This window comes from Centroberyx gerrardi, chromosome 13 (genome assembly GCF_048128805.1).
Source record: "Centroberyx gerrardi isolate f3 chromosome 13, fCenGer3.hap1.cur.20231027, whole genome shotgun sequence".
Taxonomy (NCBI): domain Eukaryota; kingdom Metazoa; phylum Chordata; class Actinopteri; order Beryciformes; family Berycidae; genus Centroberyx; species Centroberyx gerrardi.
The window spans coordinates 19,149,866-19,221,954 of record NC_136009.1 but is presented as its reverse complement, the minus strand read 5'-3'; the positions used below and the strand labels follow the sequence as shown (position 1 = coordinate 19,221,954).

Sequence of the window (72,089 nt, the reverse complement as noted above, 5' to 3'; positions counted from 1 at the left end):
TGTAATTCTGCTGCCTGGTTTCAATTAAAGCATTGAATATCAAAGACAATCACTCCCATTTTAATGTGCATTTTTTATGTGTTCCCAGTTTATTTTGATGGAAAATTTGTGGGTGGAGCACTTGCTAATTGGTATGGAAAACTTGCACCTGTGGTAGACCAATGTTTTGAGAGTCAGAAACATTGAATATTTGCGTTCTTTTCTTCTGAGGAGGAGTCCAACTTTATCCCAAAAACAATCTCAGACTGCGTCTGACCGTATAAGGTCGGCTGGGACAATAGAGTTATATGGTGGTTCGGAGTTTTTGAGCCTTTGGTTTCATAGTGCAACATAATTTGTCATTCATCATGAACCATTCAACCATAAACTGACCATGACATACTGGCATTATGATGCTATGTGCAAATATAAAAAGCCAACTTTGGGTTTGAAGACACAGGTTTACAACTTTTCACATGAAAGCCCAACACTTCCCATCTTGCTGGCCGCTAGACGTCACAGTATTGCATTGGTGGTAATAATAAAGTAATGCCAAGTGCTTTGATTAGATCATCTCATGTCAGAATTGAGTGCTAGCAGATTGCACAAGGATATTATGTCATTGTTTTTGCAGCCTGCGTCAACCTTTTTTGACGCATTCTGTATTATGTCATAGCATTACTGACAATTATGCAGCAATATTGTTGTCGTATGGGACGGATGATGAACAAACATACTATGTCAATTTATTTGCATCACGGTGACTGTAATTCTTTATTTGCCTCACATTTTCATTTGATAACTATGTAATGACTGTAATGAAATGCATATGTTTAATACGCTTTGTATTTCCTTGAATGGTTGCACATTAATTTTATGATCTTATGCCGAGTTTTCTGTTGTTTTCTCTGTCTGTGCGTGTGTGTGTGTGTGTGTGTTTGATGGGGTGGATCTATCAAGACATTCTTTCCATTCTGGTGAGAGAGAGGTGGAATCACCCTGTCTATATATATGACAAAGTGCGTCACTCTCCTCCCTCCTCTCCTCCCCTGTGGTTTTCTGGACCAGGGAGATCTATAAGTTACCGCGGTGTTCTGTCATTAGTGGTGAGCTTTAATCTCCAAATTAGAGGGGTAAATCATTAAATATTGCTTACATCTGCAAACAGGATGACAGTGATGACAGTTTCCCTTTCAATGGACAGCTGGCTGACGTGTAGTTCATATGGCCCACTGCCCGTTAAGTGACTGAAGACTATTCTAATATGATCATATTAAGCCTTTGCAATGTCCATGCATTAATTTAAAGTAAAGAGCAGTAATATAAAAGAATGCTTTGGATCTATTGCGCTATCACTCAAGCCAAATCCCCCGAGGCATTTCATCTTATACACACCTGTTTCAGCTGTTCATCTGGATGGGAACTTCCATACATAATGGATATTTATTATACAGCAATGTGTTTTTGGTTTCTAGGTATTTTATGAGCTACATTCAGAGTGTGACCAATCTGTACATTAGGCCATGTATGACCTCTTACACAATAACATAATCTGTTATGAAGATTATAACAATAATATGACAATCTAGTCTACATAGCAAACATGATCGTGATGATAAAATAAAAGTCAGTGATTGGTATGTGGACCAAATCCTAATCTCTATTTCAAGATGTTTCCTTGAGTAAAACACCAGACAGTGCAAGCAATGAGATACCAAGGATACAATGAAATATTTGACAGGAAAGCATCTAAATTCTGTTTTTTGGGCTTGTTTTTTTGTTTGTTTTTTGTACTGTTGGACCTATTGCATGGGTCCCCACAACCAGTTTTCTACAGCAGACCATACCTCGTCATTACCACTTTTGAGTAAAACATATCAGGCAAACTTCTACTTTGGAGTGAATTAGTTGTATGGATTTTAAACAGTAGTGGATCAGAAATAAAGGATAATTCACTTTCATACTAATTGGAAGAGGTCTGAATAAAAAAGACTACATTTCTATTGATACAGTAAATTAAAACCCAGTTTGTGCATCACATAACAGTGCAGCAGATACAGTACACTGTACTTAAAGCACAGTGCTTAAATTCACTCCAGTGGAACTCCAATAAGTGAAACACCAGAGTTTTGGTGGGTCACTTGCTCACACCCATTGTCGCAAGTTTGTTAACTTGATTTATAGGGGTTTAACATTTCATGATGTATAAAAACTAGAATTTATTAGTTTGGTCCTCACAATTTGTTTTCCGGAGAGATATGACGGACCTTTGTGAGAAAATGAAAAATAAATTTTGAGCTTGTTAGATCAGTTACAGAGCTATTAAGCGGCTTCCTCCCGTTAGGGTCCGCGGTCCTAGGAGCACACAAACACATTGCTCAATGACGGCATGAGAACATTATTCTGAGGTGATACCAAAACCAACCACCTAATCGCAATTACATCATGTCTCACCGACAATTGGGCCAAGATAGATGTCACAGCTTTGTGTAAGCAGTAATTTGGACTTGATCATCCTGAGGAAAATGACTTCCTTTGTTGTCAGCAACGCACGACATCTGAACCAGTTTGGAGCGCTTTACGATAATATTTCTCTTCATGGCTATAGACCCCTATTAACCTCCTTGGATGATTGTTTTAGTTTCATATGCCCACTGTGCTGTATTATTATAATTTTTTCCAGGTGTTGAATAAAGTTATTTGGTCTCTTCATTTTGCAAAGTCATATGCTGTGATTTCAGAATGGGTTTTTATATGTGCACACCTGCTGCTGATACATTCTCCTTGAGGTCTTGGGGGAGGTAATAACCACCATCGATTATGGGAATTCACGGGACACATCCTGCTTTTTCACAGTCCATAGAAAAGGTACTTAGAACCAGGGAAGCAGTAAATGAGTGTTCAACTATGACACTATGTCTGGTTTTATTATTACATTCATATGTCATAACCTATTCGCACATTATTCCCTATAACAGCCGAATACTCCGTGTTCATTGTCTTGTAGATCAGCCTAAGTAACTGCTATGCATTTTATTTGATATTTGAATAGATTTTCCAGCTTTAATCAGAGCCAGTTTCTCTCTCCCTTCTCTCAACGGTCGAGAGATTCACTCCATTCTGTCCACTAAAAGGAACGCAAAAATACAGTCCGTCCTCCTTGGAGTTTTTGGGGTGATCAAGTGTCTTCTCTCTGGTTCACTCCTCAAACTGAAGCTACATCTGGGAATATTTCTCTGCAGTGACCAAGCCGTAATTTAAGACTTGCAACTGACTATTGGGGATGGTGACCTCCTGTGATTTGGGCTTACGCTGCAGCTTACACAAGGCCGCCAGGCCAGAGTGAGGGGGACATGGGTTTTACAGGCCCACCCGCAAGGAGAACGCAACTATTTCCTCTCCATAAATCAAAATGGACACAGTCTGTCTGGGGGCCTTCAATAGGAACAGAGCATGTCCATTTTTTAAATGGGCTCTGAAATTAACTTTTTTGTGCACCGGTGGATTTGACTTCACATATATATATATGTATGCCTCATGCAAGACTTTTTTCTTAAAATCCTCTTGAATGTCACCTAAATATTTTCTTGAAAATGACAGTACATGGGATTCATTAAAAGAGTTCCTCATCAGCTCATTTTGAATGAAATTCAATCTTATCTGTGAGAGCAAATTTGTGTGGCATTAGCATAAATGATTTTACACGGAAAAATGGCAGATGTCAGAGTGTACAAAAAGCTGCCTCCTGACAGTAATGTTGCCTTGCACTGATGGGAGCAATACTTGTATGAAAATCAAGAGAATCATTCTTGTCAAACTTTATCTTGGGCAAAATAACCAATTTTACAAAGTGTATTGGGTTCAGCAGCATTGGTTAAAATTCAGTTGCAGAAAAAAAAATAATGGGAACAAACTCTAGAAACTGAGGACAAAGCAGCAACTCAAATGAATCATTCTTTATCCAAACCAGCGCTGCAGTTTGTGGAGAGTTAGGATGTGTCCAGGACATTCTTACATTTGTCCAGGATCAACTGTGTGCATATAAATGATCGCTGCATGACGCCTATTAATTGTGACAATTTCACTCATCATACCCTGAGCCTGTATTCATGAATCTGCCAAAAATTAGAGGGCTGATCTAGGATCTCTTCACAAGTCACATGACCTTCTCAGTTTACCATACAAACTGGTCTCAGATCTGTTGTGATGACGTTCTTCAGTACTTTATAGAGTACAAATGGTCCCTGGACTCCTGCCGGTTCTGATCAAGTTACTGGAAGCTTTTGAAATGAAAGCCAGATATGAGAGTGTAATCTAATAGATATTTGTGTTATAGATAAGAGGTTTGTGCATGTATTTTGAAAATCAGAAGCGCACCTCTGACAGTTGTGCTGGATTGACGTCACAAATAACACAGCAGTCTCTTTGGTTATGTCTGGTCATTAATATCACTTACACACGGAGGTGTTCCTCATAATTTCCAACACGGTGTGCGTCTGTGCTTTGACATATCTCGATCCCTCCTCCCATCACAAAAAACAATCACCGCCGTTTTCCTTGTAATGGGACTCTCTACAGGGAGCGGGGGTTATGGAACACACATACTGACCAATCAGATGACTCACCCCGCCAAACAGTGTCTAGAAATATGTGCCTGATGTCAATGACACTAAGTCTCAGACAACTAAAAGCGTTCACATGCCTGAGAAAGTATCAGAGAGTAAGTCATTACACGTTTCCTCGGAGATACGGAAATTATTAACACGCGTTGGCTTCATGTTTTAGACATAATAGCAGTGAGAAGTCATTGAATACCCTTCAATAATTAGTTTCCCAATCACAGATGTGTACGCTTATAGGATAACTGAACTTTGATGAATGCCTGTAATTTGTCCCAGTTCAATATTCAGATGTAGAATCACATTACAAGATTAAGTTTTGCTCGTCCAGCTATAAAGTGACATAGAAATATTACTGCAAAGCAAAGAAAAGAAAAGAAAAGAGAAGAAAAGAAAAGAAAGGGAAAGGGAAAGAAAAGAGGTAGCGACCCCAGCCACAATGCAACTTTATATCAGACAGCCACTAAACTGGCATGCGCAAAATCAATCCCTAGCGCCGTACCTTGTCCTCCCCTCTTTCTTCTGTGTATTGGTGGTTGATGAAAAAATGTCAGTCGTTGGCAGCCCATATTTCCAATGTAAACCCACAGGAGGATGTGCTGGAACAATTCAGCCAAAGCGTCTGGCTGAGAATCCGCAGAGCTGCGTGCGTGCGTAATTGGTCGAGCAGCAGAGGAATGACCTTAAGTTTAGATTCAGGCAGTTGGGAGACCTTGGAGACTGCCTTGATCCCCGGCCTGTCCCTCACATGATTTTATTCTGAGAGTCTGGTTATACGATGCCACTGGGGAAGTGCACATAGATGTAATAGTGCCGGTACAACAGCCACACAATGCCTTATGCCTAAAATGATATTTTATATGCTGTGATCTAATCATTTATTAGGAATTATTTCTGAATACGTGCTGAACTGCAATGGGAGAATCCAGCACTTTCCAAGTACACATCTGATACTACAAAGCAGTCACTTTACTGGCTTCTCTAGTGATTGTGTGTGTATATTCGCAATAGGAGGATATAGTGGAGAAGCATCCATCAACAAGGAGGAGTGCTTAAGATTCGAATCCAGTGCCCCCAGTGAATAAAGTCCGTATCTGTGAGGAAACAGTTTCTCCTGGGCGGCCTTGGGTGTGAGGCCCTCATACACGCACCACAGCCAATTTCATGCGGGGAAAATCTGGCTCCCGCTCAGCAAAGAGCCTGATGGGAGAGTGAATCTTAACCCCCCCTTGATTTGCTCAATATACAGTACCAGTGGAGGCTGTAAGTGCAGGGAGCTCCCCATTGATCAGTAGTGGAACACAATCCAGATCCAGGCAGCTGGGGAAGCCGTGTTCTTCGCTATGAGGTAATACCTCAGACATCTGCAGCAGGTTCTAATTATGCCAGAACAACTCAGTGTCTGGCTGCGTTTGGCTAGTGGAATAGCCAACACAAGCCATTCTACTCCTCTCTCTGCGTAAGACACAAAGGCCAAGGGGATGCCCTCATACCACCCGGCTTTGTCATCATCTGGCTCCGTGTGAACTGAAATTCTCAAGAGCAAAAGTTGCTCTATCTTCAGTGATAGCATTAGGTGCTCATGAGATAAGGCGATCTATTTCTTTTTGGGGTTTTTTGTATAATGTAAATTGTCCAAAAGGAGAGGTTTGAAGTTTTCATCCTGGAGTTACAATTTTGGCACAGTTTTTCTTCCTTTTCACTTTTTCTCTTCCTCATTACATTGGTCATAAGAATTAGATTTTAGTTTTTCTATCAAAAGGAAAAGTTTGATGAAGATGAAACTCCTTAACACCTTTTAACCTTTGACTCAACACCAGGTGGTGCTACTGTATCTTCCGGTTGTGTTGCTGTGCAGCAGTAAGCCAGCTAGGCAGGCAGGGTAAAGGCCATGTGTTTAAGGTCAGGACTGTTTTATGATCTCAGTAATAACATACTGACTTCCTGTCAGACGGGAATGATTGAGGTTGTTATACAGCACTGTACAGTACAGGCACATTATGTGGATGTTTGTTTGTATCTCATTCCAATATCTTGTCTCTTTATCTTTATCCGCCTCAAAGCGTTTCCTCAGAATACGTATTTCACAATTAAGGTGAAATTTCCTTCCTTTTGACAAAATTAAAGGTTTGTCAACAACCCCTGGTCTTAAAATAAGATGGTAATAACAGCAAAACTGCACTTTGCAGTGAAACCCTTGATTTGAGTAAGCTGTAAACTGTAAGTTGACAGTGATTAACACAAAACATTTGCTGCTATAGTAACCGATCGGCACACAGTGCAACAGAGATCCCTGTGCTGTACTGCAGACATACCTGGCAATTATGTTTAATCTGTTTTAATTGTTCCTCGGGAAAGACTATAATTCTACTTTATTAAAGAGATGTAGATTTGCCATCTGTCAGTTGAAAACTATATTTGGCCTGGTAAACTTTGCAGGTATTTTACATCACTGTGGTGCCACACTTTCTCCCTCTTTGAAACCTCATCTACCTCTTTTTCCTCTTTCTTCTTGCTCTCCAATTCATGCACACACATGGACTCACCCACACCCACATACACACACACACACGTTCATACACACAAGAACACACACCCACATGCATATGAACAATATATACCTAAAACACCTACACAGACGCATGCACACACATGCAGCCACTCTTTGCAGCTCCACAGTAGCTGCAAATACAATCTTGAGTTTTGATTACACAAATGGCACAAGTGGCTGACTAACCTCAGAAATCTCATCATTACCTGTGCTGCAGGGGACGAGAAAAAAACAAGCCTTTGTAGTCCCACCGCAGAAATAGAGTGGTGACAGTTTAATGGTCTCCGAGCTCAGGGCGCCACACCCTTGCCACTCTATATAAAGGACCCCATTTCCACCGCAGCACGTGATGTCAGGTGCTTGAACCTGTTCTCCAAAGCTCCAGCGCTTTCTGGGATTGTTAATCTACAGGGGGTGAAGTTCCCTGTAAGCAATGACATTACTGTGCGTGACTGCGAATGGAAAACTTGCAGCACTTCCATCTCTGTCAAGGCTCCCAATGCTAACATTTATTTCTGATTTATTTATGCTAATCAGTAACAACTGGATGCTCTTCTTTTAAACTGTGCTTTGCAATTTGATATGTTTGAGTGATTAAAAGCTGGAAGGACACATCAAATTTTATCATGTTTGAGGAATTCTTGCTCTGCTGAGATGAGAGCCTCCTTCCATAGTAATGAATTCTCAGCATGTCTCTGTCCCCTACATCCACTCTGAATATTCATCCATTTTCCCCTTGAAGGCTTTTCCAAATAGCATGACCACTTTTTCCTGTGTGTTCACAGATCTATCCATATGGAGATTCCCAACCCATAGACTTTCTGTCTCTCCTAGTGCCACATTCCACAGCATCGGGACCTGGTTGAGGGGACTGTTGAAAGTTTGCTGGAGCCTCAGCAACCTCCGCGGCCTGACAGCATTTCATGTGAGAGACTCCAGATGGGATCCCACACTTTGAGCTGTCCTAATGACCAGTATCACCAGAACCATAAGTGAAAACCGCTGATGTGACAGAGAGAAAAAGGAACATCATTAATAAAGATAATGAAGCCGGCGGCTGCTCTAATGGGACGGTCGGGACACATGCTGAGAAGTCAGCAGGGGGTGAAGGCGTAGGGTGGGCTTGGTGGGAAACACTCTGATATAGAAACCGGATGCTTACCGCAGCATGTTTTTGACCTCAAAAAGCCATACTAAACAAATGTTTCAGCCAACTTTGCCAAAGAAGAGCAAAGAATATAAATTGGGAGGTCTAGGAGCCATGTGTGACTGATTTTTTGTCAATATAGGATATGGAAAAAATGACACTTCCCGTTTCAAATAAAAATGATCCCGCTGTTGTTCCCCCAGATGTTAGCTTGGCTCAGGCGAGACTTTTATTGGGAACGAGATGAGGATGGGTCCCATCAAGGGAATGAGTGTTCTAAAGTTGTTGTGAATAGAATAGAGTAGAAAGTGAATAGAATCCCATCTGCCTATGTGTTCTGGTTTAAAGCCTGGATCCGTTCACCTGTTCACCACAGATGAGGATTCAATTTTGTGTGGGACTTTATTTATTACCAATTGCATGGGTTCGATAAATAGTCAGCATTTGGTTCTGGCATAATCTACTGAAACATCAAGCATCATAACAAGAGCTATCTGTAATTTTGTATTTATTTCTGAGTCTCCAAATTGTGATATTGAATATTTTCATGAAAAAATTAGAACCACAATGCCGTCCCATTTCACCATCCAAGCCACCTTTGCAGCATTTTGTTTTGAGCCGTGTATATGTTTTATATTATTGAATCTCCCTTCACGTTTTTAGCCCTGAGGCCGGGAGATAGAGCCCTCTGAGAAGGGAAATCGTGTGTTGATACGCCCAGGGGCAGTGGAAAAAAAGGCCTGTGTGAACTGTCAGCACCAGATAGACACAGGAGCGGCTAATCTGCTCCCAGGCCACCATTCACTGCCATGTGCCACTTGCACTCTCGCTGACCGACTTCCTCCGTACACACTCTGAAGGAGGTGCAGAGGGCCTGGGTGTACCCGCAGCTGGAAATCCTGAGTATAGATATGCACGCATGAGGAGAAGGTTACCAAACATCAGATGTGATTGAACCTTGGGAAACACACTTCCTGGCGAGGGACCCCCATTTGGCACGACGCTACGAACACAGACTGGAGTGTGGGTAGCCTGCAGATCGCTCTTGAAGACACACAGACATTTGAGGCACAACTGTATTATCTCATGCTGTACACTTGGGGAGGTGTTGACATGCAGCTTGTGCTGTAATTGAATATACCATTTTCCAGACAATGGAAAATAGATCATTTAATCAGCCACTCCCAGCTAAATGAGAAGAGCAAATAAAGGATTGTTTGCTCAGTGACTAAGAATTGGAGATGGATTGAAGATGGATAGCTACGAAGGAGACCAAACCCCATGATTTCATATCCTTCAAAGCTCCTCCATGAAGCCCTTGGTGATTCATTAGTGCTGAACAGTGCTTGTCTTGTCATTAAACTGTATAAATCTACGAGTGCTCTGGTGTGATCAATAAAGAATCATCGGTTCGAATGTAGGAAGAAAAGTTCTCATGTCAGTAAACAGTAATATTGTTTTCTGTGCATATATTTTGTGATGATCTTTCAGTTACAGTGTAACACAGCTCACCAAGTCTTGATGCTGCATGATTTGGTGCAACCTTGTTGACTCAACCTGGCCTGGTTCCATGGGGGAAAGGAGTGTACGTTTTCTTGCCTTTTATCTAGACAGGTGCTGCCCAAGCATCATGCTGGACCCTTTGTGGGTGACAAAGTGACCTTATGGCTGTTGCTGCCCGCAAGGCGGTCCAGGAGCTGGTCTGCAGACAGATCAAAGTGGGAATCATGCCCCACCAACAGAGATAAATACACACTTCCTCTCTTCCCTTTCACACTGGTTTTTCCCACACTCCTCGAACCCCCGTCCTGTAGCAAGGCCAACTCAGAGGAAATGACAGACCACATCAAGAGGCTCTCTGTTGCTTTGACAGGAGCGCTCGCGCCAGCCTTCAGGAGAGAGCGAGACGCTTTCACATTCATGAGGGGGTTGCACGTTATTTGTGTGTCTTTTGCAAATGTTGGCTATGGTAGCACAGCACCAAACCCATCCAAACAAAATGGTTTTACGCTCATTTTGAACCATGACCTACATCCATCATATTCACGCCAGCTGCTGTGAAGGCATGCCATTAAAAGTTTGCCCATTTTGGCTGTAATTTCATACTGTATATCACAGTGGCCGGACTATTAATTGCTCCAACTGCCTTTCATTCATTTTTCCCATTACTTCTCTATGAATCTACAAGTCACACAGACAGACTGACCCACTTTGACCAACAGAAATACATTTTACAGGCTTCCAGGATGAAAATATTATTATTTTGTTTGGTTCCTTGTAATGTGCATTTACAAACCATTGAAGCCGACTGCAAGGACTGCTTTCTGCTTTTAAAGACTTTGAGTTTTATTTGATGAGTTACAGTATGTGATGATTTTCACCAGAACTTAAGCTGGGCCGTAATGAGTTACTAGAGATTTTGAATGAAACCACCAATTCCACCAATGTGTGTAACCTATGAATGCCCTGGCACCTTTTTACTTATTTATTGACTTGACCCCCTTACTAGTTGACCAATGTTCCTTCCTGTTGAATGGGATATCACAGGCAAATGCCCTTGTAACGGTTCGGTTTTACTGCCTGTTAGGCTGCTGGCTGTTCCTGGGCATCGCAATGTAGCACACTAGAGTGCATTTAAATGGCATGTAAATCCAACATGTCTGATCTCATCTGAGCATTATGGACTCAGTGGGCCTTGCTGGAAACAGGAATCTTGGCAAATTATTGAAATAGCGCACGTCAAAGTGATGCTTAACAAAAACCTTAGAATGAGAAATAACTATGGTTTCTCTCCGCCCAAGGTCCCCAGTCAGTTTACCATCTGTCCCATCCTTAGCTTCTCATACTCTATATCACTAACCAGAGTGCTGTAGACATGTCTCTGTCCTTGACATCAGGAAACAGTAGCCCAGAAATAAGTTGTTTTGCTGGGTTTGGCCCTGATACTCACCTGTTTCCTCAATCTGTGTCTAGCAACAAAAACCCCTCTCATTTTGACCAACTAAAGGAGTAAATCAACTGTGTTTCTGGCCAATATTTCTCTAGCATGATCCTTCTGAGACATGTACTTGTCATGGCAAAATATGGCAGCTGCAAGGAAAAATCCCTGCTAGAGCAATGAATTATGTTCGGGCATTCCCTGAACAGCGGCTGTTTATATTTTCTTGGGGGGGATATGCAAGGCCACCCAAAACAAAATTGTGTAATGTTATATTATTCCACTGCTTTACTACAAACAGGAGAAAACGCCAGATCCTTCTAATAGGACTGTACCGCTTTTCCAGTTTTCTGCACTATTTTATGCTTCTTCTCAGGAAATCCACCCATGCTCATAAGTTTCTCCACCTGTTTGGAAATGTCTTTGAAACGTTTCTGGTCCCTGTGAAGGATCATAAGCAAGGCTCTTAATGAGCAAATAAAGTTTGGCAATGCTTTGCACCCAAACCGGAGAGAATGAATCATTCTGCAGATTCATCCTCTGCAACACCTAATATTGTTTGTGATTCATGCAGACATGTCAGAAGGAACCAGTGGGAGAATGGGAGAACTGAGCCTTGATGTCCCATAGCTCAGTCCAGCAACTTTACACCTTATTGTCAACATTTCAAATTTGTACACCCAAACCGCACTGCCATTGCCTTGAATACATCTTAATGAAGTGAATTTATTCCTCCATTAAAAATCTGTAAGATATCTCTATTCCGATACAGGCTGACATGTTATAATGCAGCTTCAAACAGTTTGGCCTGAAAACACAATCATTTCAGACATGTGAATAAAAAATAATGCAATTAATTTCATCTTGTCAAAGATTGGAAAAGGCGTTGGATATCAACGCTGTTAACCCCTCATTAGCAAAACATTATTCTTGCATGGAACCATAACATAATTGGTAACAGATATGTGTACAAGCTCTGCGGTTTCACCAAAATGTAGATAAGTATAATTTCTTCTGGGTCCTGCACAGTGTAAGAGAAGGCCTTTTTGAAAACCGCTGTGAACTGTATTTCTGCCAGCCATAGGACCAGAGCGGCTGCTCCAGCTAAGAGATGTGGAGGGATACCAGAAGTATGTCTGGCCAATGAGAAACAGGTGGCTGGACAGAAGTGAATGAGTTGTAAGGACAAGTGTAAATTGCTGTTGGCAATAATTGAAGACCTTTAAAACGGAGTGGGAAACGGCCGTGGAGGTACGGTGCTCAAGATAGGACCTCGGCCTTGTAGGTAAGACAGTGGATCTGCAACCGTTCTATCCCTAATACACATCGATACTGACAGTATAGCTTCTTCAACGATCCCTCATACATCACTGCTCACAACCCAGCGGTCCGATGTGTCTTCTATGGTGTCGCTGTTTATCATCAAAGAGTTTCAAGAACCCCAACCACAGCTACTTCTGCTTTGACAATCAATGTCAAGGGAATGTCAGGAAAAAAAAAAAAAAACGCCAGTGCTTTTTAGCAATCTGTTTGTTTATTTTCTTTTAGTTCCCTTGTGGGTCTTTTAAAGCCCTTGGCATGGGATGATTCCGCCTGGCAGCCCCCCCTCTCTACCGCACACCTTCCCTCTTGCCATCCGTAATTACCACACTGTTCGAGTCCTAGCCTGTCCAAAAGCCACTGCAGGTCTGATTTTTTTGGCTTGGCTCCTCTCTGACATGCCTGGGAAGGGCAAGGAAAGGAAATGGGTGGACCAGCCGCTCTCCGTTCCCCCAGAGCAGGCCTGGGAGAAGCCAGCCCAGTGTTTTTCGACTCGGCCGAGCTTGTAAGGGAGCACAGCCCATCTGGTTCTAATAAATCCTCCATGCGGCTTCGCAACTGGAATTGCCTGACCTGTTTGGGGACGTGATCACTGATACAGTCATTTTGCAAAACAACAGGGAAGAACATGAGAGCGGTTGTGAACGTCATCAGACTTGTGGTCCCCAAACGTCTTTGTACTCTAAAGAGAACAAAGCTCACACTAAGCAGACCTCCCCAAAACCCTGTAGGGCTAGGTGATGGATTTACGCTGTAATGGTGATCACATTGTAATGATGCATTCTTGCCAATGGTGGGCAGTGTATCACTGTTTCTGGCTCTAAGACTCTTATTTTGATTGTTTCATAGTTTATTAAACACAGACTAAGGAGTCATGGTCAGACCAACACTAATTATGATAATGAGAGTCTAAAGTGCTCAATTGGCCAATTTGTAATTTCATCGCTAATGCGTGAGTATTAGGTCAAGGACATCTGATTGGTACAACACATGGACTTCAACAAAGTAGATTTTTCCACTACAGATCCACTATCCACTACATCTTTCATAAAGAATGCCTTTTTCTCAGAAAACGTCTGTTCGTTGTGCTTGAGCGGTGTGAAAAAGGAGTCCATCAGGTGTCTTTTGTCTGCTTATTCCACATACCTCCCCTCCCCCGCCACATATTTGCCTGGCAAAGATAAAGTTAAATGGAAATGATGCAGAGAATAATGCAAATATTCTTCTTATTTATTGTCCTGCGCTTTCCATCCAGTACCTGCTCAAGAAATTACTCTAGAAAATGTATTTATCATTATTTCTGCTGCCTGAAGAAGGGGTCAGCGTCGTGTTAAAATGTAGAAATTCTCTCATGTACGAATTAAACACTCCTTGAATGGTATCACATTTTCTTTTATTACTACTGAACAGTAAATCTATTCTGCAGTGTGAATGAATGGTAGTATGGGCACACCAAAACAACACACTACGCTGCCTATAGCCTGCCAGATCATTAGGTCATGCAGTGCTATGTTGGTAATGTCTGCCTCCCAATCCCAGGCATATATTTATGACCTGTTGGCTGCGAGAGTCCTGCTGACTCGTGCTTATGAGGTCAAAGTCATCAAAGTGACCTCACCATCGGAGACAACACAACATCTGTCCTCATCTTTCACACCTTCAGTGGCTGAGTTTCCTAAGACCTCCCTGCCTCTCCCAGCACTCACTTCCCTCTCATTAGAAACAGCTTGATTTAGCACTCGGAACGCAGTTATTCACCCACAGTAGATAAAATAACAGGAGTCGAGCCTATTAAGACTATTAACCGGGAAAAATTTACAGCAACATGCTTTCCAGCTCAGTGTTACAAATTTAGATATTGAGGTCTATATTCAGCAACAGAATCAGAATCAAACTCAATCAAATCAATTTATTCACCATTTACCTGTCATGAAAAACAGAAAGAATAGTTTGTTATCTTCAGATGGGTATTACAAACCAGACCACTCTGTCTGCTGACACTTGACTGCCACAAGCTAATAATTAGATGAAAGCTTGTGAGGAATGTATAGTATTCAAGGGTAGTGGCTAAACTTTCCAGTCCACATGCATGACTACTGTATTTACTGCAACAAACTCCGTCAAAATGTTTGGCTTATGAAGAGTGAATTGGCATCACATATGAAAATCATGTGCTCAAAATGTCAATCAGTTGTATGTTAATAACATTAACAACAATAATGATACAATATCCCACAGGTATTATCCTGTAATCAAAATGGGGAATAATAGGATTTGGGTGGGAGTTTGGGGTAGGAGACCACACATGGGGTAAGCTTGTATTGTACATGCTTAATCTGATTAAAGCTTTAAATGTGATTATGAAAAAGAGTGACACAAACTTCACAGGAATGTTGACATCCACCGGTCCCATTTGTTCTTAGAGTCCCTCCTGATAGGGCAGGGCTATTACCGTTACTATAATTCCACTCACTGCAGGTTCAAGAGACTCTTTAACATTGTTTAGAGGATTTACACCCAGAAAGTGAGTGAACTGCTGGTATAGATTTGCACATCTGGTACTGGATCATTTGGAATCAGTAAAACATAGCAAAGTGTAATGGGATTTTGCGCTTTGGGGCAAGGGAGTCCACCAATGATTCATCTGTGTCTGATGAGGACAGACCATTGTTATTGCTGATTTTGGGGGTGAATCATACTGGGTTGGTGTTTGGTGTTACCTATGCTGCTGATTAATGTGACAAGGGCCCGTCCTGGCAACTTTATCGCTAAAAACTCAACTGGTGGACGTTAGCATTACTTCACTTGGAGTGCCTACATTGTCTCAGAGTCAAACACCCTCTGCTCTATAGGGACTGGAAATCAGATGAGAAATTAGGCTTTAAAAATTTTGTTTTCCACTGGTTGGAACCAAAATGGCACACCATGACTGCTATGAATGCATCACTGTGATAAATTCAAAACACCCACCATGCATTTTGACTTTTAAGGGAGACTGAGGTAACACCCATCATCACTACTCGACAGGCGATGAAGCCTCTCATGCTTTCCTTCTTATCTGTTCATTATAGTTATCTATGCACTGAGTTCTTTCCTCTTGTACTTTTTGTTCATATTGTCCATTGCACTATTGGCCTTTGCAGTGTGTGTCAGGAGAAAATTCATGCCTCTCTACGTGTCTTGGAACGCCACTACAATAAATTGTCTTAGCACAATGGTAATAACAGAAACATCTGATGGCCACATGGGATGCAACAGACCCCTTTCCTTTTAGACAAAGAAATTAGAATTCATTTATTTTACAGGATAGCACTTTATATTTGGGGAAAAAGAGCAGGCCTCTTTCACCGTAGCACACCGATATTTCTTTCCGGGAATGAATCCTTTATCTGGAGAAGGCAACATGAAAAGTATAACACCTGGTATGTATCAGTAAATTGAAGGGAGGAAAGGGAAAGCCATATGTCCACCTCTAGTCTTCAAAGCAGCTAGAATGTGTATCTAAGTGCATTCGAAGATTGAAACAATCCAAAAAGGAAATTTATCACTGAGCTGAAATTTCTAGGCTCTTAAGGCTTTAGTTTCATAAACATTGCATGCTGGATGTTTTTCAATTCTGACCGATGCCATTTCAACTTAGGCATCTGCAACTTTCAGGATATTTCCAACGTATTTCCCAAGGCAAATCATGTGTGCCTGCAAACTTTTTTAGCTAAGCTGCATTGATAAATTGCTCTCTTTGCTCACAGTCAAACAGACCAGAGTCCTATCTGTACCCACTGGAAGTAAAATGGTAAATATTTATGGCCTTTGACCCTGAAGTAGGTCTTTATTGCTGTATACGATTGCATTATCATTCACAGTGATAATATTCAGATTAGCCATGTGAAATGTAATCATGACCCATTTTGGATAAAACCTGGATCACAGTGTCTTGATCTGGAGTCGTCATTATTACAGCAGGCTTGAGTGCAAGACTTTTCTATTTGGCTATCCAATTTCCTACTTGTAGTTCACCAACTGCGACATGATGATGATAGGATTTTTAATGGTCTTCCAGTGTCTCATAGCCTGCCTCCATGAATCACGCTCATTGCAGTGGTTTCCCTGGATAGCGAGGTGTCATTTCATAATAAATAACATGTGCACTGGGTGGGATGATAAGTAGACAGAGAGAATCATTATTTACTCTGCTGGGGAAAACATATACATATGGTAGTTAGATAAACTTCAAACGGGGGCTAGACATCCTGAGAGCCGAGGGTGGCTGGGCATGTCTCTTTGGACCAGAGAGGAAAGAGAAGTTTGGCTGTGTTTAGAAAGGAGAAGTCCCTCCTGATAAGATATATGTGAGATAGAGGTATTTGTTGTGTTTTACTGCTTTAAATGGGGCAGTTACATTGCAATCTTTTCAAAATCGCTGTTGCAGTTAAAATATTTATCATGGTAAATTTGCAGCTATTTACAATTTTCCGTATTTGTATTTTTTCCATGTGCAGGGTTCAGTGGAAGCGTTTGAAGATGCTTTTCTGTTGTTGTTATGGTTAAAGAGGTTTGGTATAATATAACATTTCACTTGTTGCTGGCACATAACAAGCTATCATGAGCTTTTTAACTGAATCCAGTTTGTATTTGTACATGCAAAACATGTACAAAGAAAACGCAAATTAATTTTGAAGGACAGAATGGTTAAAAATATTCATAATTCAAATATTCTCAATGTGAGGACAAATCCAATGTTCATGCAGGACGTGACAAGGGATACATTTTGAGATGAAAAATCTCATCTTCAATTTCTCCCTCTGTCACGGTCATCTTTTGAATCCACGTAGAGACAGAAATCTGATTTATGATTCATGGAAAACATAGCTGCACGCTGTGTCATTGTATTATGCATTTTTAGCCATTTTGGAACGCTACAGTTGTTTTCAGATATTAATTCAACAATTCACATTACAATTAGTGCATAATAGTTATGAAAACATTGAGTCATTGAGTCGGTTAAGTGATTATCATTAAGGGTGTGCCGCATTTTAGATGCAAGATTATTTATTTAGCAGCTTTCCACTGGCATTGAAGTGACAATCATTACAGCACAGCAGCACACTACACCAAAGACAAAAATCTGAAAGAAAAAACAAACAAACAAACAAACACATATATCTTTTTACATCACTTAACATCATTAGCATGAACTACCGAGCATGAAATGTTAACATAGGACTGACAGAGGGTAAAATCACAGAATTTCAGTACTCAAATAAGCTTTTCAGCCTCAGTTTTCACCACATGAATATACAGCTCCACTAAGAATTAATTAGAAAAGATAGGAATGGTGACTATGACAGCAACTGATTTTTGGTGGATACAGAGACTTTTTCTCATTCAGATATGTATTCATTGCTATGCAGTTAAGGTCATTTTGGGGTAAAATGTCAAACAAATGATGAATCCACAAAGTCAGTCATCCATTCAGTGTCAATGAAGCAGCTCCAGGTTGTACATCTTGATTATATCACGGATTAAATTCTTGGCACTGTGATTTCTAGCATTGGGAATTCATCATGTTAACAAGTATTGACTGTTGTAGGCCAGAGCAATATAATATGTTTACTCATAAAGTGAGCGGTATTCCCCTCAACAGGGGAAAAAGTTTGAAAATGTTTCCCTCTATGGAAAGAAGTCAACCTCTAAAGTCAGACGGCATGCAGAGAAATAAACAAACAATTAATTGGTAAAGCAAATACGCAAACAAGTTGATGGACAGGCCTCACACACTCCCTGTTTAGCTGTTTGTTCAGTGTTTTTGCTTTAGGTCATCCTTTACCTCCTGCTGCACCACCTTTCCCTCATGGCTGCTTTGCCACTGGCTCCTGGTCCTTCATGGCCCTCCACCCTCAGCGAGCCTGCGGCCTACATGTGTGGCACTCGTCAAGCTTACACCAACAGATAGCATCATTGCAATTCTGACGGCAGCGCAGACAGTGAGTGATGATTTCCCCTTCATTGGAGCCTGTGTAACATTTGGCCCGGTGGGAATGGGAGCGCTTGACACCCACAGAAAAGGGAGTTCCCCAATGTTTTCTTCAAGGGGTCGAAAGCCCACTGCAGCACTGCGTGTTTGTTTCGTACCTCTGCCATCAGAACAAAACAAGAATGTCTCCTGGTGATATTTGGGCTTTTCATGGCTCCCAGACATGGAAACACGGAGACAGCACATCATACATGAAGGACACCCTCAGAGCCGCCATAGTAACCCGATAAACATCATGCCTGCTACCACACTGGATAAAGCAAATAAAGTGAGTCACCGATTCTCATTTTTCATCCTTCTATCCATCCTGCATCAGCAACATGTACACTAAAGAAAACAAGTGGGCCGAAAAAGCACTGGGTGGGTTTGTGCTTCAGTTTCAACCTTGGCTTTGCTCTCGTAAAAATTGGTGGGGGAAAATGTGAGCCGAGGACGGTCACGCCCAGTCAGCGTCAGGTGAGTCATTTTATGTGGCAGTTCAGGTTGCAGTCAGTCCAAACCGCCTGGCTCTTCTTGTGGCCAGAACAGGTCAAATGCTAGTTGAAGAGAGAGGGGAAAAAACTGTGTAGACTTAATTCATCCTCATCCGTGACAGGTGTGTTTTTTTGTTTTTTGTTTTTTTTTATTTGCCTAAAACCCTCTTCGCTGGACAGGAGACCAGTCCTTGGTGACATTGCCAAATGACTACATCTGTCACTGTGAGGCTGTCAAGGCCGCTCTACCTTATGATTCAGACGACCTGGGGGGGACAGGGGTTTAAAGCAGAGACTAGTGGGGTAAGTCCACATGTACACTATAATTAGACCAATTAATTAGGTTAAATAGCAAGGACACAAATCATCAAATCTTCATCAAATCAGCAAAATGATCAAAATTCTAAAGGGAGATTCAGGCCATTACAAAAAAAAAATTGTATTTTTGACCCATGAACATGGTCACATAAATCAATTAGTTAAAAAAAAAAAGTATCCCTTTAAGTAAGCATGCACTGTACAATTAGCTTTCCTGAGGAAGAAAAAGTAAAGTTTCAGTATGTGATTTTCCCACAACTATTAGAGTAGAAAACCCGTAATGTCTCACAATGAATAGTGGATCCAATTAGACAAGAATTTTCACGCAGATTATCAAGTGCTGCTGCTTGAAACCAGAAGACGGCCAGCAAAGAAGAAATGGGGAGGGGAGGGGTTGCAAGGGGGAATTTCCAGCCATGTGTTTTTATTTTAAGAGAAATTTATAAAACTCTTTGTTTTAGAATCCAGGGGTTGACCTGTGCTATACCTCCCCCCTTCTCACCCTCTCCAATCTTGTTTAAGCCTTTAATCAAATGGACATCTGGATTGCATTGAGTGCTGCAGAGAGAGAGGCCTGATTGCTGTTAAGCAGACCACGCGATGATGTCACTTTTCATTAATAACGATGCTGCCCATAGCAGTCACATTTATCTTCCTGTCTAAAGATACAGAGACCACAGGCTGAGGACATGACAGTGACCGTGGCCACTCCATTGGCCAGCTGAGATAACAAGCAGACGCTGCATGACAGCTGCTCAGTCAGATTCACTCAAGGAACACAAAAATGAAAAGATGAAAGGGCTACTTAAAGAGGACAATACCCCAATTATCACTAACAGCATATGTGCTGCGAAAATACACAGAATGTTAGCTTGTGAGCCACATAACAAATAACCAACAACTCTATCACTCAGGATTTGATTGTCTGTAAAACGTTGAAGACAGTTTTCACAGAAGCCTGAAAGGTAAGAGACAAAGTCTGTGGAGCGGGATTGTATCAATATATATATTTTTTCAATTAAAGTTAGAATAGTTTCGTTTTCTCTAATTCAAAAGGCCATAATCTCACTTTGCATTCGTGGTCCAGTCAGCCTCCCGCCATGCAAGGTGGAATAGTTAATTTACAGCTGGCACTCTATTGCAGCAGTTCTACTGAGGAAAACCCACCATTTCAGTGATGTCATCAACGGTGTGAGTGTCTTAGCTGAGTTCTACTGGTGAAAAAAAAAAAGCCTTACTGCACATTTGACAGCATGCCGTATTATCAAGTAAACCCATTAAATACACAAAGTAAATGCCCAATACCCAAAGTTTTTTCTTGAATTTGGCGACACCTTTGGTAACAAACGGTCAATGCTTTGGTGTTTTGCACTACATTTCCCAGCGATCACTCCCCAACAGCGGCGGCAGTACTTTAACGCCTTTGACGTCACTCCCACAACCCCAAACAAACAAGCATGGGCTGTTCTAACGGTGGCATTTCCATGACGAAACTCGGCAGCATAAGTGAGAACATACGCTCAAGCAAGAGGAGACGGCACCGCCACGTGCGCAGGTGCTTTCAGCGAGCGCGGTGGCAGCTCTCACACTTTGGGAGCTTCGTCTTTGCGAGCAGTATTCCATACTTGAGCGCGTACACAACCTGAAGGAGCAAGCAGAGTTCATCCCTCACACACAATTACTCCATGAGCTCTCCAAGCTTTTTTTTTCTGTGCTCAAGTTTCATTTCGTTTTGACAGTCAGGGGTGGGCTCATCGCTGGGTCACTGTGTCCATTAATTTCATGTTCCTGTAAAGTCCCCGCCCTTGTCCAAAACTGTGTTATGATTGGCTTGTACCCTGTGCAACGTCAACGCAGATTAAAAAGAAGACGACGAAGAAGAGAGGGGTATAAGCAAGCAATTTTTTCTTCTTCTTTCCACAATGTGATGTAAAGATATTGGAATCATTGCACTTTAACCTGCTAACAGTTTCCTTCAGCCCACCCTTGGTTCCAATGCAAGTGAGTCAAGTGAGTCTTTGGATTTGGTCTTGAATGAGGCAAAAAAATACATAAATAAATCACCCGGTTTGTCAAAATGTAGAAAATACGGGTGTGGATCTGTATGGCAGCACCCACTGCCCCGCCAGCCCCGCTGCAAAACACAGACTAATATGGAAATTCATTCAATCATTTTCTTTACCTGTTTATTCCTAGTCAGGGTCACAGGTGGCTGGAGTGTATCCCAGCATGACTGGGCAGAAGGCAGGGAAACACCCTGGACAGGTTGCCATTCCATCATAAGGCTTTTATTTACCCAAAAAGATATTTTACAAAGCATGGGTAGCAAAACAGTGCAAGAAAAAGCATAAGCTGTTCTGGGCCCAATAAAAAAGGTCAACTAAACAGAACAGAACTAAAAAATAACAAGCAACAGAACAGAACAAACTGACCCCGGCAAATTCTTCTTCGTCTTTTTGTTTTATGGCAGTTGGCAAACAATATCTGCAGTTGCATTACAGCCACTCAGCCCCAACAAATGCACTGGGGAACATTTATATTATCTGGCCAGACCAAGACAGACACATGGGGGAAGACACAAACAAGACAATTCTGACGTTTACAGTTAAAATTATCTTGAATTCTTTCTAATTCAGCTACATTTATATTGTTTCCCAGCATAATAAATGGGAAAAGGTACCATCTACATTTGAGAGATAACTAACCGAATAATTCTACAAAAATATCCCTCTCTACGACGTGGTGAGAATTGATATCTTCTAGAACCCCACTTCTTCAATCTTGCCACTAGGGTGAACTCTCTTTGACTCTCCAGTTCCCGGCCGGATCAGACTAGCAGTAATTTAGAGAAGAAAATATGCAAAATGCATGCACTCAAATTAGCAAATATGTGGTGTCAAAATGCTAATAAAGTTGTATGTTAAATATTAAACAAAAGCTATATGTTGAATCTAATAAAATAAGAGGATGAAGAGGCTAGGAGGAGGTGTGTGTGTCTGTCTGAGTTACTGACATTAGACTAGTTGTTGTTGTTAATGTGTGGCTGGTGATGTCATCACACTCTCCAACTCTAAATGTTGGCCTATACGATGAGTAAAGGAAGGTAGAGACAGCCACCAACACTCTGGGTGAAAACACATGGTGGAAGTAACAAATTATATGAACCATCAAAAATGTGAAAAACGACAATAGCTTAGCATAGCATTCCTGAATACGTGAATTAAAATCTGAATTGAAATCCTTGCACTGGATCTTTAAGGTTAGTGAGTAAAGGACTGTGGAAACAACATAACTGTATTTTATAATAATTCACAGCATAATTTAGAAGCTAATATTGGTCTTTACAATTCAAACAAGAATACCCCATGGAAACTGTGGATTTTGTTTCTAAGGAATATTTTATTCTTCTTTTAGATGACAATTTATATGGAAAATATAACAAGAAATGATTTTCACCAACACAAAATGTTTTTCCAACTAGGTCAAAACAGGGATTATTCTTCCTAAAAAATATAACTCAGATGGGTATAGCACATTATTTAAATGCAACCATATGTGGTATTGTTTTTCAGTTAGTCTGGATAACTGTAGAGTTTAATTGAAAACAGCAGGGGACCTCATGTTGGGTGCTTTGTAATTTTGACATCACTTGATGGTTAATAACAATGGAAAAGCTTAATCTTCACTAAATTAAATATTTCAAATGTTTTTGTGTTAAACACTTCATGAAATCTAGTGATAGTGTTAGGAGCTCTTTAAAAAAACATATTTAGTCATATTGCAATCTAGAGTGACCACATCCAAACATAAAACATGTGCGTCAATGCTCTTTTTAAATGATGTGGTGAAAAGCCACTGAGGTACTTAAAAAGTGTCTTATAACACAACAGGGTAGGGTACCTCTTAAGCAATATTTGTTGCGTGACAAATTATGCATGTAAAGTTAACACAAGCATCACTGAGAGGACCAAAGTATATTTGGACATATTTCTTTTAGCAATTTAAGGCATTCCATTGTCATCTGCTTTTCATAGTTACGTTCTGTTTCCAGTCTAAATGATGACATGCCATTTGCCTCTGTCTGTTGTGAGCCTTGAAAATTATGCACATCCATACTTAAATTACATTACTTCAAAAATGTGAATCTGCAGCTGTGACTTCCCCTTATAACTTTGACATAAAACACTATGGCAGACACAAAGCCATAGTACTTTGAACTCTCTCCCTTTGCATATCTAACTTTTGAGCTCATGGCTCAAAAGCAATATTCAAACATAATGACAAAACATTGGCTGGGTGATATGTACCAGCTTTGTTATTAAGAGACTGCATAAATCGGGCGTCCTGGTTGCTCAGCTGGCTAAGCTGCATATCATGTAATCTGGTTCGAATCCGGCCTGGGACCTTTGTCGCATGTCATTCCCCCCTCTCTACATAATCTTTCCTGTCTATCTTCACTATAGACTATATATATATACAGTATATAGATAGGTCTAATAAAGGCAAAATGCCAAACAATTATCTAAAACAAGAAACAGAGTGTGTACATTTATTCCCCTGTTCTATTCTCCTTTAGATGTCAAACTGACCATTGGAATGACTGACATCTTTCTGAATCCATTTGCTAGCGGACCATGAAACTCCAGCTCTTGACTTCTAAGGTTCCTCAGAGCGCTGGGGCATCGCATGGACTATATCCAGACTGACTGGGGAGCAAACAAGAACAGTCCGCCTTGGAAGTTTGGGGCGAACATTAATGAGGGAATGGTTTTAGAGTAAAGTGTTTTGCTGATTACACTGCTTATCCAAATGAGGAGTGGGACCTTTCAAAAGAGGAAGCCATTTATCTGTGCAGGGACAGCAGCGCTGGTCTGGAGAGCCTCACAGTGCTGCTCTTATCACCAAAAGCTTGAGGAGAATCAGCGCGTAATGGCACTCATTTGATCTCTATGGGGCGGTGGACTGTCTACTGTCAACTACTGACCCTATCAGTTTTATATATTCACTCACCTCCCAATGTACTTTTCTGCGGAGAATTTCACCATTCCACCACTGAGATAAATAGCACAATTTTGCAACTCGCACACATGGGGCTAACTGTGAAAACCGTAGGCAGATTCAACATGGAGGAGTCACTTGGCCGGCACTGGGGAAGTTGTCAATAATAACGTGAAAGGTTTCACCCCACAACCAGCAGAGAATGCTTCCATGAAATACCTTCCAGATTTGGAATAAATAACAGGCATGCCTGATCTGTCCCCGAGCAACAGCGTGCTATGATCATACACAGGCGTTCTGTCAGTGTAGAAATCATTACCGAAAATGTGCTTCTAAAAAAAGATGAAAGACTGCATCTGGACTGGCGAGGTGGCCTTTAGCAGGTCTGTTGCACCATTGCGTGCTATCTGCTTCATCTTCTAAAACCTCAAGGTAAAGAGGATGAACAAAAACACATGTGACCTGGGAGTGATTTCACACTGCAGAGCCGGGTCAGGTCATTCTCCGTCTTCCTTTGTTTCAGGATGGTTCTTTGAACCCGGGGGCCAGAAGCCTGCTAACTCCATCATAAACACAACATGAATCTTTGAAGTGATTCTGGTATGTGGCCAGAATATTTCAATTGGTAATACACTTTGACAGACTTTCAATCCGTTAACAGATATTACTGTAACTCAAAATAATAAGTTGGAATAGAAGAAAAATAAAACGATAAATATATGCACTTCATGAAATATTTTGAATCCATTGTCTCTGTTTTCGTTAATTTCAAAACGATAGTACTTTCACAGCTATGCAGTGTACTCACCAGCTTTAGACGCCATTAATTATATCCAGTAACTCATAAGGAACAAGTGACAGGTGAATTTTCAACAATTTCCCTCTCGAAGATGTAATCCAGGTCATCACACGACTGTTTGGAGTAGAGTCATAAAGAACACCGAATACTGAAGTTGTGTTTCTTTTTACCAGCCAAAACTGCAAACATCTTTCTAGAACTTAACAAATACCAAAAAACCTTCTTACAATTCACAAAAAGATTGTTATCAATGAAATGCTATTTTGAAACATTTTATTTACACGTAGCAGTGTCCCTTCTTCAGTTTGTGAGAGTTTTACACCAGCATGGCTCACACTTTCCCATTACAGTATGGTGCAGGTGCTTAACTTTAAGCTAAAGGAGATTCGGTGTGAGACTCAATGGGCTCTCCCACTTCATGTCAGGGCATGACAGCCACCGCCGCTCTTGGTGTCCCCTAGCAACTCCTCTATTACTTGTTTTTGCCCACTGTATGTAATTCTGTTATCTCTGTCAAGCCCTTTCCTGGCTGGTTGGCAGAAGGGAAGCATTTAGTAACTGGTTAATGGCGGGCTTCCATCAAGAGGAAACAGCAAGGCCCTAATGTTAACGTTTATGTCTTGACAACAGTGACCATCCAAGCCTGCTGTGCAGCAGAATCTCATAGTGTGGGAAGTCTACATAGCCCTTTGAGACATGGCCAAAGACCATGACTCAATATTAATTCCTTTAGTCATTAATGGCGTAAAGTCTTTCGTATATTGTTTTAATAGGGGAGCAGAGCTGACGCAAGGAGGGAGCAGTGGTCTGACTGCTCACAAGGGAGGGGAAACCAAAAGGTTTCCATTGTCTCAAGTGCAAATGAAGTTGGCAATGAGAAGTGGTTTGCTTGGATTCTCCCTGGATGGTGTAATTTGTGAGTATTACATTGATAACCTGCATTCAACTTCAATTGTATGTTTATTGTCTGTGCTTCTCTGTAATAAAAAATGATGCCATATGTAACTAAAGGGAATACGATTCCAGCCAAATGGTTAAGTGAATCACCAACTGTGTTGCATGTGAAGTGTACATTTGCGTGACTTGTTGTTTATTGCCCACATTCAGCTTCGTGACTGTCTTCCATATTTGTGCCAAGTCTGAGGCCACATTCTTAAATCTCTCCAGTTTGTTGGTAGAGGAATTGGCTCATTTCTCTCCCCTGGATTATGCTGGTCCATTTCACATCCACTGTATATTCAGAGAGATGTATATTATATAAATACTTACCCAATGGAAACAATATGTGGCTTTACTATTTACTATTTTTTTATTTTAAAAAAATCCTACCTAGTAGATAGTTTGGATGTTATGTACAGTGTCAAGTCGGCACTGTACTTTTGCATGTTTATTTTGAAAGTGAAGAAAAAAGGTTTTGAAAACCAAATTAGGTTTTAAAGTTAAGAAAAAGGATTGAAAGTGATAAAAAAAAAAAAGTTTTTGATTCTTCTCCTTTCACTTACAATGTCTCCTTTTTGCATTCATTCAAATCTGTTTTTCATTAATTAAAATCTTTTTCAGCGCTCTGAGACGAACAACTTTGCCAAGGATGGCATCGTCAGATTCAGCGATTGCAAAGCCTGATCACCGTGGTGGACCCGAAATTGAAATTTGACTCAAATCGTATAGGGTTTCTGTAATGTTACTGTTACTACCTAGCAAGGAAGATACATAAATAAACAAATAATACATGTAGATATAATTAATTAGTTACATGTCAATTTGCAAGCTATCATTTAATAAGATCACCAAGAGTGTGCTGGCAAAGTACCGAGTCAGTATTTAAAGTTTGCTGTCGTGGCTCAGCGACACATTCAGCGTCTTCTTCATCCGGTTTCGCCACACAAATGAACGATTTCAGCTAGGGTGCGGGTGTGTTGAGCAAAAGAAACTTCACCCAGTCAGGTTAACGAACTATGTGACACAATTCATGGGTGGCGCATCTACAGATTTACCATTTGAATGTGTGAACCCCACAATCCCCTTGAGGTTTTCACGATACACTAGTGTCGCTAGCATATTCTGCCACGTTTCACTCAGCAACCAAGCCTCTGGGCAGCCGAATACAAGTTGGCAACATCCATGAAGGATACCAATCGCTGTGGACACCAATCTGATGCCCAGCTTCGTAGCTTCACTGATGTTGTCCTCCATGAGAGCGATCAATGGTGAAACAACAATGAAAATAGGTTCTCGGGACATTTTCTTGGCCACTAACGGAGCTAACAGATAAATCAAGATCTTGCCGAATCCAAGAAGGAAGGCTAAAACATCATCTCCTCAAAGAAAATAGCTAACTTCTGTTTGTTTTTAAGGCTTTCATGTTGTCATTTTCAGACAAAACTGCTTCCAAAACTGCACAGATTAAAACTATCCCCAAGATCCCCAAGTATCTCCATACTTGTCAGCTCATTTTAGCCATGTATAATGTGCAGTGTGAGTTTTTTTATTTGGTTAATAAGATAAATGGATCATTTAATAGGATTCTATCAGCACATTTAATTTACAAATGACCTAAAATGCAGTCATTCAAGTGCATAATTGCTTACTAAGAGTGTAGTTTTAATCATATTCATCATCTTTCATCATCACTTAAAGCAGCTTGGAACGAATACTGGCAATCAATAGTTATAAGTGCCAAAATGTAGACATCTCATTCTCACTTCATGCATGACTGACTGACTGGAGGTAAGCCTGATTTTTCCACTCTTTCTCTTAACAGATACTCCAGAAGAAAAGAAGGGTGGGACCTTCTCTCCCACAGGCAATGCGCATATAATACAGCCCACACATTTTATTAATTATGTTCATTTATGTTCTTTTTTTTCTTTTTTTTTCAAAATAATACATTCATAATGGACATAATGGAATTTCTTTGGGGTTCCCATACTTATGTATAGTGCTTTCTTGCTCTCGGATCTATGAGCTGTATTTGGCACAGTGGCTGAGCACGTAAATGTCTTTGGCAGATTCAAAGTGTGGTTCTGTGACTCATTCGCAAGTGTTACATGTTAGGTATGGGGAGGTAAACTCAGCTGGTTTACAATTTGTCAAAGATGCCCCTGTCAGTCGGTCTTTTTCATTTTACGGCAGTGCCGATCAAGTTTACAGTAGTGACACCTAAATGCGCACACAGCTGTAAACTTAAGAAGGTCAGGCCTAAAAAATGTAGTGATTTTAAAGTTGACATCTATATCTTCCCATGGAGGTCTGCTCTGTTCCCCTCAGCCTTTTGGTTTTCTTTGCGTTCTCAAGGGATGAGTGTGGCCACAGCATGCTGAATGCCAAATCTAAAATCTTGATTGTTAATGGTGCATGATTGCTGTATTTTTCCTGTGAATTTCACAGAATTTAAATACAAAAAAATGGACTGAAAAGTCAAAGTCAAAATGTCCATGAACAAATATACAAGACTGCATATTGTATGTCTGCAAGTTCAGCATAAGATAATATATTTACACAAATTTTAAAAAATGAAGTCAAAGACTGCTCATCTCCCCTGTCTGTCAGTTGCTTATTTCTCGAGCCACATTTATCTGTCTGCATCTACTTGGAGACTGAGAAATGTGTGCAGTTACCGGCTCTGCCAAGGAACTGAGTGTGACATATCACGTTTGTCAGCACACCAATCCTATCCCAGAGCCAGGCAGCTCTCTAAGTATCGGAGCTGTGGGATTGTAGCGCACATCAGCAGACGATTGTCGACAGCATCAACATGTTTCAGACGACAGTGTCTCTAAGAAGACTGGGAGGGGGTGTTCAGACAGCAACAATTAGAGTCCCATCTGAAGAGTGATCATCATTTCAGTGCCACTTTTATATACTTTCCCACAGCCTGTCCCCTGCCCACTGGGACTCCACTACAGATGCTATCTGCCGCCAAATGTTTACCTAAAATGGTAAAAGAAAAACATCAAGAGGAAAATGAAATAATGTAGACCACACATGAAAGAATATATTAGACAAAATGTGCAACATAGTGAAACTGTCATATGTCAACTCTCAGATCTCGGGTTGATTGCTGTATGAAATGCCAGGTGATTGTTAGGGTGGTCTGGATGCTTCAGAGACAATGATTAGATACCGCACAAGTCCATATTATCTAAGAACTGATAGAAGAGGAACTAATCCAAACACTGACCCACCCTGTGATTGAATATAATTGCAGATGGCCTACCTTCCCCATGTCCCATTCCCTAAAGGAGCGTTTGTGTCAGCTCAGTTTTTATCAAAATAATATTCAAAAATAGAAGGCAGCACAGAACTTTGTTATTTATCCATTTGATTGGAACTACTGGATGTGGCTTGGTGATCTAACTATTTTTATTAGGGCAGAGGCATCGCAATTTGGCTGTGTTAGCTCAATTTGACTATGATTTAGAGGTAAAGCTAGGTTCAGCTCAAATCAAGAGGTCACATCCCTCTATATTTGTCAAGTTGATATACTGTTGGCAGCCTAATTGAAAGGCAGGAGGCTGTCGGGCTGGCGGCTCAAGCACTTTACAGAGTGTTGTTTTCTTTGGGCGCATGGTGAATCTTGAACTGCATATTTTTCTTTTTCCTGTATGGATTTCACATTTGCATGGAAAAATCTTTCTTGTGTGTTTGGATTTCCATTGTGTGGACAACATAAAGGGCTCTGGGATGGGATGTGGGAAAAGGGAGTGTGCAGTTCGCCTAAGTGCATGTTTTGATGTCTATTTGACAGCCTTGGTCAGTGGCTGATGTCAGTGGATACACAAACTCAATGGCCATCCCCTTTTTCTGCTCTTTTATCCACTGAGGGAAACCATTGAAAGACTGCTACTGCAGATATCCCACATTATAGAAGTGTGGCTCACTTCCAATACACACAATGTCCAATCATTATGCTAAGCCTCAAGCACTTTAAACAACTGAGAAATTAAACTTTTGTGGTTGCAATGATATAAAATTACTTTAAAGCTGAAAATTGATCAAGAATCTCTATAATATGGACTGTAACCGTCCTTGCCCTTTAATTTAAAAATAAGGGCTGATTTTCTTATTTCAGTGGTTCCTTAAACACTATTTTGAAAGGAAGTATCTCAGTCATATGATTTGTCCTGACAAATTGTGGTCACTAACCAATCGGGCAAACACTCAAAGTATAACTTTCACAGAAGTTGTTTTTTTTAACTGGAAATGGAAGTCTGCTCAAAATGCTCCTCAAAAATGTATCAGATTTTATCCTCAGCATTAATCATTTACATAATGCTTTTGAATTTAGCACGTGCAGCACAGACATTGGATCAGACCTGGATTGGAGTTCACAAATAAATATCACGTCTGTCTTCGTCAGTCAACCTTCTGCCTTGTCTAGACAGCCTCTGCTGGTTTAAAGTGATCTTGTCAAGGCTGAGCCACATGCAAGAAAGAGAGCCACGTTGCATCAGCTGAGCACTCTGTCACCTCATCAAGGTTCACACCATGACCTAAGGTAAAGCATTTGACAAATGCAGGGTGTTGTCTCCATCTGAAACCTCCAAATGAACTGGCCCACTTACCTCCCCCATTCTTCTCTAGGTTCCCCTCCTTATTACCATTTCCTTCTGCTTTCTTTGTTGTATAAATGCCCTGGGTATGAAGTGTTTAATAAGTGTCCACATTTCCTCTTAACAGGAAATAATAAATTCCAACTCACTGTTTCAATAAACAAAATATATTACAGCTAATGAGAGAAAAGTGTGTTTGGCACATGCGTGTAACTATGATATGCCAGGTGCTGCTATTCTGTCGTTGAGAGAATCTGGCATTAGACCACTTCTTGGCACAAGCCATGGCAGTCATAATTTTGCATGACACTTAGCAACTGAGTGTGAGAGGTTTTTTTTTCTGGGTTATAATAGGAACTGACCTTGTGTTCATCTGTATGGAGTCACTGACTAAATATTGGAGCATGAGGTAAAGCAATGTTGAGCTTGAAGCAAACGTCATCAGTCCAATTGTTCTGCACATGTCTCCGTAGCTGCGTCAAGGTCCAGGATTCCACACCATAACTCAGATATGCCAAGGTATCTGCAGCCAGCTCCGCAGGGCCGGACCGAGGTGAAAGTCACCCCTGACAACACCAAAAGTATGAGGGTGTTGGCATGAGGGATTGAAATACCTTTCACGTCCCTGTGACTGATGTCACCTCCACAGGCTAAATAAAGCCATCCTGGATCTTGTTACACATGCAAGTTATTTGAGCGATTAAACTTCTCTCTACTGCTCACCTTACAAGAGTGAGAGGGACTACAGTGGACAATTAATTTCCAATAAGGACATTACAACTGAGCAGCTTGTCAAGCTACTTTGTTGCATGTGCCATGTGCTGTAGTTTTCAGAATACATTACAAATCATCATTAAATTACAATCAATCAATCAGGTGTGAGTCACAAAAAATGGCCAAATTCTCAATTCTAACCTCCCAGATAGAGACCAAAAACAGAGACAGACACACACTCAAAAGTTTTGTAATGTGATACGTTATTGATCCCCACAGGGAAATTCTCTTTTCTCTTGCCCTCCTTCAGAGTGAGGTCAGTGTGCAGAGTCAGCTACAGAGCGGCGCTCCTGGAGCTGGCAAGGATTAAGTGTCATCCTCAAGGACTCTTCAGCAGGGCGGGTGTTTGCCAAAACGAGGGCTTGAACCTGGGTTCTGCGGTTGGAGGACAGCTGTCTCCCAACTCACTGCGCCACCCTCCTTCCTGCAGCAACAGTAGCAGTAGCAGTATCGCCGCCAACATGGGGCGGAAAGAGAATCCCTGACCCAAGTGCGAAGGACAATAGAAAATATGACATGGGAACGTCTCAACTGTCTGGTTCTCCAACACTGGACACCATGAGTCAGACCTGAGAGGGGATCCCCAGTTCCAGCCTGGGAGCTTCCCGTGAGTTGGAGGAACTGCCCCTGATCCTGTTTTTCCTTCCTTTCCTCCGGGCGTCCAGTACCAGGGAACCCCTCGCTTGAAAGCGGAAAATGATGGCCCTGTGTCAGTGTCTCAGACTGCTAACAGCCCCTCTGCCCGCTCCAAAGGCGAGATGGCAAAGAGAATTTCCACGGTGTTAGCAGACATGGGAATCTCTGTTACCAATTGGAGCAGGATGGATCGACGTGGCCCCTTTACCTCACCTTGGAACTGCTGACTCCACTATAATAATTACTACAATGTAGGAGGGATTTATGAACTTTGGTCATGGAAAATGGAATTAAAAGGTGTCATAAATCACTGAGACTATCTTTGAAATTACAATAGTTTGTCTTGGTTATTATTGTTCCTGGGTTTCTTTGCTGTAGTTAATTACAGTGACGTAACCCCCTGAGATCTCTCTGAACCAAGTGAGCAGCCCTGACCCTATGATAGCCTCCATGTCTGGTACATGTATACTGAGCCCTCTAGTTATGAACAATGCTCCTGGGATGCAGGACTTAGCACAGTCCTGCTTGGAAAACAAAAGACGCACAACTGCCTCTTTGCCCTTTACCCATTTGTTTCATTAAAAAATGACCGGTTATGGCGGTCTTGAGTTCGGGTACAGTATTCAGCTAATTCTTGGCAAGTACATTCCCTTTCCTTTCATCAAAATAGCATTCACAGCATCTATCATTATTTGTCAAACTCTTTTGACCTCAGTTGAAATCAAATCCTCCTGTTGAGAGCGTTTGAGCACAAAGCACAAAGAGAATTAGTGTCATAATGCTGATTCTTGTTAATAGAGAGGTCCCATATTGGATTGTTTTTTCTGTTTTCTTAATGTCATCTATCTGACTAATCTCCGTTTGAGTCCTCTGCTCTCAGAAGTCATGAACCTACGATTTTACCCAGTTATTTGGAAAGTCTTCCATTCCTCCCATCTTCTCATCATCTATTTGCATTGGACTCCTTTGCAGCAACTCCAGTGCTTTTTGTAGATATTGGCCAAATAAAAACATAGCTTTCATCATACCAGGGGGTCAGTTCAATGGTCAGGTCACAGGGTGGACACAAACATCCCACCCCTCAAACCTAATTCTCCTGCCGCTTCTCTTCCAAGACCCAAACACAAATCCCACACCCAGCAGACTCCCACAGTCCTGAAACGCATGCTGCTGGAGCACAAGAAAAGAACAAGAGGGAGGGTGAGAATGAAGAAAAGAAATTGCCTGATCAGCGGGGTTCTTTTTTTTTTTTAATCGAGGCTGGCATTCTGTTTCCCAGGCCTCATGCTCTGTACTGCGAGGGGGCAGCTCCAGTGCCTGCTGGCTTCTTACAGGCTTAGGCCACTGGTGGCACCTGTCTCCTCTTCAGCGCCAGGCCGGGGAGACTGCCCTGCTAGCCTTGATCCCCACACTAATTATTTTCAAAGCAGCCTGGATTTATATCACTCTCCTGCAGGCGCCAGTGGCCCTACAGCTCCCCCAGGAAGCAGCTTTTCTGGCTTTTCTCTCTTGCTTGGTGGGCAGAGGTTGTCACCATGGAGTGAGTGGCACTTGGGCACCACAGAAGCATCTGGCCAGCTGGTTGGATTTGGACAGTTTCCAGGATCTGATTGCTTCACTACATGTATAAATCGTATCAACATTAGTTCCCGAGCAACACAATATAGTCAGATCATTTCTCCATTTCAGAAAAAATAATATCCGCATTTGGCATTGATACACTTGCACTGCCATATGAGGTGCTACTGCTGGAATATTTATGGAATACACTGCAATACAGGTTGTATTGGAAACTACAATAATGGCTGCTCTCACTCATCTACCATCATGTCATTGAAAGCAAGTCCCTGGCCTCATGAAAAAAGTCTCAAACCACCTAATCGACCAGGAAACTATAATTTCTCTCTAGATTAGGTTGAAGTAGAGATTAGTTCAACAATACAGCATTCATATACAGTTTCAGGGCATACATATCTTTGAGCATGCACAGAACTACGTATACTGCACATATAAATGCTATACAACAAATTGCATGCGTACTTCTCCACTACCCTGCAGTTTCATTATTACTCAACAGCATACCTGACAACTTATCTCTGCATGTAGAAATGAATGACATGCCCCAACACGAATACATAATTAATTAGCAGTGATATTATGACACAGGTTTACACAATCAAAAACACAAATGTTGCTAATGAAATCAACACTTTTCTGATTATAGCAATTGTGTCTAATGTATAAATGACTTTAGATTGCAGGCCTGGTGGCAAGCAAGAATTACTCACAGTTCTAGCTTTGAAAGGAAAACAGTAGAGGAAAAGCTTCCCAGTTGTGAAAGTCCACATCACTTGCTGGCAGGCAGTGTGGCAGATGAAGCAAGCCAATCAACACTTTATGTTATGGCTATGCTAAAATAAGGCGAACACAGCACAATTATTTGACTTATTGACAGTCTCAGATAAGCCTCTCGAAATGACATTTTGACTGAATCAGGTCACTTTCTCATAGTATGATAATTAGCAGTTTACCACGTGAAACCCTCACAGCAGCCATCAGCTGTTGAATACTAATTTCTTTGAAATTGTTTATTATTAAAGACTGATGATGACCTGCCCACAATGTAGAAATGGACAAAATAAATTGGTAAATCATGATTCCAGTAAAGGGGTTTGCAACATGTCCTTTGCTTTAATCATTACTTTGATTTGCCTGTATGGTATTAAAGCAGTTTCCATTTTCTTGGCAGGTGCCCAGATTCCTCACAAGCTGACACTGCATCCAGGATGTAAAGTACCCAAGTCTACCCATTTTTAAGTAGGTGAAATATTATGGTTCAGCAGACCGTAAAACACACAGGAGGTTGAACTGTGACCTTTTCATACAGTAGCCTATTCTCCTCTCTCTTTGTTTTGTGCAGAAGTCAATCTGGATCATTAATTTTACTGGTTCCCCAAGGCTCAATGCATTCTTTGATGTTTTCTGATACACTGCACTTAACATTCCACATGTACTTCTCGCCACTCTTTGGGTTGAAGTGACTGACAAATAAGTTGTATCCCACGTAACATGCACTTATCTAAACACTGAGGAAAGTAAGGAAAGAGCATGCATTCTTGGCCCCTCGCCATCTTACAGTACACTGCTGAGATAAGGTCTCCATTTGATGATGTTGTTCGGAATGAGGCCAGCCTGGTGGGGTGAGCGTACTCTTGACTTGGGCAGCGCACAAGCAACCACACCTACAGAATATAATGGGCCAATTGACACAGGTTCAGGTCTATGGAACGAGGAATTCCCTCCTTCTCCTTTTTGATTCAAGTCATATCTAATGTGATAAATACAGGAGATTTATCTCTGCTCCTTTCCCGAATTACACAATCCCTCACTTCAATACCTTCCATAAAACCTCATACTGTTTTGACACATCAATTTGATAAAATATTTCACAATGTCCACGTGACCCTGATAAGGATTAAGTGGTTAAAGGAAATTAATGAATGAATGATGCAAGTGGAAAAATCATGGTTTAGTACTATCAAATCGTAACTATACCATAAATGGTTTGCTGTTGGAACATGACTATGAAGTATGGTGGAAACGATGCAGACATTTCTGCCTTGACATCCTCATTTCTCTCTATTCCTTCATTTCAGTCATTGTTATGAATTGTTTACACTTCCCAATTTGGCAAGTCCATAAAGGCATGTTTGTCTCTAATTGACCAACTGGCAGGGGTGCTATTGCTCCTTATTGCCTACAGGTAAAAAGCCTTAAAGTTATTCACTCTGCATCCCAAAGGAATCCTAGAAAAAACAAACCACCGTGTTTGACCTTTGGAGAGACTCTTGTAGCAACAGGCTCCTCTTACAACTCATATCAGCTTCCATTGAAGTACAAACAAAGGCTCAGTAATAGTAACCAAATAGACAAGCTGAGCAGAGCTCTAGCATAGGCAGGGAAACATTGTGAACGTGAGGCAGAACCAGCCCACAGTTAGGCCTCACAGTTAGACTCTTATTATAACTAAATACATTAAATAATTCTTTTTTGATCTTTCCATATCCACTGTTTATGGACTTGTGGCCTGTTAGCAGCACCATGTCATATTTTTCAAGTCTGATCACTATCAGTTTTAAAGAAGTTCTTTATTTTATGGATAATATTTGATCAATAAAAGCACATCAATGCACATTTGACATCAAAAGTCACAATTATTCAGCTTACATTCACACTGACACTGGACAGGATGGTACTGCCAGGGGAGTAGGCCATTACAACTGATTTTATAAATATTTAGGCTTAGCCACATTAAGCTGATTTGGGTACTTTACTCTGCTGGTCTGCTATGAACACTTGAGTCTAAATCTCCTTAATTTGTACTGTGCCACTCCGCGCGAGTTTCACATTCTCTGAGATAATATAAATGCCTGATTTGGCAGTTACGTCATCATGGATTTCTTTATATTTAATATGGGATTTATGGATACTTTATGATTTTTTTTTTAGGCTTTCTAACTTGGTAACTGATGACAGCTTCTTAGAACTGGGTCTGGTGTTTTTGGAGACTGTGAATACAAAGAAGGCTCCCATCATCAGCTGGGAAAGTCTGAGCAGATCTGTGATAATTGATTTGGGGAGCCAAAGACCCTAGAAATCCTGGCAACTGTGAGCTATGGGTGAGTAAGTATCCAATACCAGGTTCTTGTGGCGAGACAGCGGAGATGTTGTGGTCAAGGGCTAGGCTAAACTCCTCGGGTGAAGGGTAGTGATCCTTGCGGTTGACTGAAAGAACAATTACTGGAAGATTTAAAAAGGGTTCAAGAGAAAACATGATGAGCATTATAAAAAGCTGAAATAGAGATGTTTGTTTTTCCAAAAACACTCCAGTCCATTTTAGATGTCAGACATTTTTGTGGAGCTCAATCAAAAAGGGATGCAGACAAAAAGCCTGTGGTTCATCTTTGATCCCTGGTCTCAAGGTGCTGGGTCTGACCACACCGCAAAAAAAGGGGAGTAAGATTCCATTATAAAATTAACCCAAAGGGGTTTCTTTCATCCCAAGTACTAAATAATTAGTGAAAAGATGTAATTAAACTACTGCGCAAACATGACTTTGGAATTGAATACTGCATGTTTGTATTTAAGTAAAATAAGTGAATTAAGGAGATACACACCCTCAATATTTACAGTGATACCCATCAAAAGCCCCTCCTTTTCATGTAATAATGCACAGCATCAGAATGAACTGGGTCCTGTGATTCAGTCTTAATGTGGAGAGCTTGTTACCCGCAGTAGCCTCTCCCTCACTGAATCTACTATCTTGGGCAAAATTCTTAACACAGCCACCGAAGAGCCAATGACAAGCTGGTCACACAAGTATTATGTTTTATGTTTTCCCCATTGCTGTCTAATGTTTCACATTGAGGTTGGGACCATCAAGCAAACTACAGCTCACAAAAGAATGGGCCCATTGATTCCCAGAGGAATAATTTTAGTGGAGGGAGTATTTAGCACAGGCCCAGCTAGAGAGAGCTATTAGCTGCTTCTCCAGCTCTGTGATCCATGACTGGAGAGGCTCAGTGTGAGGAGAGAAAGAGGACCCTCGCCTGGCACCGCATCCACAGTCAGTTCACCCAAGCCCACAGCCAGTGTGCAGCAGTGGTGAAGTCATGTTTTGCGGGCTCATCTCAGCCTTAAAAAACAATGTCAATATGGGCCCTCCTTCATACTTATATTTTTGTTTTGTGTTTTTTTTTTTATGAGAAACCTAAAATGAAAAATGTGTTTAATTCCCAATGTTATCATTACATTTTTATATGTATATATATGCTTATACCATATTATATTTATAAAAAATGGAATCTATTCAATTGATGATATGGTAGCACTAAAACGTCCATTTTTGAAACGGTGGACTTTGTTTGTTGTGTCTGAACAGTAAATGTGCAGAGATATACTGTACGTCAGTGTGTAGGAAATCATTGTTCTTGCCCCTGTATGTATAGCAGGTCTTAGTCTAGTCTAGACCCTCTGAGATTGGGCCTGAATTCCTCTTTCTCAGGAGAAACCAAAGTGGTCCATCATTACCTCCTCCAAACTCCCCCTTTTCCCATTTCAGCACCACACTGAGCTAAGATATCAGCTAACACATTATCCTCTTAGCCCTGGAGACTGATAGCCAGTGAGGGCCTCGAGCCAGGAGCAGCCATACAGGTCAGTGAATAGAACAGGCGTCACAGTTACAGCAACAGTAAATTGAACACAGATCAGATATTTTATGCTCACTTATTGATCAATTGCAATGCATGCTAACTGCACGCTCACTGTGTCCCTTTGCGATGCTGCATCACTTTTTCATAAAATAATTTCATAATATATGTTTTTTATGCAGTCATAGAGTAACACCTCTCTCACTGAACATATAAATGTTTTGGTCAAGTTTTGGACTGTCACTGATAGTCTGTCATTGCTGTTTCAATAGTTCGATAAAAAGTATAAATCTAAAATAATTAGCAATGACTTAAAAAATCAGGACAGACATGTCATTTGCAATAGTTAGCAATAGTAGTTCTTCAGTAATCAGCCCTCTGCCGTCGCCTGCTGTAGATTAGAAAAAAATAACCCCACCCTTCCCATTGTAATGTTACACTAACAATGAATAACAAGACCATTAGTATGAGAATGTAACAACAAACCATTATCCCTATAGCAGTGAATATTGGGTGACATTATCCCATCTGTGTTGCCTACCATGGCTGACTTTTTCAAGAAGGGATTTGTATACCTTGGCTCAGACCCCCTTTATGTCAATAGAGGAAGCCAAACCCACCAGGTTTTTATGATTAAATGGACAAAGTAAGGAGGGTTTTATTCCAGACTCCTTGCCAAGTCATTTTATATCACTTCAACAAGCCAAAAAAAAACCTTATGAAATTACATTGATAGCTGTCAATGTAAGAGAAACAAAAGTCCTTAACAGTTGCGAGATGTTTTACAAGCAAATCTGGCATTCCTTATGGCACCTTGTTTTTCATCAGAGCTCGGAGGCATTTTATGTAATAGCTTGAGCCCCAAAAGTGAGATGTCATGCAGCTAAAAACATTACAGCAGCCCCACATGCTGGCAGTAGCCCAAGATGCACCTGCACTTTCAATTACTCAGCGAGTGTACTTCTCTCCGCTAGTCTAGACACCCAACACCTGCTGCACATTAATCTGTAATGGTCTCCGCTGCCGGATATGCCTGGTTAACAAGACAACATGGGCATCTGATTGCCACACCTTTCCCTCCTACCCAGCGGGGGCACAGTCCTCGGTCTGCTCTGTGGAGGCTGGCATGGTTAGCTTAGCTTTAACCCACTCATATGTGGCAGGGAGTGTGTGGTTTGGGGCTAGTAAGGGGAAAGCAAGGAAGGTGGCAGATCCGCTTCACATGAATTTGCCATCTTGGCAGGTGTATTGTCAACTTGGCTGAAATTGAACACCTCCATACTGTTTAACTGGAAGGTTACAGTGTTTTTGGATGTAGTCCATGGGCTTGGTTCTCGCCAGCCACCTTCTTCACCAAGCTTACACTGACGTCATTATTCCCATAGTCAGACCTGATGCCTTGCTACCCGTTGAAAGTCATGACAATTTGCACTGCATGCTTACATTTTAACGACCTCCAATTTTTAAAGACCTCTAAAACTCAGCATGAATTCTGCTTTTGCACATAGGCTATATTAACCACACAAACAGATTGGTAAGCCAGTTGAATTGGTAAGTCCTTTATATTGTATACACAGCCTTTATTAGGCCTTTAAAAATATAAGAAACATTGACATAGCATGCATGACTCTAAAATTTTATTTTCTATTAATTTAACCGTTCTTCTAACAGGCATGCCAGTTTAGCACAAATTCAGTGTAATAAATTTGGTGTTATTTACAATGACAGAATCACAGAAATGTTGAATTATTTGAACAGCTCTTTCTCATTAACTGTTCAAGAAAAGCTCAACTGAATGTCAGTAAACGGCTGTACCCTACTGTGAGCTGTAGTCAACACCTGACAAAGTAGTATGTGGTTGGTGTGCACATTTACCTCAAAGGCTATAGGTCATTTTTATTCATTGCATTTTTTGGCTGGACCAGCAGGTGGAGCGGCCATAGCTGGCAACCAGCTGAAGAAGTCGCTCTGTCTCATGTTTAACAAGTTGAAGAGGTTGAACATTTTGAAACTCGCATGTGCCAGCAGTGCCTGTGATGCCTTTAGGTGTGGCTCGTTCACTTCTATTGTTCCCAGCAGGCAGTTAGCCAATAATGCTAGCTAGCTAATGAAGCACAGAAGTTCAGTTGTTTGTTCTGTTTGTAAAGTTTTGAGTACTAAATTGATATTGCCAATAATGCTGTCATATTGTGTAATTGTGTCATTAGCTAGTAGTTTAATACGTCCAATGCTTATTACTATTTTTCCTTTCAAGGGTTCCTCTATTATGTCATATGTCATTGCACTTAGCCTACATTATTTCATCTATTTTAAGAACCAAACGATTGGTAAACGGGATCCAAAAATCCCCTTAATTTTTGGCATAGGCGAAAAAAAATGGATCCAGATAAAATCTGAAAGCCCTGAAATGACCACAACACTTGAGAGGATCAATTCACCACCAAGTTTCATTCACAAAAACATTCTCTTTTTGTTGATTGTAGATGTAGATTCTTTATGGGGTGAGGAGGAGGTAATGCCAGAGGCAGGACAGAAGTCAGGGATAATGAGAGAGATAAGGAAGATAGTAACATGTATTGCATTTTTTGCATTCTTTCTTGTTTGAAATGATGGATGGCCCTCTTTAGTGGCCCTCGTACAGGCCCCAGGGGACTGTACTGTCACTATTGCTGTTCACCCTGTACACCTCGGTTTTCAGATTCAACTCTGGGTCATACCACCTCCAGAAGCTTTCGGATGACTCCTCTAATGTCAGATGCACCAGTCAGGGCAATGAGGAGGAGTATATAGTCTGGTGGAGAGCTTTGTTGAGTGGTGCAAGGAGAAAACCATCTGTTCTTCATCATCAGATGAAGAAGCTGGTAGAAGATTTCCAATGGAACAAGAAGCCACCAACATCTGTCACGGTCCAGTGAGGAGGTGGAGATGGTGCAGTCCTACAAGTACCTTGTTGGGGAAACTGGACGGGTCCAACAAGACAGAGGCACTGAAGTGAGGGCAGGGTAGGCTGTTCTTCTTCAGGAGGCTCAGGTTTCTCAACTTATGCAACTGACAGCTCAACATGTTCTATCAATCAGTGGTGGCCAGCACATTGTTTTTTGTGGTGGTGGTGTGCTGAAGAGGCATGTAAGGCAGGGGGTGCAGGCAGGATAAACAAGCTGGTTTAAAAGGCTGGCTTAACATCCTGATGGCTCAGTTGGCAAAGGCGCATACCACAATGTCCTGGGTTCAATTCTGACCTGGGACCTTTGTTGAATGTCATCCCACTCTCTCTCTCCCCAATATTTCCTGTCTCTCTTTACTATAGCCTATCTAATGAAGGCAAAAATGCCCAAAAATAATGTTTAAAAAAGGCTGGCTCTGTTGTAGGGCTGAGCCTGGACACCTGATGCAGCTACAGAGCACACTGTTATTTTGCACATCATGAATGAGTCCTCCTCTGGGCCAATTATATGTCACCATGTTTTGACCTGTAATTGTAGCACCTCCCATGTGCAATCAGTGTAATTTTGAAAATGCCAAAACACAGTGGTAAGATGCATAAATCGTCCACGTTTTGTCAAAATCTGATCAATGGTGTCAGAGATTTTGCACACGACATGGATGAGCAAACAAACGTTGTAGCGCCTCCCTTGGGCCAATCACTGTATTATAATTTTGAAAATGCCAGAATGCAGTGGTGAGATGCATCATTCCTCCAAGACAAAATCTGATCAGAGGTGTTTGAGATATCATGCATGATGGATGGAGATACAAGCAAATGAACAAACAAACAAACAAACAAACAGACGGACCCCTACCTCAATTTCATCATGGGGGCCAAACTTGTGAATTTGCTCCTGCAGGGTGAGTTTGTCAAATCATTTGAGTTGTGTTAGGGCGAATGATCCTGACCCCGGGTCACTGTTATCCGAGAATGCAAGGTGCACTCAGCTACCCCAGCTGGCTGCAGCCAAGGAATGGAGCACACACTGACAGCTGCAGAAGTGTGATGAGTAAAGTGAATGTAAGGAAACACACAGAGAGGGAGACAGTTGCTCAACCTGTCGACAGCTTCTCCATAATTCAATAAGTCAAGGTGGAGGACCATTCCTGTGAGGCTACAGCAGCTCCATAAATAGCTGTCTAGCACGATGAGGTTTTTTTTTCCATGGTAATCTTGCTTGTCTCTCTCAACAAGCCTGCTAACATAATTGAAAACATGGACTTAAAAAAACACAAGCATCGCTGACACAAGGAATGTTTCTTTGTCCTGAATGGCTATGCTTTCTCTGTCCTGTTTTAACATGTTCCAAGAATCTGTGAATCTGTCTACAGGTCAACATGTTTGACAATGCACCCGTTGTTCCAGTGTCTTCAAAATGAAATTATTCATCACAATGTTTTTGTACATCTGATGACAATGTTTGTAATGTTTATATTGCCATGGAAAAATACTTTTCTGTCAGTATGTTTTAAAGGGAAACATTTATTTGAGATTTTGTGGCTTGATTGTGGTGTTGCTCTGCGTCAGGCAATTTGTCTTTTTGATAGGTCAGCTTAAAATGCATATACTGTAGTTTAAGTGTTACTATAGAAATGAAGCCTGCTTTTTCTGTATCTCAGTAGTTATATTTGTTTACTATGATGTTTTACAACTACTTGAAAATAGTATTGCATTGTTTAGATGAGGAGTAGGGTAAACAGTAGGGTTGAACTTTTCAGGGCGAAACCTACCGCAGACTGCTGCTGCTTCAATTTCCTCCTCAGCCTGATCTTCAAATTCCCCTTTTTGTTAAAGAAAAGAGGTATTTCAACTTTCCCACCATCTCCTCTCAATATATCTACCCGATTCCAATTGTGACTTAAGTCTCCGTTGGACTCAGGCCAGTGTGTTAACTCCAGCTAAATCAATGGATTAACAATTTGCCCACCCCCACATCCCCAACACACACACACACACACACCACAACCACCACCGCACCACCACTAATCTTAAGGAGCTGACCTCGGCCAACAAATGACCAAATTCACACAAAATGGAGACCCACCCCCACCATCAGTGTGTTTTTTCCCTTCTTCTCTCTTTATGAGAGGCTTCTATTGAATCAGCCAGCCACACTTGTTGAGACCGTGGTGACAGATCCTCAAGTACCTCTCTGCTAAACGAAACCCCACCATCCTTTGGGATTCAATTTGGTTGGCAAACACTTTTGACAAAAACAGCGAGGGTGGGAATCCAACTAACACAAACTATCTTGCATTTGTAGATGGGATTAGCCTACTATCCCCTCCCCTCATGTTCCCACACCAAATCGGACATTAGTGCTGTAACGGTAGAAGTCATGAGTGAAGGTGTGAGCTAGTAGAAGTGCTTTACTGTATGCCTTACGAGTTGAGCCTATTTGTGTTACAATATCTTACTTTATGGGCGAATGCAGTGGTTTCACTACCTCCCGTTGTGACCCATGAGGTCAGCGTTACTGTTGAATCCATGCCATAGTGTCTGGTAGAGTCGACTGGGCAATGTGCAGCTGTGCAGGGCTCTGGATTGGAGGGCCATTCACACACACACACACCATGCTGTCACACTGTTTGTCATTCCACATGTCAGTCATTTTGAGTTCTCCCAAGCCAACATGAACACATTTTCGTAAGAGGATGCCGGGGGAAAAGTCAGGGTTCTTCCTGTTAGCATCAGTGTTTCCCATATTTGAACGCTTTCCCATGCTGCCCGGTATCCATATGTTGTCCTTCAGCGGAAACCAATAACTACCATTCATGACAATGAGTACATGTATTAGATTAGATTTATTCAAGGCATTATTAGATGCTCGCCCTGGATCATGGCACAATCAAATCTTGTGTTCGAGACAAAGGGAATTCAGGAATTTTCACTATGCGCCACAACAAAGTGATTTAGAAATGAGTACAATGGACAGTCAAAATGTGTTGTTTTGAATAATTAACCCTACCTAATTATGTCCCTTCATTACAAAACATTCCCCTGCCTTTCATACCTATCTTCCAAGGGAAAACATGGGATCTTTATCTACTCAGGCTAATCCAAGTAGTATGTTTTTGAAGCTGCAAGGTAGCAACAGCTTAATTTGCCCCTTCATGGACTCGACAAGCCCAGGTCTTAGGTCGGGTGCTCAGTCGTCCGACCCTCTGCAGCATCACCCATCCATCCCTTTCCTTCCATCTCATCTCATTCTACATTCCCCGGGTCAGAGGCGCCGGGTCTAGCCGCGGTGCCATGTATCCTAATCACATAAGCACACGGGCTAATCCGCAGGACAGCTGGGGAATCTTTACTGCACAATTGAAGCATGAGCTGGACAGCAGCTTCATGGCCCATCTCTCTAAACCCCCTTGCTTTCATCAGGCTGCTATTGTAACCCCCCCCCCCCCCCCCTCCCACACACACACACACACACACACCACCACCCCACCACCACAACTACAACTAATTTCACCACCATCACTACACACACACACCCACGCACACAAACTCAAGTGGTCGTAGGTCAATGCTGCTGCTGATAGAAACTTCCACCTTCTATTCGATTCATAGTCGTACAACTTTCCCTTATGTGCTTATATAACTTCAACATTTTGGGAGAAAACAAAGCCCACAATTTGTCCCACTAGTTAATATTTCATACATCCCTGATGCACAAAACAGGTGGTGACCTGGTCGAAGGAAATTTCTGTTTCACAATTGTAAATGGTTGGTCTACTCTGACTTTTATTTATACTATACAGTTATGGTATTGAATATCCATTCAGTGGCCTCCAAAGTACTTACTGTCCAAGTAAATTGATGGACTGAGGAGCATATGTCCATCCCATATATCCTACTGGTTATACATCAGAACACTCTCTCTCAGGATATCTACCATGATGAACCGTTTTATTCCAAAACGGTCTCTGCTAGAGCAGTTAGAGCATCCATCTCCTTAGAGATTCTGATGAATAATGGAGTAATAGAAGGAATTTCCTCAAGAATAAAATGTTTCTAACCCTGCACCTCTCCTGGCAAGCGCTCCAATTCCCCTGGTGCAATTGCAAGCACAGCAGGCTTGCCAAAAACCCAGGCGTCTACACAGATCTATGTTTATCCCATCCCCCTAGAAACCCCGCGATGGGATCTCCAGGGCTTTCCTCACTCTCCAAGTATGTTTGCCAATGAAAGAAACACATGCTCCATTATTATTTATAGAATAATTTGTTTATTTATTATTCTATTTTTCCTGAAGGAGAATTTCAACTTAAGTCCATTCAAATTTTGGACAATTTATGTTCTGTATTGAATTATTCTTTTGGATTTGGGTAGGAGTGGAGCATATAAAAGAGGAGGGATTTTGATAAATGAGCTTTGTCATGTGAAGCTGACATTTTTATGATTGTGAGCAAGTGTTGAAAACCTCCCGAGCCAGTTATCATCATTATCCATCGCATCTTGTGGGGAGGCCTCAGACATGGTCTATAAGCTTTCTCCCTAGTCATGGAGAAAAAAAAAAAGTGCACAGACCTCCAGTATCGAGGCAGTTGACTTCCAGGGGAAAACACTGATAGTTTTTACAGTGCACATCCTGCATGGTATCACAAAACATATTTAAGATATATTACACTTGAATGCTCTGCCTGGTGCTTAAGCATTTGAGCAGAATAGCTAGCTTGTCCTGTAACGTTAACTGAAGTGTTTATTGAATTAATACTTCAGTGACCCCGGGGGTATATAAAGTGAAATGTGTCTATATGGCACTAATAGCACTAATAATCTCTTCAATCAACTTGACTGGCAGATTGCTTGCTGATTCAAACAACGTGATCCTTGTCTTCCCAGCAGATACCTTTGCTCAGCCAGATACATAAGTATTTTTTCCTTTAACGTGCAGCATTTTCTTATTTTGCTCCTGTTTTGAGAGATGCTGAGCTCACATGTTTTTCCAGGCATGAGAGACAAGTGGGAACCTTGACAGCTACTTAACAACAATCAAAAACAGTTATAAACAGGGTATGCTATTGGGCAGGGCACAGGAAGAAGGCGAGGAAGGCACATGCAGTACCCTTCAGACCCCTATCACACTTTCCAGAGAGGAACTTGCTTTTTCCCAAAGTGCTGAAAAAAAAAATCATAAATCCACGAGTTCCATAGACCTGCGGCATGAGCTAAGGTGTTTTCATAGCACTCGGCACATATGTTTCACCACCATGAGCTCGCATTTGAGCTGCTAACATTCGCATTCCCATTAATGATCTTGCTTCTGTTTTTACATTTCTTTTGGACACTTCACGTCAAATTTGATTCTTTTTTAGAGTTTTTTTTTCAACTTCTCTCCACAATTACAGCTTCATTGAGGGCTTAAGCATTCATTGAAGAGGCAGGTCAGTCTGTTTTTTTCACCACCGTCTTTTTTTCTGTCCTACTGGCTCTGCATCTGCGGCTATGCGTTTCATTCATCCAACACAACTAGACCACAATCAACACTCCTCAGCAAATCCTCCACAAGGCAGCACACATACATCCTGTGCAGTGGGGTGATGCTGGAATAACAATCCTCTGCCACTTTCAGCAGTTCAAGGTTTCAGTGAGAATTATCTCACTATCCACTCTTTCTGCTTGACTGCCTCAGCCTTTGTATGTCCAAGCAGACCAAGAGGATGAGAGAGGGAATGAAGGGGAGGAGGGGGGCAAAGCTTGCATGAATTTTTTTTTTTTTTTTTTTTTTTTACCTTTTTTGGTCTGTGCTCTAGTTGCACCCACTTCCTTCATGGTAACAGCTGTCAAAACGTTGTCGGATTACAGCGCACCGCAAAGTTACGGCTCATATTAGAGCCTGGTACAGGGCAGGATGTTAGGAGGAGTCCAGCGAGCAGGCGGGGGTATATTCAGGCCTCTCTGCTTCTTAGAGCAAAGCAGGCAGGACCCAGGGGAGGAATAGCTAACACCAAGAGGGTGCTGCTCCAGCGCTGGTAATTTAGGTACACGTGTCAAGGATATCATGGGCTTTTCCAGTGATGTTTTAGGTATTAGAACAGATACACTCCTTAATTGTGTTTTGTTTTCGCAACCGGATGTGAAGTTCTTATTCGCAGGCCGGGATCACAAGGCCCCTTTCTCTCGGATTAGTCAGGCTTCAAGGCTTGTACGAAGAGGCCACAAGATATTTGCAAGGTTGTTGAGAGAGAAAATTCCCTTAATTCTTCACTCATCTGGTGAGGGAATAGAGCTTGTTGAAATAATAGCAGTTTCAACAGGGGGAGATTCTGTGAGCTCTGGCACATATGTCCAAACAGTGTAAAAAAAAACTGAAAAAAATGTTTATATCTATATCTTACGCTAATGAGTTTCATAATAATTGTGTTTGACATAGTGGTAAGAAGGCACCGTGGCCAATGTCATGTGTAGTATAATATGACAGAGGCCTTGATAATCAGTTTACACTAAATCAATATAAAATGTCATAGCAAACTGAGGGCGATCCTCCATGAAACTGTGAAAATCCGGGGGTCTGTATCAGATTCTCGTAAACACTTACCTCAACCATGATGTCTGACTACAGAGCAGGCAGAGGGAGCTGATCAGTGACCTCACTCTGCAGCCGGGAAGGTATATGCCTTTTGTAACTGAGGTTTACTCCCATCACTACACTTCTATCTGATGAGAAAATGTGTACCTCTTCTCCAGTACACTCCATTTTTCTTTATTTTTTACTATTTTCCACAAAGAATAATAGTAAAGACATCAAAACTGTGAAATAACACAAACGGAATTATGCAGTGGCCAAAAAAAGTGTTAAACAAATCAAAACTATCTTATATTTTAGATTCTTTAAAGTAGCCGCCCTTTGCCTTGATGGAAAGGCGAAGGCTTTGGAAAGAAATTCATACATAGGCATCAACTTCACTATTTATATTTGTCTAAGAAACAGATTTCAAGCATTTAAGCATAAGCCTTTAGATCAAAATGGCTTTAAGATAATGAAAAACATAGTACATTCAATCAGGTGTGTCCAAACTTTACCTCTGCAACTCCCTCCTCCACATTTCCCCAGCCAGTCCACAGATTCAAACCGGCGACCTTACAGCCACAAGCCTTCCCATTGCTTTCTCATTCTATTTGTCGCTGGGACAATGGGAAAAACCATAAACAGACAGTTTCTTTTGGAAGATTTTAGTCTCTCTCACTGAATTTCTTTCAGCTGGTGGTCTGAAATGTGTGAATGACAACCAAAAGTAGAGTCCACATAGTTTATGTCCTCTATAATCCACATTCAAATCAATTAGCTGCTGTGGTAGGGCAGAAAATCTATTCCAAGCAGTGTGTGCTGATTTTCTGTTTCCAGCTGGAGGCCTGCAGTAAAGGGAGAGCCTATCTAGTGCTAATTACACCGAGGTCACATACGTGTGGTGAATATTACCTCTCTTGGCAGCCACTTCGACATTTCAACATTTCCAAAAGGCAAAGTTTGGTCGTCTGAGTGTGGGTCACAGCTAGCTGATCCTCTAAGGGTAACACTGTTAAATGTTAAATGTATTTGTTAAAGCTTGAAATCTGCTGCACCCACTGCTCATTTATGAAGAACTTTGTATTGCATCAAAATGCACAACTGCTCATCAATGATTATTATTTGAGTGTAAATAATGACTTCCAGGTATGATGTACTGTAAATGATCAAAGCACCACTGAAGAATGAAACCACACATGAAATAATTTAAAAATTCATTTATTATTTCAGATTTTTTTCGCCTTTGTTATACAAAGATGTTAAATAACTTAAATACATTCTTACCAGTCATTTGTGATCTGTTTATACCTACAAGCTATACACATGAGGTAGAGGAAAATAATTTAGGGTTCCCATAAGACATGAATAAGTGAACAATGGACAAAGCTTTGTTGGTGTAGTATCATCACAAAGGGCAATACATGGTTGGTGTTTTTTTTTTTTTTACAAGCACAGCACAAATCCTAACAAAATGCACATGTAACATGTAAGGTGAGCATAAACCACTCAGCATTGACCATTTGATGCAATCTAGGTACAGGAATACGGTTCATGTAACCATGATAAAGATCAGCAAGTGTTAAAAAATGTTATTAAAAACATCATTATCATCATCATCAGTTCATACCTTTATAGATGGGAATAACCAACATTAGAAGGCCATACCCTTCTGACAAAATATTAGATCATACTAACAGATTAAATCCTACAAAAATACTATTGATGCTTGTGATTTTGTTTGAATACCTTCAGAAATGTCTTATGCAAGCTGTGTGAATATGGGACAGCAAAAGTTGATTTGAGACTGAATTTGTTAGGATTTGTTTTGTGCTTAGATAACGGCAAACGTTTGAGATATCTATGTGAAAACATGTTGAAAAACATTGGAAAACATGTTGAAACATGTTCAAAGTATACACTGCTTCTTGAAGCCTCCACCCCAAAAGAAACAAACACCCATACAAGCCAAAAGAAAAACAGAGTAAAAAATACAGGATATAAAATCAGTTTAGACTTTGACGTTATTTACACTAAACACATGCTCATAATATATTTAAAAATAATTTATCTTTTATTTTTTCTACAAAATAGAATTTTGTACATGATCCACTGACAACTAAACAGTGCAGAGTTATGGATTTGAAAATATGGAGGACTGTGACAGCAACATCTAGGACCGACTGCTGCATCATGCTCTTCTTTCTCTGGAGAAATTTTAGGCCTATGTACAATCTATAAACAAACAAAAAAATGCACTCGGTGTGCATCTGGTATTCCTGTCATGCCTGTTTACCATTTTGAATCCATTCAATAGTAGAGAACCTCAGTCTTGGGCCGAGGAGTGTGTGGAGAATACACACACCAAAAGCTGCGGGAAGCAGGCATTTATGCTTCGACTCTCAGCATAGCTATTATGGTTTCCATGTAGCGTGCAAAGTTCTATGTATATGTTTTGACCAGTCTTTATTTGGCATGCCTCCTCATATCAAAATGCTTGGAATTCATCTCCTCAGGACAAATAACCCATGCCAGGCTCTCTTCCTGAAGCATGATTTCGCTGTCAAGGATGGTGGTTCAATTTCAAATAGAAATCTTGTGATAATCATATTTAAAGACTCAGACAAAACTGTCTGTAAAGTAATTGCGGTCAAAGCCACTTTTAAGGATGTTTGGCATGGTGCTGTATCTACTGGCATTGGCACTCGAGTTTCACTCATTGATGATTACAATCTCTTACAAGTTTGCAGCAGCTGTGTACACCATACTCATGATTACCCTTAGCCAATGCATCAATAGTAGTACACCACTAGCTTGCTAATTTTCCCAGAATTAAGTGTCTTGCTCCAACGTTGTTATTGCTACCAATTTCTGTTTTCAATTGCCTGTGAGATTTGAACATGTGCCTCACTCTTGTCTCTATACCACAGGAGAATAAACCTTTGCTATTTACAAAAAGATTCTGCACTGCACTGTATATATCCATAAATACAGATCTTTAAATACTTTAAAGGGCTTTTGGGCTTCAGTGCGTGAATGGCGCTATAATACAAAGCTGGGTCCCTCACTCAGTAGTTAATTCACACCCATCTAAAACAAGGCATAAAAAGGTCCTATATCTTATAGCATTTAACATAATGTTCCCAGTAACTAGGTGCTGAGAAACAGAATGAAATATTGTTGTCTGTTGTTGTTTGTGTGTGTACAGAGGCATTTCTCAGAAAATTATAAACTCATCTCTCCTTTGACTGAACAGTCATGTGTTGAATTGTCACTGTAGTTGTACGGCAGGGTTCAGTATGCTGCGTTGTGTTAACTGCTTGTGTGGCAGGCAACAAATATATAATATTAAAAAGCAAATCAGCTCATGTGTTACAACAACTTCACTGACTTCTGAAAGAAGACAGCACATTTGCAATTTGTTTTCAAAAGCCCAATGTTTGGATTTAGACATCAAACAGTTTGAGCAACACATTATGGAAATATTAGTCTTATAAAATATATTTATGTTAGTTATGAGGCTTAAGCATTCGTCTTCACTTGAGCAATTTTGCAGACATGTCAAGTTAGATTTCCGTCTCAGCTGCCCCTCGCTGTTTGGATTGACCACTGCAATACCTACTGTATGTGGTGCATGTCTACATGTTGAATATGGCTCAATCAAACTGTGGCTGCTGAACAGGAAGGAAGGATGTGAAATGGTAGGGGGCTACATTCCTCCAGTTCTCCACAGTTTTCTTTACAACCTTAAAGTATTAAAAGTAAAAAAAAAAAATCCTATTAAGTAGATTTAGGCTCCGCGGAGCCACAGCAAATGGTATGTATACAAATTTTCTACCGATGGCTATCTGAGTCACATGCGGACCGTCTGCTGGTCAAGTGATCACCTGCTGCAATGATGTCAGCAATAATAACAAGGCCACTGTCATCTCCAACTTGAATTTCATTTGGATTTGCACTATTTTTCACTCACTTTTGTCCAAATAGGTCTAGTGGTTTAAGTTATTCCCTGAACATTGGTTGAGTTCGCTCAAGGCCAACAAGAGCCTAAACTGACTGGTAAAAAAGTTATTTTCTGTCCATGCATTTACCAACAGCTTCATATTATATCATATTATTGCAAAAAAAAAAAATAGATTTAAAAGAAAATTGAGCATTTTTTCTCCTTGTGAAGGAGTAGTCCCAAAGGATCCATAAATTATCCACAGCAAGACAAAGGACACAAATGTGCTGCTTTCCAAAGGGCCTTGTCAAAATGAATTAAGAAAAAAAAACGAGCGAGAGCACACAAACAACAAAACATTTGTGTGGTTAGTGGTTTGTTTTAACATAGTTAGATAAGTGGCTTGTATAATATCATTACAATATAATTGAATTTATTTACATACATATGCAAACACACAATGTGTGTGAGTGTAAATATGTGCGTGTAGAATAATTCTTACACCCTGTCTTTTTAGCAGTCTCTGTATATGGTCTTGATTGCCATATAAGTTGTCATTTGAACCCCCACCCACCCACCCACCCATACACAGACACACACACACAATCTACCACCAGGACACACACATATGCACATACAAACACACACACATACACACACACACACCATTCTTCTTTGGGCAAGGCCCAAAAGCCAGTCTATTGGTGTTACTGTCCTTGTGTTGGATCCTCATTAACTGGAGACGGCTGCTAATCTCTCCTGTGTTTTCTCATGGATAGATGCAATTGGATTTTGAATAGGAAAGTAGAAGCCTCTCTCTCCAAGGCAACTCTGCAACCAAAAGCTTGAGATGTTGACCCTGTTGTCTGAGAAGGGCGGGGCATTTAATTCTGCAAACCCCAGCCATGGGGGCCACAGGACGTCAGAACCCAACCCACAGAAATCCCTCAAAGTGCTTATTGCTTCTCCATGCTCTCCTTTGTCTGCAGAACACTGTTCCGACAGCGGAAGCAAAACCTTGTTCAAGAACAAAATGACCAGCGACCGCTCCTCTCTAAAACCACCATCTTCCGCTTGCTGCAATGGTCACAGGTCACAGGGGGGCCGAGAGGCGACCGGACTACCCTTTGCAGGTGTAGACCTCTTCTCTCTGTGTGCACTGCTTGCATTCGACATAGCAGCACCAGCGCACCTGGCACTGGCAGGGCCTGGTCACTTCCCTGCTTTGGGTGTTATGGCCTCGCCCGCAGCAGATAGCGTCGCAGTTCTTGTCCTTGTAGCACTTGCGGGCCGCGGTGCCCGACGAGTACTTGCTGGGTCTACAGAAACTGGGAGAGTCCTCGATGTGGAGCAGGTCCATGGTGCGAGGGATCTGATCGCTGGGGCCGGGCGGGGGCTGCTGCTGTTGCTGCTGCTGCTGCTGCTGCTGTTGCTGCTGCTGGCCCCGACCTGTGGAGATCTCTCCCTCCCCTGTGGCCTCGTTGGTGGAGCTGCCGACCTTGAGGGACGTCTCGTAGCGCTGCTTCAGCTGCTTGCCGATCTCGTGGAAGGGCAAGAGCTGCCTCCAGCAGGTCTGGACGGTGCAGGAGCCGGAGACGCCGTGGCATTTACAAGTGGTCTCCACCCCAGCTTTGATTACCTAGTTGTGAGACAGCGCAACACTGTTAGCGACCGCGAAGCATCAACAGAATGTAATGAAAAGTATGTATTTTAATATGCCCTTGTTTGGTAAGCAGCATTTCAAAGAGCCAAATTACCCAAATATGCTCACAATTACATGATTAGGGTTAGGGCTGGGCAGTGGACTGCAGTGGTTTGGGAAGAATATAAAGAGACCATGGAAAAATGTTACATTCATTGCTCTATTTTTGATATCATACCCAAAAAAAAAAAAATCAGAGGCTCCACTTATTGTTTGTGAACTACCATCGACATCATACTGAATGACAACAATTTAACATTGTGTCTAAGGCTTCAAATAAAAGTGGTGTATCATACAAAGCAAGGAGCAAATTAATAATAGTCGGTGGGAAGCAAAGATTGATTTTGTTATGATAATCACGGATGACAGATTTTGATTAAACTCAATAACTGTTATTATGATAAGTAAGGGGAGGTTACTGCTGAGAAGCAGTCTTGAATAAAAGATCCATTCAGTCGGCCTTGGGAAAGAGGAGACGTTAATACTTAGACACTGGGCGCTATTCTTATCCTGTATGTCTAAACCCTCGGTTGATGTATCAACCCAATCTTCCAGTGTGGCAATTCTGATATAACACAGAGAGTAAGTAATGCAAACAGCTGGAAAAAGAAAGGCTAAGTAAAATCTTTTCTTCTGTAAAATCATGCATAATTGCCTGTGAAAGAGTCTCTGAGCTGGTCAGCTAAAAAGACCACTGCACGTTATTATAACAGCACTTGACCTCTTTGCGGTCAGCCAAAGTTCATTTGTGTATCAACCACACTGTTAAAAGTAGTGTGTGAAAATCGATGACAATAACACATTGTCTGGATGGGGTTTGGATGGTATCTGCTGCTCTTTTCTCACACTGTGAAATAGATTGGGGGATAGGAAGTGCATATTCACCACACTAGCAGTTCAAGAAAATTTGATATGTCAGCTTTAAAATGTTGGGGGGATGCAGAGGCTAGCACATTCCAAATTTGTGCTCCATATGGGAATTCATCCCAAATGCGGTGCACCTCACTACATGTGCAAATAAAAAAAGAGCAAAAACAATGTTGTAAATCTTTTATCACAAATAAAATATCTTGAGACACTGGATTTTGGAGAGCCCAGCTGAAGAGGAAGAGCATGTATTAGTCTTTTGGGAGACGTTTATGTCTGCTAACATTTGGGAAGTGTGCTTCTGCTATAATTCATTTTGAAACCAAAATGAAAATGGCTACAATATGAGAAAACCCAAGTAAAAGTAACAGATTCCAGACCTCCAGTTTGCTTTGGCTTGACAGATTACGACCATTCTCTCTTCTTTTTGTTTTACCATTAAAATCAATTCCAAGATGAAAAAAAACACTTGCTCACCACAAACAATTGTTGAATTTTGCCAAAGCACAAACGAAAGCTATTATCTATCTAATCTGAGAGGGAAAACCAAATATTGATTAATGAGCACTTTCAGATTTCACTAAATTTAGAAGTTAATTCAATCAATTTTGGTTAGTTCGGGGATTTTTTTTTTTTTCAAGCTTTCATGCTTGAAATTCTGTAGTATTTGTTTAATAACTTGATCACCACTGGAATGCATTGTGAAACTCTAACCATGTTATTCTATTGTGGTCATATTAAATTCCTCTTTGGTCATTTGGCCGAGTCTTGGATAGAAGTCAACTCCAACTTAGATATGGTAGTATATCCAGGATAAGGTGCACAATTGATTAGCACTTTATACCACTCTTTATCTATGTAATTGCACTGAACTTAGCCTGTACTGTATTATCACAATTTTCCCACCATTTAACCGATTCAAGTGAGCAATTAGCCAGCATTTCTGTTTATATGTGACCACTCCAAATGAACTCTGACCCCCTGAAGCAAACCAAACCGCGTTTCCCTTTGAGTTTGCTTCCTGGTTTGCTTCATTTGTGTATTATAACTCACACTCTCTCATTTTACTTGTTCGTTTCAAGTAGTTTTTGAAATGATTTGTTACTTCAATGAAAGCCCAATTAAGATGACAGTGGAAGTAAAATATTGCTGTAAAACTATTGTATTAAATACCTCTGCTAAACATTTGTCTTCTTTTCTGAATGAAACTCCCATGTAATTACCTAACATCACTATGCTGGAGATGAATAATGGTCTGCAGTGGCACTGTCGACTTAAGTCAGAGTCTAACGTTTGAAAGCAGGTCATTAGCTAGTCATACAACTGGTTATCGTCAAAGTCACATAGGGGCTGAGTTCTGATGATTGATGGATTTGCTGATGGAAAGTGAACTGGCACTTTATCAAAACTGTGCCCTCTTTCAAAAGGGATGACATCAGGAATTCATGGAGAAATAAGGTCATTGGTTTGGTTACCTGTAAGAGCACTCTATGTGAAAACATAACATCATCTCATGTTACACACTTACCTTCATGCCCACATTTGTGTTGTGCATGTCCACACGTGCGCGCAGGTCCTTGTTGGAGCGTTTGCCCAGGAAGTCCTTAACAAACTTGTTGCTGTATTTGAGGTTGTCTCCGCAGCCGCCCCACTGCCAGGCCTTGCGGTTCTCCAGATCCGGGGCCTCGTCACAGGTGCAGCGCTCCATCCGCCCCGCGCTGCAAGCTTTGGCCATCGCATGCGTTAGGCCCGCTGAGGAGATGGCATACAAGAAGGCTGTCTCTTTAAATCCTGCAGAGGCACATGGGGGAACAACGAATGAGATACTGGAGAATGGAGAAATACCAGGTTTGCTTTTGGAATCCAAATGGAAAGGGAAGCAGCTGTAAAAACTCAGAAAATTCTAAATCTTACTAAGTCTAATTTTACAGCAGCTCAGTCTTCAGATACACAAAATGTGGTTTGACTCATCTGCCCTACCTCTCTTCAGGATATTGGCTCTGTGGCGCCCCTCTAAGGTGCAGTTCCACCTCTCAAAGCGGAATTGATACTGGCATTCCAAGGCGCTCATGCTGATGGCCTCCATCAGGGTCTCTGCCACGCCCGGGTCTCGTCTGCACATCCTGCGCTGCTTCTTTTCCAGTTTGAGCCGGTCGCACAGCTTGTAGTGGGCCCTGCCCACGTTCTCCTCTGGTATAGAGCTCAGCGGCAGGATAGACAGCGGTTCATTACCTGTCAACCTAGAGGGAGAGATCACACACACACACACACACACACACACTCCAGTCAGTTGAAACAGAGTACAGGGAGGGAGTGGAAACATCTTGATAAAGTATCCAATAAAGCGCAGGATGCTGACCTTCCTGGATAAACAGTAAGAGTTGCAAAGATATACTACATAAACAGCACAGCAAGAGCAGCTGGGGCATACAATGCTCAAAAGTTTGGTTAATGTTCAAATGAATTCAGCTGTCATATTTGCAGGTCAAAGTTGAGTTCAGTGGTTAATGTTCAGGGGAATTCAACATTTGCCGGAGATTGAGATCTACCTCCACCACAGGCGTGTCTGTGTTTCGAGCAAATTCTCAGCAGAGGAAGAAGACTTCTTTCTTTTCAAAATGTTCCTCACTGTTTTGTCTCCGTTAGCCATCCATCACCCTCGGCAAGTCATGGCTCTGGCAGCTCACTGGCCACAGTATTAAGCACTATAGTTTGAGGGTATGAAATGTATATTATGACTGCTAAAGCAGTCGGGTGGTAAGGGGACAGATTTAAAACAATGGCCCACACTGAACGTGACAGTCATACCACAAGCATGTGAAACAGTAGTCAGCGGAGACTTGGTTTAATATTTATATCATATCCTGAGGGGGGAATGCCACTCACAGCAGCGTTGTATAGATTTAAACATGATCACACAGCAGGATTTACACTCTCATTATAGAATCCCCATACAAACGTCCAGTATTCAGGATCTTAAAGCTGCAATCCATTTGAAATATAATGAGCACAAGTTTCAGTTCTAAACATGGTATAGAGAACATGTGGTAGAGTTGCACTCCTTTCGTCAGTTTATTTAAGGGAAGCGTATATAAAACACACAAGCGGGGTCTGCCACATAGCTGGCAAAACCAATGACCAGCGTTCTGAGGTTGTGATGGGGAAAGCAGAGCATTACTTTCATAAACACACACAGGGGACATGACTGTCAGCCTGTGACCATTTTGGTCACACCAACTGACAGGATTGGCAGGGTAGTTGTTCATTATGTGTAATTTCTGGCCTCTTTTACACCCTTAAAGTGAAACTGAAGAATAAATGGATTTACAGAACTCACAAAAGCACAATTCCTCCGGCCCATATGCCCTTGCAGAGGGACTTGATTCCCTGAAATGACACTTCTGCGCACTAATATTGACACCTCACCTGATGCACTTCATGCTGCCTTGACAAAATACAGCAGTCAGGGTTTTATGATTTATTCAGTAAACCTTTTCTATTCACTGCCACAGGTGACCTGGCCCTGCCCTCTGGCATCAAAAGTTTGGCACCTAGGTTGTCGTGTTTGTTTTTCCATCCTTTTGAAAGGAGAATTAAGAGAAAGCATAACACACACAACTTTCCATTTGCATGTCTCCATAGACACATACATAACAGTTACTGGCAACAAGTGCTGGTCTGTGTGACAGAGAGAGTGAGAGAGAGATCTTCCATTAGGTCCTAAGGGAGTCTTTTAGCTTAGGTCTTGTGATTAAGTGTGACTTGAGAGGAAAAACCCTACATACAGTTGAATTAATTAGAAGACGTTCAACCAGATCATTGTTAAGAGTAACCACAGCAAATGGGCCATTGCTAATTCTTGGAGGAGCCTTGTTGAATGACCTGACAGTGAATGGCAACCTCACAACAGAGAGGGAGTTTCAGCTGACCATTTAAGATAATTTATTCTATAACATTTTGTCAAGGTGCAGAGCACCTGCTGGATGTCCACAACTACGGTTTAGCTAATGTACCAGAAGTGTCGATTGGTAATATATTTGCACTTGTGACTTCATTAGTTAGCTTTTGTCACCACTCATATCCCACAGCCTCCATAAGGCGGTCACAGGAGTCCTTTAACAGGAGATTTTTTTTTATTAACTCCAATAACTGACTGAAGTGTTTCCCCTCAAGTCCTCAGTTTCTCACCAATGGACTTCACATATGCTATATGTTATTGTCTTTACAATGCATGCATTGCCTGGTTGAAAATTGAATAGAATCCAAGCAGTCAAGTAAAAAGAGGCAGGCTTCAGGATTTGCCTTCAGATTGGGTCAAATGGTTTCCTTTTTTCAAAACATGTTTGCCTTACCTAAACTTGTCTGACAGCTATGAATTTTCAAATGGAAACCTGGCAAGCTGTGTCTTGACAGAGATTGCTCTCCCAACACACTTTAGAGCGTAAAAAATGTATGGTGTAAGGCAGACAGTATGAGACATACACAATGCATGAGAACTATGTGGCTCTCTCTGAATAACTGACATTTTCCTTTTAATTGTTTCATCCTTTGTTAAAATACACTGTGCTAACAATGCCAAGGAAAGATATTCCAGTTGCCAGAACAAACAATTCCAGTTGACCTAGTATATTACATATGACTGACAACCGTTCCACAACATTTCTACGGTAGGCTAATGACTGACTAATTCCATTTGAAACGTCAGTAAATTCAAGGCATCACTCAAATCCACCGCGCACCAGACAGCAGGCTCCTGCACCTCTGAGATTCAATAAACATACAAAGATTAATTGAAATGTGTGCATGTACTAAGTTTAGCTTAGCAATGGGATTCAACTGACAAGTGGTAGTCTTAATTTACTCAATACCACCAACATGACGTGCGCATTCCTGGGTGGACATGCATAGTAACAAGTATCAGTGTCAAATCTTCCAAAAGCCCAGATGCCTGCCAAAACAAGAGACCATTAAAATGACAGTCCTCAACTGTCTGCATGACGTCTGTCTGTCTGAGACGTAAAGACGGTCTGAAGGCAGCTGGAGGAGCGCCAAAGATGACATGACACTGATCGCTGTGCTACTGTCTCTGTGGCTTCCACACAAAGGCAGATTTCTCGCCAGTTACGAAGACGGCCTGGGGGCAAAGTGTGGATAGGAGAGAGTTGAGAATGGAGAAACACTCCAGGTCTCCGGAGAAGAAGCTACTGGCCGGGGCTCACTCTTGTGCATGTTTCCGCTCAGAGACAGACCAGAAGATAGTCAAATGGTATCACAGATGTGCTTTGATTCTATTTCTTATGTCTTGTAAAAGGACTTGCTATCACTTCTAGATGGACAAAGACCATTGCTGATGTCACTCATGCCTCTTTAAATTAAAAGTTAGCCCCTATACTGTCACACAAAAGGGTCATAGCCACACATTCCAATATGGTGATCCACAAAAAAAGGGGTTACTCTGCTGTCTGCTGCAGAATGAACTCATTCAACTCACTTAGAGGAAGAGAGAATTGGATAGGAGCATAAATGTGGCTGAAGCACACAAAGCATTACAAATCTGAACTTTGGTCAAGAAGTCATTATTCTGTTTCCCCCGTTTTGATCCATAGCAGCAACTTTTATTAGGAAAAATGGAAAAGCACAGCTACAAGTCTCTCAATGAAGCATGGGAAATGCAGACTGCAGTTGCTTCTAATGAAACTTACATGAAATTCAAAGAGCAGGGTGAAGTGCAGGGACCTATATCTACGCCACATAGCATTAGAATGTAAGAACATGTAACCGTATGTTTTCATATCACGGACCATTTTCTGAAGCTGTTTTTGTTTGAGGTGTTGGCACAGCAACACACATCACACATGGAATATAACACCAACAGAGACATAATAAAATTCACTATTATCCTACGTGAGGTGGGATTCTTGCTGATGTTTGCTCAGCTTTGCTTTTTCCACACACACACACTCGCTCGCACACTTCTCCCAGGCATCGCGGGCCTTCAAACCGGCTAATCTCACTCGTTGCCTCCTCCGCTGTCTTTCACTGGGAAACACTGGAGTTTGTTTAGTCCTTTCTCTCTACCTGTCAGCACCTCCCATTGCCCATGACATTTACTTTATATACATTTTCCAATGCGCTGGGCTCAGTGAAAATGGCTCATTTCACACTGTGGAGCCTCAGAGTCGATCCCTGGAGGAAATCATTGACTATTACTAAACTTTGCCATCATCACTCCCTCTCTGGCTTTACATTACAGCTCTGGAAGTGACCCTCAGTGGTGCCGTGCTCTGCTGCTGGTAATTCTGGTCATTCTTCATTGGTTTGGTATGTAAATAGTTAAGGGTGGCTTGTGGAGGTATAACAATACCTAACCTCTTAGATAGTGGAAAACATATCACTTTTACTTTAACTTTCTTGGCCTAAATGAAGTACTCACTCCATGTATAAGCTACAAATGCAAACAGAAAGAAGCATTGTAACTGCTGGTGTTATTCACAAACTCACACAACCATACATAAACAAAGGCAGCTCAGTTCAAATAGTGTATATTACTGACAGCGGACTAAAACAGAGTCAGGGCAGCAAATTTTACAAATACTAGTTGTTTTTCACAGATACTGTTATTTTGGATCTGCAACCTTTGCCAAGTCAGATACTGGTTTTGCATGACATGAGGTGACGCTCAAAGTCAGATTCTGTGAACAAGTAATATTCCGACTGCCTAGAATAATGCCGTTGCCATGGAGGAGATCAATACTTCGGTGATTTGTTTCCAGTGGAAAAGCTCACTATGGTGTATCACCTGTTGAGCAAGAAGAGTTTAATGTTTTGAAAGGAATTTGGCAAGTTAATATAGACAATAAACATATTTCCGGCATTCGGTTATTTTTCATATTTGGAGATAAGGATGAACATCTTGGGAAACAAAGTAGTTTGGTAAATTTCAGTCAGTGTGATCCTTTTCTTCATCTCCACCCCACAAGACTAACAGGTGGCTAAGTTTGTGTGTCTATATATATGTATATATATATGTATGTGTGTGTGTGTGTGTGTGTGTGTGTGGTGTGTGTGTGTGTGTGCTGGCATGCACGTGCTTGTGTGCACTTACTACCTTAAGTCAACACCTATAAGAGTCAGTCCTGGCTGAACGCGCCCAGGCAGAAAAGCACAAAAGCCGCAGTTTCTCCATCAGCCTGAACTTGCAGGTTGTGTGGTCTGGTGTCTCTTAGACCCCCCTCTCCCTCCCCCCTCCCTCTTCCTCCTCCTTCCCCCCCCTCTCATGGGGCAGCTCTCCGAACTTCCCCTATTCCCACCGGTCAATTACTCTAAACGAATGCCAATCATTCCCTCCAGCTGTTAGCTCAAAACAAAGCCTCTTCTAGACAAAACCACTGCTGTCTACAAAGGTAACCAACACAAGACAATGACAGACATGAACATGTGTGCTGGAATGGATAATCTGTACTAGTTTACCTTTAACTGCCGTGCTCACCTGAGAAAAACCTATCCATGACAAAAAACCTTGGTATTGTTCTTAAAATAAAAGGGTGAGTTTTTGAAGAAAATCAAAGTTGCCAGTGCTGATCTCTTTTTCTCTCATGCACTTTTTTCTCCTTCTTTCATGGTGTTTAAATGCTCCTCTTGGGGGGAAAAAAAGTGTGTTTTTCTCAGAAATGTTGGATGAACTTCAGACCACCCTGCCCAAGTCCCATCTGGTGTATCACGGGCCAGGCCGTGCCAGAGGTAGTAGGAATGTGAGTGTGTGGTGTTTTCCCTCTGGCCCGCTCTAACTATGGCTGACAATGTGTTCCACAGCTCAGGCTTGAATAATTGAAGAAACCATGATTCAGTCTCAAATGACTCTCTGGTACAGGGAGTCTCCAGGCTATTGTGCATCGACAAGAGGGAGATGAGATGAGAAAATCTGCACTACACTCCACTGAAATATGTGGACTTTTCCCCCCACCAGCCGTAGTGACACTGTTCGTTTCCCATGTCATTAAAGCCAGAAATAGGGGAAAGAGTAAACGGTTATGTATGAGGCTAAGATAAGATTAGTGATTGGTTGAAAGCACTGGGTGTTGTGACTACCCCTAACAAGCTGTGACTGACACAGTACAGTAACATGACAGAACGACTTTGAAGTCATTATTAGTTGAGTAATGAGCCTTTCCGCATAGTGAGAATGTGATGCAAAGTCTAGAAGCACCGCTATTCACAACATAAAGGGGAAAGTCCCCTATGCTGAACTCAACAGGATATGACCAACCATTATGTCATCTGTTGTCCCTTCTGGTCATTTACAACCCACACAGGACGTGTCAGAGTTCTGCCGCTAATTGACTGACCTGGTCAGGTTCCTGTTCTAGATAATCTTCAGAAGCTTTTGGGAATGTTCTCACTGTGAATGACATGTTACAGTGGAAATCTTTCTTTTAAATCCAGTGCAAGTTAAAGTGTCCCTAATTCTATTCTTTCTCATTTTTAAACAAAACGCAAAATAACCTTTTATCCATATAGATGACTTATTTCTTTCAACTTTCAATTCACAAAGACTCAGCAGAAGAAAAAAATGTACTGTTCAACTAAACTTCTGGCTGAGTTTTCACAGCAGTGAATGCCGGCACTAGTAGCTGAGCAGTAGGAATACAGGCTCTGGGTTTGGGAATGGGAGTGTGGGGCATGGTAAGAGGTTTAACTGCTATGTGAGAACTCAAGGCTTCTAAGGTCAGCAGCTCAGTTATAGTCACTGTGTGACTGGCACAGATTGGGCGCGCAGCAGTGTCCGCATGACTCCCCTGTTCTAGCCTACACCATGGCACAGAGCACCCCTGTACCAGCGCACCGACGCACCAAACACGTTCAGGCACACATACTCGCCGATTCGCACATGCTGACACGAGAATCAGACTACCATTATTTGGTAAGAGAGCAGAACAACACTCTAATAGTTTAACTATATTCTTGGTAATGCTCTAGATAGCAGGTATTTAAGCGTGTGCGCAGATTACAGATTGGCAATGCAAGATTTGTTCATTTATTTTACACTGGGCAAAAGCACTTTTGCGAATAAGCCGAGCATGCAAAGTCAAACCACAGAAGCCAAAACAAATCACAAAACAGCAGCTGTTTTCAACCATCCATGCATCAGCAAATGCAAGTGGCTGAGTTTAGACATAGGCCTATTACTAACGGTTATTTACTGTTACTACCAAAAGATTATGTTTTTCCTCCATGAAAATTCAAGTTGCATTGCTGAAAGGCCCACATAACTTCAATTAAGGCCACAACAGGTGATGTATTGTTTATTTACTGTAAAACATGAACAGATGATGAACTACCTTCCTATATTTGTGCAATGTAACAGAAAGGTACAGTAACAGTTAAAGTTAGAAAGTAATGAAGCATGAGCGATACATTTATTACCTAGAGTGAGAATGACTGACTTTTGACAATTGATTGACACTTGAGGAAACAGCAACCAGTTGAGAGGAACGCAAAATGGGCCATTATCAAGAGAATCATGAGACAAGAATTCCTTTTTTTTTTTGTTTAATTGCAGTTGAAAACTTTCACCTTGCCTATAGGCCCATGCATGTCAGCGTACGTCACTGCGGTAATTTGCTCATGGTAACTTTAGGACATAAAGACTGTGTCCATTCTCCAACTAATGCCCAGGCTTTACAGATAAATATGCCTTTTGGGGCAAACTATAGTCTGTGTAATAACACCCATTTGGCAAACACACACACATCTGAGAGCATGTCAGGTCAGGCCTCCATAGGGTTGTGTTTATGCAAGATAATCGTCCAGATATATAAGAGCCTAACCAGGCATTTCTGGAAAGGTATGACCCACTAATGACTAACTTTCTTTGATCTTTTGTGTAATTATAAGTCATTACAAACAGGTGTATGACATTAATAAATGATTATATTTTATGTTGGCTGGGGTGGAAAGATTTTTTTTTCACTTTTTATTGACAAAAGATATATTTGAAACCAAACCTATCATAATCCCCCTAAGTGAGACATGAGAGATGGACAGATATTCTCTTGAGGACCAAAATTTTAAGTGAGGGTTTGTCAATCTTGCTAATCTTGGCCCATGTGAAGTGCCATGTCTCTCTTATTCCCACAAACCAGGCAGGGAAACTCGCCTGCGGTCAAGCATGGAAAACACAGGACATGGCGGTCACACTAACTAGCATCATCTCATCAATCCCCGACCGCTAAAAGTATCATGAGTCTATATTAGCTTTCCTTTTTTGCAAATTACCCATGTCTCCAACCGCATCTGTAAAGATCATCATGTGTGTACAGTCTTACCAACAAGAGTTTTTCTTCCCATCTCTGCTGACTATCCGCCGATGAAGTGCAGCAGCTAACTGGTAGGACTGAACTGGAGCTGCCGGCCTTTTAAAATCCAATATGTCTTAGCTGTGGTCTCTTCGGCATGCTGATGACACCAGAACCATAAGTCCTTCGGATGTGAGTGGGCCAAACACATTTTAAAAGCCTTACCAAACCATGTAATCTTCAAAATATACAGTACAACCATATTATTATACAGTATGAGCCCCATAACAGCCCACTACAGACACCGCTGAAACCTTCATAACAAAGGTGTGTACCAAGCTCGAGAATTTTCTAAATGATTCACCCCATAAAATAAACAGTAATGTTGCGCATGACTCAGAGAAAAAGCAATTTAGAAAAGACAAGATATTCCGTGCAGAGGGGTGAATTTTTGGCTGAGGCTCTGTAAACTGAAAGTTGAGAGAAACTTTGTACATGACATGCATTTTGGCCATAACTAGGCATACGTGGAACTCATTTTTTTTTCCTTCATTCTATTTTCACAGAGTTGGCTGCCTTTAAATTTGATGTTTTCACATTTCATTTCCCACTCTCCTAAGGTTACACAAAGACGTTAAAAAGTGCTGATTGAGGACCATCCTGCCCTCCCAGAAGACACTGCACCCCCCTGTGGAATCCGCGGGCATAGCAGGCTTTCCATTGAGATGTCAGAGTGCAGGAGCGCTCACAAAGCAGGGCTTAGCTCAAATCCAGATGTATCAAACAGAAATATAAAGAAAACAAAGCTGTCTTTTTTCAGAGGGCATGTGGTCTGTTATCTAAGCCTCCAGGTTTGCGTGATCTCATCAGACTACATGGTCACACCGCCAGTGCTGAGAGAATCCTATCTTCTTGTCTTCACGGTAAAGTGATACCCTTTGAGGTGTGGCTATAGCCACAGGATATCCTATGAAGTTGGGAAATCCCTCTATCAACGGCGCTCCCCACCCTGCTGCACGTCAGGGCTAATCAGTCCTTAAGGCCCGGTAATGAGACGCCCGCCACCACTGTCTGCCAGGCAACGCCAGCCTGAGCCCACACTAACTCTGCTGCTCCTAATGAGTGGTAATCACCCAGCAGCTCGCCACAAACCACTGCAGGGATGCCGGCACGCACATGAGGCGGGGAAACGAGGAACAGGAGGCGACGGAGAGGAGGGAACCAAAGGAAATGTTTACATGGAGCCACTTAAATAACATCGTTACATCTCTGTGCTTCACTACAGAGAAAAGAGAATCACCTACTTAAACTTTAAGATGCATTGGTGTTTGATATACATCAGGAACTAATTCAGCAATGTGATAAAAGCCTTTTACAGTAGCATACTGAAAATCACTCCTCCTAAGTAAATTTACACACATCCCATTTGTTAGCATGTTGTTTTTGGCCTATTGCCTCACTTAATGGGGCACTGAAAACAATAATACCATCTGAAAGGGCATCAGCACTGCATCATGAGCAAACTGATGATAGGGTGTTTAAGGCTGTCGCAATAATTAAGTGCCAAGTAATAGCAACCACTATATTGGCTTCTTCCGGATAATGTGGTGCCTCAGTGATTGGTAAATCCCAGTTGCATGACTGTGGGCAGCCTTCCTGTATATGTCGCACATGAACTAAATAAAAACAAACTCCTGACTCAGTGTTAGGGCTCGCATTCAGCATGGTTTACAAGACCACAGAATGACATGCCCTTGACCAAAACTCAAATTTAAATGAATGGAACTGTCTGAGACTCCTCAGCATGAACCCTGACGGGGTCAACTGAGCAAACAAATCACTTCCCTTTCTGACAGTTCACAAAATTTCCCCTGAAGGTACTGTAACCTATTAAGTCAAAGAATGAAAGCTCCACGAACATCTCCGATTGTAACCCTAATGATAACGGATTTAGTCGGACCAGCACCTGCCACAACAGGCTGAGGGAAAGAAAATGAGTGCTCACATTCTTGTGGCAAAGGATGACAATTTAAGCGGGTGCTTGACTACGCCAGGAATCCCACCCCACCCTCTGCTGCGCAGACTATGGGCAAGAGAGATTGTGTTTATGTTACACTTACGCTCCACCGCACTCTGGAAATTGGGTATGCAACATTGACCCTCTATTTTGAGTAAATCAGTACCCAGGAGGCCCTAGGATGCCTCGTGCTCATGGCATATTTATTTGAATAGGTTTGTGTTAGTATGTTCTCCACTCAAAGTCGTGCAGGCCTCTGTTGCAGAGTGTCACTGGTGTCGAGTTTCTGGGAAGTTGGCTATGGGGCAGTCACATTTTGCATGTATCTATGTCACCTGGGCAGGGTCTTTCAGTGTGTTTCGTGTTCTTCAGCTGCAGGGCTAAATCATTCACTGACACTCATTCATATTCTCCTCTCCTCGGGCCATGGAATAATAAATCTGGAGTATTGTAATACCACATGTCTCTTTGCACTACAGAGGCCAGAGATAGAGAACAGACTGACAGAGGGAATTGAAAACAAGTGCTAACTGAATAAGTAAATACGCATTACCATTAGAACCATTAGAGTTGATGCGAGCGCCAATTTGGCACGTCAACTTTAATACACACTGCAGGCCAAGGGCGACACTGCTCGAGGATTATACTCTACTGGAGGGGAGACAGACAGAGACAGAGACAGAGGCAAAGACAGAGAAAGCATTTGATACTCGTGTGAGTATTACAGATGGTGAAGTTTTGGTGAGATGGGCCGAGATCCATCATACAGAGCTCTAACAGGTGCCACATGTTTGCATCACCCAGTCTGCAAAGATGAGTGCCAACACTTTGTTAAAACATCCGAGAGCCAAGCCTTAACCTAGAGAGTTGACACATTGGCTCTAAACGATGACAGCCCTATTCATTCAGACAGGATTGTTATCTAGAAAGTGAAGAAGTCTTGCCATCATTGCTATTCCATCTTTTGTTGCTTTGTCTGGTTTTTCCTCTTTTATATGTGTTTCCTTATACCAGTATACCTTATACTATAGCTTATAAATCAGAGAGAAGGTAAAACCCAATCCAACAGCCCCTGCGGTCTAACAAACCAGTTTAAAGCTTCATTATGTCAAACAGACCCTCGGGGGACGCTTTCCTGTGTTCCCTTAAAGATTCACAGCTAACAATGCCCTTATCACCTAATACTCCTGGAGCTCACGCTGCACTCATACCTACCATAAATTTGACTCTGCTGGAATGGCTTCAAGTGTCATCACTCCACAGCCTGTGGGCATTTGCCTCAGCTCCAGGCCCGGCGCTGTTTGCAGCACGAGGGAGCGCTAACAACATCCATCAACAAAGATATTTGTCTTTTACTGTGATAAAGGAAGAACATCAAGATTCTGCTGGATAATGTCACATCTTGTGGTTCCTATGAGATGCCACTGTTAAGCCTATGACTGGCCCTGTATGGATAAATGAGTGATGGTGATTTAGAAACTGCAAAGGCCACCTTACAAAAAGGGAGGGGTGGGTCATTACCTAAAGTTCATGAGTGGGTGTCACTTTTTTCCAAATGGTAGATATCTCATTTTTGGATCAAAACTCTTCAGTTCCAGCTGAAACATGGCTGCTCAACGACTTGCCCCGCTGACTTACTTTGAATGACTTAATGACTTAATTGTAAATGTTAATTTGTTCTTCAACACTTAGAAAGCTAAAAGTGAAGTTTATCTGAGCAGACAACCTGAAGTGCAGCGCATTAGCAGCCGTTGTGAGGTGGAGGTCATAGTGGGCTACACCTAAAATCTAAGGCGTTCCCTGGGAATGACTTACTTTGAAATATGTACCCTTGCGCTCCTACAAAATTAAACATTATTGTGTATATGACATGATTCATGAAACGGTAAATTTTTAAGATTAATTTCCCAACACGTGTTCCAACTGTTTTTAAACTTAGTGGGAGCGCTAGAAACCCCGGCCAGAGCTGTGTGATGTTTATGCTGGATGGGGGAATTTTCTGTGCAAGCTGAGCAGACGTTTCGGCCACCAGTTCAGTCAGTCAGATTGCTTTATTGTTACCAGCTGTTGAGGCTGAAGCATATACACTCACCTTTTGCTCCATGTCTGTTTTCAGAGTCGACTCAGAATATGATTTTACAAGTGTTTCAACAAAATAATCACACGACCGCTACCTGCCATTCAAGGGTGCCAGATACAGCGGGCGCTGGCCCAATTGTCAGGGGAACAGAGGGGTGAACCTTCCTCGGACAGAAATGGGCTTCAGCCAAAACTTTACACCCAAGGCTGAATACAATAACTTAACTTGTGTCTGCTGCGTTAGACGGTTTCGTTGCCTACTCGGCTACTCGCTGACACTGCTTGTCTACAGTACTTTGAATTGTCAGCAGCTTCAATGAGGCGAAATCATCTCCAGACAACCTGCTGCAGCCACCCGCTGTGAGGCCGCCGGTCTGAGCGCTACAACCACCGATAAGTGACACTTCACCGGCATGGACCAACTCATAACAGCGCGCAATATTAAGCAGGGATGCAGATACAACACATGAACATCAATTCATTTCATTTTTTACATTATGCTCGTTAGTTTATGTTAAAGACAGTTTTCAATGAAACCAAAAAGAAAAGTTGTTCCCTGCTTTGTATTTCACGAACCAATCAAATCAATGAGATCAGCATCATGGATGCGTGTGTGTGTGTGTGTGTGTGTGTGTGTGTGTGTGTGTGTGTGTGTGTGTGTGTGTGTGTGTTTGAACCCGGTGCTTACCCGAAATATGCTGCGGTTGGTCCAGGCAAGTTGAGAAGATACACTACAACTGTGAACGATAACCATCCCAGGAGTAGGTGTCCATCCAGCATTTTGCTGCGGCTCTAGGGCAGATCATTTCGTTTCTCCTGAGTAGCTGTGTAAAATCCCTTGTTGAACGTTCAGCACTTCTTATACAGAGAGGAGCTGTGCGCTCCTCCCATTAGCAGAGAGCAAGGGAGCGCGCGCGCGAGAGAGAGAGAGAGAGAGAGAGAGAGAGAGAGAGAGAGAGAGAGAGAGAGAGAGAGAGAGAGAGAGAGAGAGAGAGAGAGAGAGAGAGTAACAAGGGAATGCCCACAGAGTGCACTGATTCTGAATTCTCTCTCATATTTCATATAGATAAATTCTCTGTGTATACTGTGTCTTAATTTATGATTGGCATTTATGGGATACATTTGGGCTGTTTAAGTGCCATACAGTCAATGTTTATGCTGACTGAGGTCAGTGGAGCTGGCTTGCACTGGATGATAGAAAACTTGTTTACCTTTAGTCAGTGACAATTTATTTCCAGAATGGCAAGCCTTAAGTTGGTTTTATCCAGCACTGGCAGCACAATACACAATACTATACACTGCAATGTATGGAAACTTATATGGTCTAAACTGCTCAAATTGTAAACTAGTTCACTTCTGTGTCCAACAGTGATAGCTGTGTATAGGATCTGTTTTGTTTGTGTTGATTTCAACAGTCAAAATGACATCATATACAGCAGAAAGTGTCCAGGTTTCGTAGATTTTGGTTAAAGATTGTCTGTTGAAGTTAAATATCAGTCTAGTCTTGCCTTTGAAAGAGAATGATCAGTTCTCCTAACCACAAGCGCTGAGTTGAGTTCGTCTGTAGTTCACAATGAAGAAAGTACATTTCTCAGCAAAATGTAACTGAAAGCTGTTTCACAAGAGCTGAAGATGAAACCTTTAATCACTTTGCAAAATATCATATTGAAAGCCATAAATCAATTGGCAAACTATCAATCATTGTGGCAAGTAATCTGAACCCTCTGGCAGGCCTGCTCATGAAAAATATTTACTCTTCCTACGTGTTTGATTGCATAAGAGAGATTACCAAAACTTTTAGCAAGTGTCATCGAAAACATTCTCAAACATGCAAACACTATTTTTCCCTGTTGCTTTTGAAAGATACTCAAAATAGTAAGTACCTAAAATATAATATGAGCATATCATTTATCAAAGTTTCATTTCATTCAACAATTAATTATTTTACAAGTTAAAGTTAAACAATATTATTGTATGAACTATTCACAGCTGAAGCTTAATAGTTATGTTGCTCCATCTTAATTTAATATTTTTACACTTAGACTTATTAGTTGTTTAGATTGGAGCAATTTCCATGAAAAAATAAAAATGTGTTACTGGCATTACAACAATATTCACAGCTTTACTCACAAATACACACTTGATTTAAAGTGGTCATTTAACATGACTGCAGCATGAAAGCATGCAATGATGTGCTGAAAGCAGCATTACAGATTTGTTGACTAAATTGACTTTTTGATTTGTAAATAATATCCACTGACTGTTAGCCAACTGAGAATTTCTTTAGTCAGGGACAACCCTACTTAACTCCTGTGTAAACACCTTTCAATGGCTTAGCTACCACCTGACATCTTTTGTGTCCGCACACACCTTGCTTTCTGGCACATAAAGAGAGAGGTATCTGAACTTGGGAAGGCTCCAGGTTTTCTCAGCTACACCTGGGGAACGAACGCTCCTGCCAGCGTTTGGGATGAAGTCTATTCATTCCCAATCTCAAACAATATCAAACCCATTCACTGCAGATCAGAAACATCAACATATGGGCCAACAAGCCTCACGAGCCAAGTTTCTATTTACTGTGTGACCAGTTAAACAAAATAGCACCCCAAATTACAGATCATTGTGAATGAGCAAGGTAATTACTGTGGTGTGTTTCACTTGATATTAGACCTCTGATCGCTCTCCCAGAGATCATCAATTATTGAGCTTTTGCGTTGCACATAATCACAAGCCAGGGTTGAGCGTGAGTGATGGTGACAGGTTAGCTTGCAGCGGTGTGGAAGTATGTTGAAAAATTAACAATAATTGTTGCTTAAAAGTTTCCACACCAGAAGACAGATGTAGCCAAATTAGAATTAGTCACAGCAGTCTGGGCTAAGGTGCTTTGCAGGCTATCATTGTAAATTATGATCTATTGTTGTCAGTTTTCTGAACTTCTAATGCATCCCTCTTTCTGTATGCATGAAATTCCCTTTCAACTCAAGCTGAATATAATTCCAGAAATCATACAGGTGAGCACTTGAAGGCATAGGAATGCATTTTTTTTTTTTTTTAAATATAAGCTCGTCAGTCATTCCTAAAGGGTAGTTATTCAAAACCCTATAGGTACAGGCCCCCAGTGTGGGCCCTGCTTCTTAATAACACCTGGTTTTAAGGAGATCAGCAGGAGGTTTTGTCAGTACATGACAAGAATGGACACTAATCCCAGCAATACCCACTGGTCCTGCATGTCTCTTGAGTGGGATAATTGATTCCCACACCCTTCTTAAACACTCACCCCCTCTTCTCAGACCAGGCAACCAAGAAAACAGTACTTGTTTCATTCCAGTGTCCAGGGAACAT

At 41.5% G+C, this 72,089-nt stretch overlaps 1 protein-coding gene across 1 annotated transcript; it reads right to left on the bottom strand.

The window, feature by feature from the left end:
* Window positions 1-52,398: 52,398 nt before the first annotated feature.
* Window positions 52,399-69,556, bottom strand: wnt9a (wingless-type MMTV integration site family, member 9A). Its single transcript, XM_071926525.2, has 4 exons — window positions 69,436-69,556; window positions 56,337-56,596; window positions 55,885-56,147; window positions 52,399-53,426 (listed from the first exon to the last, which is right to left on the bottom strand). The coding sequence occupies exons 1-4, from the start codon at window positions 69,525-69,527 to the stop codon at window positions 52,908-52,910; spliced, it is 1,134 nt and encodes a 377-aa protein (XP_071782626.2). The 5' UTR covers window positions 69,528-69,556; the 3' UTR covers window positions 52,399-52,907.
* Window positions 69,557-72,089: the final 2,533 nt, after the last annotated feature.

What these genes read in the sequence shown, in the direction of transcription:
- wnt9a (XM_071926525.2), bottom strand. Translation starts at nt 69,527, where the DNA reads ATGCTGGATGGACACCTACTCCTGGGATGGTTATCGTTCACAGTTGTA. An exon ending in AGCCAATATCCTGAAGAGAG is followed by an intron (nt 56,148 to 56,336) that starts GTAGGGCAGATG and finishes GTGCCTCTGCAG; the next exon opens with GATTTAAAGAGACAGCCTTC. An exon ending in ACACAAATGTGGGCATGAAG is followed by an intron (nt 53,427 to 55,884) that starts GTAAGTGTGTAA and finishes TCTCACAACTAG; the next exon opens with GTAATCAAAGCTGGGGTGGA.